The sequence below is a fragment of the Coregonus clupeaformis genome, chromosome 34, assembly GCF_020615455.1.
Source record: "Coregonus clupeaformis isolate EN_2021a chromosome 34, ASM2061545v1, whole genome shotgun sequence".
NCBI classification, from domain to species: domain Eukaryota; kingdom Metazoa; phylum Chordata; class Actinopteri; order Salmoniformes; family Salmonidae; genus Coregonus; species Coregonus clupeaformis.
This window is the reverse complement of record NC_059225.1, coordinates 45,463,876-45,535,545: the sequence shown is the minus strand read 5'-3', so window position 1 is coordinate 45,535,545 and position 71,670 is coordinate 45,463,876. Positions and strand designations below refer to the sequence as shown.

The window sequence follows — 71,670 nt, the reverse complement described above, 5'->3', positions numbered from 1 at the left end:
TTTAAAACATGCATCCTGTTTGCAATAAAGCACTAAAGTAAAACTGCACAAAATGTGGCAAAGAATTTTACTTTATGTCCTGAATACAAAGCGTTATGTTTGGGGCAAATCCAACACAACACATCACTGATTACCACTCTGGAGTTGCATACCAAGACGACATTGGATGTACAATCCAGGTGTGCAAAGCTCTTAGAGACTTACCCAGAAAGACTCACAGCTGTAATCGCTGCCAAAGGTGATTCTAACATCAGTGGCGGTCGGTGCCATTTAAGGTAAGGGAGGACGATTCATTTTTAATGAGCATGACCTTATTTCTATTACAGCATATTGGATGACTATCATTCATATTCCATTCACCCAGCTCAATGTAACATCGATAAGTTTAGGCTACTACATGATACAAAAATGTTCCATATACATATCATGAGGTTGCTACAACCTAGCCTACGAATGAAAGTTTACAACATAAGTGCACAGGTCGAGAGAAAAATTGGAGTAATCAAGGTGGCAGATAGTGACACATTTAATACCGCTTTGCACACTCTTGCCTGCATCTAGCTGATCTAAAGTGTCATCATTAGTCCAACATTTGCAAATGAGAGCTTCTATTGGACAAATAAACGGATGTTTATCCCCATTTCGTTCCGTTTGCTTCCGTGTAAGAAATGTTTTTCAACAGAATCGGCAGAATGAATACACCCTTGATCACCCGCAAACAAAGTTCACTTTCATAGCAGCCACATACAAACAGCATGATCACTTTGCTCGTTGTATAATTCCTTCTCGCATCCACGCACTCTCCTTCTCTCACCTTTTCCCTTTTTGTGGACTTCAGTGCACAACACAACAGCTGTCTGTGACCAGGCGAAAAAACCTTTCCAAACCAAACCTTTATACCATAGCTAACCGCTACACATAGCCTAACGGTAGCTAACTCCGTTCCGTACATATGTGGGCAACCGCAGCATTCAAACGAGGCTGCAATGAAAACTAATGGGACTGTAGCGACTGTGTTGGCATCAAAATCAAGGGTGTGAACTAAGTTTCAATTCAGCGTTGATTGACATGGTAATGGACCAATAGTATACAGCACGCATTATTCAATTAATTCTGGGCCGTACAGCCTCTTTCCACCAGGTGTAGCGCTTCTCTCGCAGATTAACCTCTTAAGGATCGGACCCTTTTTTTTCAATTTTCGCCTAAAATGACATACCCAAATCTAACTGCCTTTAGCTCAGGACCTGAAGCAAGGATATGCATATTCTTGATTGAAAGTAAACCGGAACACCTACAGTTTAATTGTGAAGATACATTTGGTACCGCCCTAAAAACCCTATTCAAATTCGACTCAAACCTTCAAATAGGTATGTAATGAGACATAATATAAACTCTTTAAGTGTTTTATTTACATTTTAGAGGTGATAAGTTGGACAAATCGGGTGAAAAAAGCCGGTTCCCTACACGACATATCTCCCCCTTTCACTATGATGCAGTAGCTTTCGCTTCCTCATCCGCCATTTTAAAAAAAGACCCGGCGGAGCTCCATTGCTTTCTTCAATCATGCAGAGATGGGCAGTATGATGGTCTCGTCATTTATTTTGCTGGAAAGGGGAGAAAATGTGCTTTACGATGGTATTCATATTACAGTTGACCTGGAAGTATTACATTTTGGGGGCGCTAAAATAAGGTCAAATGTACGGAACAGCGTGATGTACCAAAGTGCGTTAGCTATCGTGACGTCATCGTCACCATATTAGCTAATGTCATAGTCAACATAGCTACTAGAACTAACATGTTAGTAAACTCGCTACAATCATGCAGTACAGTGTAGTCAAGCAGTTTAGCAGTTACACTGGCGAGCCCCAGTGGCAATAAATTAATAAAACCAAAAGCTTACCTTGACTTGGAAGAATTCCAGTGCTGGATAGCCATAGCCAGCTAGCTAACATAGCATTCCTCTCTGTTTGAGCCGTGTGTTTGAGTAGGCTAAATTAGCTAGCTGCATTCGCTAGACACGGACATGTATGATCTGCTTGGCGTGTTAACACACTGGTGGTTTGTTGTGGCCGAGTATTGGTGCTAAACCGTGTTGTTGGAGGCTGGCATGTGTGGTGTCCAAGTCAACGTTGCTAATTATGCTGTGATGATAAGAAGTCCGCTTACACTGTTCTTTGATTATAAAGATTTATTGTATCAAAGTTCACGTATTAATTTACAGATACAGTGGGGGAAAAAAAGTATTTAGTCAGCCACCAATTGTGCAAGTTCTCCCACTTAAAAAGATGAGAGAGGCCTGTAATTTTCATCATATGTACACGTCAACTATGACAGACAAAATGAGAAAAAAAAATCCAGAAACTCACATTGTAGGATTTTTAATAAATTTATTTGCAAATTATGGTGGAAAATAAGTATTTGGTCACCTACAAACAAGCAAGATTTCTGGCTCTCACAGACCTGTAACTTCTTCTTTAAGAGGCTCCTCTGTCCTCCACTCGTTACCTGTATTAATGGCACCTGTTTGAACTTGTTATCAGTATAAAAGACACCTGTCCACAACCTCAAACAGTCACACTCCAAACTCCACTATGGCCAAGACCAAAGAGCTGTCAAAGGACACCAGAAACAAAATTGTAGACCTGCACCAGGCTGGGAAGACTGAATCTGCAATAGGTAAGCAGCTTGGTTTGAAAAAATCTACTGTGGGAGCAATTATTAAGAAATGGAAGACATACAAGACCACTGATAATCTCCCTCGATCTGGGGCTCCACGCAAGATCTCACCCAGTGGGGTCAAAATGATCACAAGAACGGTGAGCAAAAATCCCAGAACCACAGGGGGACCTAGTGAATGACCTGCAGAGAGCTGGGACCAAAGTAACAAGCCTACCATCAGTAACACACTGCGCCGCCAGGGACTCAAATCCTGCAGTGTCAGACGTGTCCCCCTGCTTAAGCCAGTACATGTCCAGGCCCGTCTGAAGTTTGCTAGAGTGCATTTGGATGATCCAGAAGAGGATTGGGAGAATGTCATATGGTCAGATGAAACCAAAATATAACTTTTTGGTAAAAACTCAACTCGTTGTGTTTGGAGGACAAAGAATGCTGAGTTGCATCCAAAGAACACCATACCTACTGTGAAGCATGGGGGTGGAAACATCATGCTTTGGGGCTGTTTTTCTGCAAAGGGACCAGGACGACTGATCCGTGTAAAGGAAAGAATGAATGGGGCCATGTATCGTGAGATTTTGAGTGAAAACCTCCTTCCATCAGCAAGGGCATTGAAGATGACACGTGGCTGGGTCTTTCAGCATGACAATGATCCCAAACACACCGCCCGGGCAACGAAGGGAGTGGCTTCGTAAGAAGCATTTCAAGGTCCTGAGTGGCCTAGCCAGTCTCCAGATCTCAATCCCATAGAAAATCTTTGGAGGAGTTGAAGTCTGTGTTGCCCAGTGACAGCCCCAAAACATCACTGCTCTAGAGGAGATCTGCATGGAGGAATGGGCCAAAATACCAGCAACAGTGTGTGAAAAACCTTGTGAAGACTTACAGAAAACGTTTGACCTGTGTCATTGCCAACAAAGGGTATATAACAAAGTATTGAGAAACTTTTGTTATTGACCAAATACTTATTTTCCACCATCATTTGCAAATAAATTCATTAAAAATCCTACAATTTGATTTTCTGGATTTTTTTTTCTCATTTGTCTGTCATAGTTGACGTGTACCTATGATGAAAATTACAGGCCTCTCTCATCTTTTTTAAGTGGGAGAACTTGCACAATTGGCGGCTGACTAAATACTTTTTTTCCCCACTGTATCTGCAGTTATATCTGGAGAGAAACGGTCAATCTGTTGATCCAATATGTTGTCTCTCCCTTCTTTGATTAAGACATGGTATTTATATCCTATGTGATTTTAATAAACCAATCCCCGGCTTTCACATATCTCCAAATGTCCTCTATTCCAAGAAACCTATGTAGCAATGCTTTTCCAAATGCTTCAGCAAAGCAGAGTAAAGTTCATCTATTACACCATTTGCAAACATCAGCAAAATCAATAGACCTTCAGACACTACACATGCTAGTTGGCTGTGGCGTCATAGGACTAGGTGCCCTGGACGGTTTTTCACGGAAGAATACTGTACCAAGTTAGCTAGCTGAATAAACTAAGTTAGTCTATTCCTAGAAAACATTGAACCGCTGTTATTTACAACAATTATAGTTTCTGAGGGTGGAAGTTGGGAGAGTTATATTTGGGTGTTTCAGTGAAACGTAAGTGAGGGAGGCCCCGCTCTCTCGCTTTCCCATATGTTTAGGTCATTTAATTCCGATCTCCTTTGCATTATTGTAGCCATTTTCTGTAGCCTGTCAACTATGCCTCTGTCTATCCCTGTTCTCTCCTCTCCCACTAGGCTATACAAACGCCTCACACCGCGTGGCTGCTGCCTCTCTAACCTGGTGGTCCCTGCACGCACGACCCACGTGGAGTTCCAGGTCTCCGGCAGCCTCTGGAACTGCCGTTCTGTGGCCAACAAGGCAGAGTTCATCTCAGCCTATGCTACCCTCCAGTCCCTCGACTTCTTGGCGCTGACGGAAACATGGATTACCACTGAAAACACTGCTACTCCTACTGCTCTCTCCTCGTCTGACCATGTGTTCTCGCATACCCCGTGATCATCTGGTCAGCGGGGTGGTGGCACAGGAATCCTCATCTCTCCCAAGTGGACATTCTTTCTTTTCCCCCTGACCCATCTGTCTATCTCCACATGTGAATTCCATGCTGTCACAGTCACTAGCCCATTCAAGCTTAACATCCTTGTCATTTATCGCCCTCCAGTTTCCCTTGGAGAGTTCATCAGTGAGCTTGACGCCTTGATAAGTTCCTTTCCTGAGGATGGATCACCCCTCACAGTTCTGGGGTTCTTTAACCTCCCTACGTCTACCTTTGACTCATTTCTCTCTGCCTCCTTCTTTCCACTCCTCTCCTCTTTTGACCTCACCCTCTCACTGTCCCCCCTAGTCACAAGGCAGGCAATACGCTTGACCTCATCTTTACTAGATGCTGTTCTTCTACTAATCTCACTGCAACTCCCCTCCATGTCTCCGACCACTACTTTGTATCCTTTTCTCTCTCGCTCTCCTCCAACACTACTCACTCTGCCCCTACTCAGATGGTAATGCGCCGTCGCAACCTTCGCTCTCTCTCTCCCGCTACTCTCTCCTCTTCCATCCTATCATCCCTTCCCTCTGCTAAATCCTTCTCCCTCTGGTCTCCTGATTCTGCCTCAACCCTCCTCTCCTCCCTTTCTGCATCCTTTGACTCTCTATGTCCCCTATCCTCCCGGCCGGCTCGGTCCTCCCCTCGTGCTCTGTGGCTTGACGACTCATTGCGAGCTCACAGAACAGGGCTCCGGGCAGCCGAGCGGAAATGGAGGAAAACTAGACTCCCTGCGGACCTGGCATCTTTTCACTCCCTCCTCTCTACATTTTCTTCCTCTGTTTCTGCTGCTAAAGCCACTTTCTACCACTCTAAATTCCAAGCATCTGCCTCTAACCCTAGGAAGCTCTTTTTCACCTTCTCCTCCCTGCTGAATCCTCCTCCCCACCCTATTTTTTTCCTATTTTGTTGCATTACAACCTGTAATTTAAATGGATTTTTATTTGGATTTCATGTAATGGACATACACAAAATAGTCCAAATTGGTGAAGTGAAATGAAAAAAATAATTTGTTTCAAAAAACTCTAAAAAATAAATAACGGAAAAGTGGTGTGTGCATATGTATTCACCCCCTTTGCTATGAAGCCCCTAAATAAGATCTGGTGCAACCAATTACCTTCAGAAGTCACATAATTAGTTAAATTAAGTCCACCTGTGTGCAATCTAAGTGTCACATGATCTGTCACATGATCTCAGTATATATATATACACCTGTTCTGAAAGGCCCCAGAGTCTGCAACACCACTAAGCAAGGGGCACCACCAAGCAAGCGGCACCAGGAAGACCAATGAGCTCTCCAAACAGGTCAGGGACAAAGTTGTGGAGAAGTACAGATCAGGGTTGGGTTATAGAAAAATATCCAAAACTTTGAACATCCCACGGAGCACCATTAAATCCATTATTAAAAAATTGAAAGAATATGGCACCACAACAAACCTGCCAAGTGAGGGCCGACCACCAAAACTCATGGACCAGGCAAGGAGGGAATTAATCAGAGAGGCAACAAAGAGACCAAAGATAATCCTGAAGGAGTTGCAAAGCTCCACAGCGGAGATTGGAGAATATGGACCACTTTAAGCCGTACACTCCACAGAGCTGGGGTTTACGGAAGATTGTCCAGAAAAAATCCAATGCTTAAAGAAAAAAATAAGCAAACACGTTTGGTGTTCGCCAAAAGGCATGTGGGAGACTCCCCAAACATATGGAAGAAGGTACTCTGGTCAGATGAGACTAATATTGAGCTTTTTGGCCATCAAGGAAAATGTCTGGCGCAAACCCAACACCTCTCATCACCCCGAGAACACCATCCCCACAGTGAAGTATGGTGGTGGTAGCATCATCCTGTGGGGATGTTTTTCATCGGCAGGGACTGGGAAACTGGTCAGAATTGAAGGAATGATGGATGGCGCTAAATACAGGGAAATTCTTGAGGAAAACCTGTTTCAGTCTTCCAGAGATTTGAGACTGGGATGAAGGTTCACCTTCCAGCAGGACAATGACCCTAAGCATACTGCTAAAGCAACACTTGAGTGGTTTAAGGGGAAACATTTAAATGTATTGGAATGGCCTAGTCAAAGCCCAGACATCAATCCAATTGAGAATCTGTGGTATGACTTAAAGATTGCTGTACACCAGCGGAACCCATCCAACTTGAAGGAGCTGGAGCAGATTTGCCTTGAAGAATGGCCAAATATCCCAGTGGCTAGATGTTCCAAGCTTATAGAGACATACCCCAAGACACTTGCAGCTGTAATTGCTGCAAAAGGTGGCTCTACAAAGTATTGACTTTGGGGGGGTGAATAGTTATGCACGCTCAAGTTTTCTTTTTTTTTCTCTTATTTCTTGTTTGTTTCACAATAAAAAATATTTTTCATCTTCAAAGTGGTAGGCATGTTGTGTAAATAAAATTATACAAACCCCCCAAAAAATCAATTTTAATTCCAGGACATAAGGCAACAAAATAGAAAAATGCCAAGGGGGGTGAATATTTTCGCAAGCCACTGTGGCTGTAGCTTATGCTTTCAGTACTAGATTCATTCTCTTATCCTTTGATTGGGTGGACAACATGTCAGTTCATGCTTCAAGAGCTCTGATAGGTTGGAGGACTTCCTCCGGAAGTTGTCAATTTCTGTGTAAGTCTATGGAAGTGGGTGAGAACCATGAGCCTTCTAGGTTTTGTTTTGAAGGCAATGTACCCAGCGGAGGATGGAAACTAGCTGTCCTCCATCTACACCATGGTGCTACCCCAGAGAGGGCTGTTGAGGCTACTTTAGACCTGAATTGCAAAACAATGTGTTTTAATCAATTATTTGGTGATGTGAACATATTTAGTATCTGTTTCACTTTGTTTTTTAAAATGAAATTCACTGAGGAGGATGGTCCTCCCCTTCCTCCTTTGAGGAGCCTCCACCGTAACATGTTTTGACTCAGGGGTGTGAATACTTGTGTAAATTAGTTATTTCTGTATTTTATTTTCAATAAATTTGGAAACATTTCTAAAAACATGTTTTCACTTTGTCATTTTGGGGTATTGTGTGTAGATGGGTGAGAAAAAAAAATATTTGATCCATTTTGAATTCAGGCTGTAACACAACCAAATGTGGAATAAGTCAAGGGGTATGAATACTTTCTGAAGGCACTGTATGTGAAACATGGAATAATCAACACTAATACTTTTCTAAGACTCCTCACCATACAAAAAGGAACATCTTGAACTCTTCACCATTTCATTTAGTTTGGTCATTTTTCCTGGAATTGTAATTCATATTTAGGGAGGTGTATGGTACTCCGTAGGTGGCTACCGGTAGAGGCTGCTGAGGGGAGAACGGCTCATAATAATGTGAGGAAAGGAGCAAATGGAATGTCATCAAACACCTGGAAACCATGTTGGATGTATTTGATACCATTCTAACTATTCCGCACCAGTCATTACCATGAGCTTGTTCTCCCCAGTTAAGGTGCCACCAACCTCCTGTGGTTCTTGACCAAGTCAAATCTATACATCAAACTGGAATTTCATATTTACAGTGGTTTTGAAACCCGCAGAATACTGTTGGGATTGCTCAGTCTAGGGCTATGTCTTCATCTTAATTCTGTCTGGGAAATTTTTGTTTTGATTCTAACAGGTTCAAACTTCGCCTCGTTGGTCTCCTAGTCCCAATTAAATCAAGCACACTCATCTTGTTACTACTGATGTACTGTTCTGTAACAGGATATGGTTTGCGTGACAATGCATTGCATCAAATACACAATCCACTAAAATAATAACTACGCCATCCAATCATTATGGTGTCCTAAAGTAAACAGTATTGTATACTTCCACAGAAGACCTGAAGGCTCTAGATAAATACTGCAACACAAACACGGTAGAAAAACAGGATGCATCTCTGTTAATACCCTGCCCACCCTACAGGGTCATCAGCACTGAAGACATCCCAAAATACAATTAGGAAATGTAGGATTTCCTTGGACCCCAAAGAAAAACATGGGATGTGCGGGTCGGATTTAAAGACCAAACAAATCTAGCAGAGGGAAAACCCTCTAGCTGTGTCACAAAATGAAAGTGATATTTATGGAGAGAGAGCGAGAGAGAGAAAGAGAGAGAGAAAGAGAGAGAGAGAGGTCCATCTTCCCTCTAGTGTTGTTTTCATCCATTCTGAATGCAAAGGTCCCTATAAGCCTGCTTAGTCCTTGATATAAATTCAGATTTGGATCAAGAATGGTTTAAAGTTGAGGGTGCAGAAGACAAGAGCAACAATTGTTTTGGCAGCTACCAGGGAAGGTCATAACCACCTTGTTAGGATGGGACATTCCCAGGGTATAAGGAAAGCAAAATATAGTTGAGTAAATTGCTAATGAGAATGTTGAAATCAGCAAACAAGTTACTCATGGAAGGAGACTAAGCCAAACTCAACAACTACTTGGTGATTTGACATATGTACTCATTTCAAGGCATGCTAAAGTTCTCCAGAAAGTAGTGAAATGGCGTAAAGTGAGTTTATTAGGTACACCCATCTAGTACCGGGTCGGACCACCCTTTGCATCCAGAACAGCCTGAATTCTTTGGGGCATGGAAACGTTACTCAATTAGTATCAAGGGACCTAACGTGTTCCAAGAAAACATTCCCCACACCATTACACTGCCACCAGCCTGTACCATTGACACCAGGAAAGATGGGGCCATGGACTCATGCTGCTTACGCCAAATCCTGACTGCCATCAGCATGACGCAACAGGAGCTGGGAATTGTCAGACTAGGGGATGTTTTTCCACTCGTCAATTGTCCAGTGTTGGTGATCGTGTGCCCACTGGAGCCACTTCTTCTTGTTTTTAGCTGATAGGAGTGGAACCTGGTGTGGTCGTCTGCTGCAATAGCCCATCCGTAACAAGGACCGACTAGTTGTGCGTTCCGAGATGCCGTTCTGCACACCTCTGTTGTACTGCTCCGTTATTCGCCTGTTAGTTTTTTGCCCGCCTGTTAACTTGCAAGATTCTTGCCATTCTCCTTCAACCTCTCATCAACAAGCTGTTTTCACCCACAGGACTGCCTCTGACTGGATGTTTTTTGTTTGTTGCACCATTCTCGGTAAACCCTAGACACTTTCTTGCCTGAAAAGCCCAGGAGGCCTTCCATTTCTGAGATACTAGAACCGGCGCGCCTGGCACTGATGATCATACCACACTCAAAGTCGCTTAGGTCACTCGTTTTGCCCATTGTAACGTTCAATCGAACAGTAACTGAATACCTCAATGCCTGTCTGCCTGCTATAGCAAGCCATGGCCACATGACTCACTGTCGTAGGAGCTAATCATTTTCGTGAACGGGGTGGTGTACTTATTGAAAGTGTAAGTGTTACTGAGAAGAATTACACTAGAAAAGAGAACATTCCAGTAAAAACACATCATGGAACTTCAACTTGAACTGAATCTCTTTTTTCACTTTTCAATTTATCATCCCTTATCATCCCTACAATATTTTACTAAGGTTCAATGAATGGAATTCCAGCAACATCTGGCAATACGTTTTCTCTTCATGTGGCTCACAACTTTTCTCTGAACATATGTCACAAACGTGACATTTAGAAAATGACTCTCAGCCATCACCATGGCAAGAACAGTAGCTTGTACTGAAACACATAATTAAGTTGTTCCATTTCTCTATATGGCAGCGATTCTCCTTTGAAGATTAATCAGTCAACTAAACCTCTAAGCCTGCAAGTCGTTCATCACATTTACTGACTCACTCCCAATCCCCCATATGTTTTCCCTCCAACTTGGAATCAAACGCACAAGGATGTAAATAAATTAATACAATCAAGCTGAATATCATTTTGGGATAGCCGACTGTTCTAAATGTGGACGATGTCTCTCCACTTACTCATCAGTAGCTACCTCATTGAGCTGACTGAGTCTAGTTCATGCTACTCATTCTATGAGTGGACTATTGGCAAACTGTGAGAGGGGAAGATCATGAAAGTAAGTCATTTCATAGAAACAAGCCATGCTCTCAGTCAGACTTTCAGTATGATTTCCCAGTGGATGTGACTGGTAAAGTAATTAAGGTAGAACAGTAGCAGTAAGTGATGTCCTGCTCTGTCCACAGCTTGGGAAAGCCACCACAGAGGCACACACACACACACACACATGACCACATTCTATATTTACACACTAGAGCTCAGAGAAGGCCTATGATGTCATTTCCACTTGCATTCTTCAGCCTAATTGTCCATAAAGGAAAACAGTAGATCAGCGTCCAGCAGTAACGTATTATGAATGACTAAGTTTACTGTGCTGGCTGGTGTCTGAAGTGGGACCTGTCCTTTATAATGCAAATAATGAATGCAGCACTGTTAGTCTTAGATTTGGCAGTTTGAGTGATGTTAGTTATTCAATGACTTATAACCACATGAATGAACATGGGAATATGTATGTATTTGTTGAGTGAATCACACAGCATAAATGTGGAATCAGCTGTTTTTAGTGATGGCTTTGTAAATGATCGTTTACTCAAAATTATTTTTTTACTCAAAAATGCTTTTAATTCCCTGAGGCTTTGTAGGGTTGGCCTGGGAATAAGAGGTAGGGTTTTATAACTGTATTAGTTCAGACATTTTTCTAAAAGAAAATATAACTTAATATTCCCAGAGAATGTGGGTGCTTTTCATTCCAACCTGTCCTCTCTGTCAATCAACAACTCCTTCTAACTGAATTGGATATGGAAACCGTGCGAACACTTTTTCTTTTCTCTCAGTCTTTTATTTCTAAAGGCATTCAGATTTGTATCATTAGTCATAGCTAGACTATAGTCAGTAGTCTAGTAACGGTGGTCACACATAATCTTCTAATGAGCCCGGTCTGCCTGTCCATGGCCTGCGTGCTGTGCCTCGTTCAATGGAAGGCATTTTGCTGCTCCTGTAATAGCATTCAGACTCTCCAGTAAGTGTTTTTGCATTCAAAGCCACAGGCGATTGTGTGAGGCACCATCCAGACCCTGATTAGCATAAGCTTAATGGGGGAAAGCCTCTCCTGGCATCGGTTCTGGAGTGAGTGAGTGCCACTGCCAGTGAGCCAACCACATTGGTATTCTCTGGTAGCTAAGAACTAAGGAAGACGGGAGTCATTCTTTCTCTAGTCGGCCTTCTAAAGATGACCACACCATTAGTAAAATGTATACAACCAACGTTGTTGTCATGGCAATCCATAAAAACTCAGACATGTTATACACAACATGTGCCTATGTGAGGAAAGTTTGTATGACATTTAATTTCTCTTTTGTTGTGGATCATATTTTCATGCCTACCAAGAAATAAACCTGTATTTTCAATACTTGACATGTACTCTAAAAGTACTCTGAAAGTACTTATTAGTGTAAAAATGAATTTCTTCATCTCATTGCTACTATTGAGAGATCTGCAATGTTGAGTCATATGAGGTTTGGCCTTGATATGTGAAAGAAAGCAACCCTGCTCTACATGTTTCCTGGTCTGTGACACACCGCCCCCCGTTTGGAGGGGAATAAGACAGCCCAAGAGTTAACACACTTTAATTCAGCATGACATCATGCTGTGGTAAAAATGTTCCTGGCTGAGAGTGAGTTGTACATACCACCACAGGGACAAAATCACTAATTTTAGTCCCTCAGACGACAGTTTTATGTATTTTCTAAGCTGCACAGCCGATATATCCTCTTGAATGGGCAGCTTCGGGAAAACGGTAAGCCTAGGTTCTTTTTTAAGACTAGACACTTTACCCTAATGGACAATAAAGCTTTTGAACTTGACATTTAATTTGACATGAAGCCATTGAATGTATGACTGACTACATTCAAGAACAACTCATGGAAATGCAAAATAAGTTGCCTGTCTGAACACTCAATGAGGTGACTCATACGGCATTGTCATGGCTTTGTCTTAGTATGCAGATGCCCCCTTCAATATATTTTACTAATAAAATTGCTCAATTTGTTTTTATGACAACACCCTTTAGATGTCCTCTTGTTGAATACCTGTGGTGGGCATCATGCCATGCAGTTTGTAGGATACCCCTGGCTTCCCCCCTTACCCCATGGCCTCACCTTGACTCTGCTTCCACCAACAGGTAAATTAATCTCTCTGGAACAAGTGCGCTCAGGCCCGGTCCTGGCTGTTCTGCTGCCCTAGGCGAGACAACAACAAAAAATCTGCCCTCCTACCCAGCAAAACCAGTTACCCCAGTACTTGGGAAAAATGTCCCTTTTCTAAAAACATCATTTTATTAAATAACTACAAAAGTGTAAACTGTAGCCACTTATTTCCCTTCATTGCCTAAGCATGACCATCATCCACATACCACATTTTTATCAAACTTTGCTTTTTTGTGTCAGCAATTGGCCATTGTTCTTAGGGGTGTCTAGTTACCCGATGTTACCCTACAAACCTGAAATCACTGATTATCATTACAATTTAGCCCACGGGGTGAAACTCCTGGACAGCAGTTGTGAGTAGACATATTTTCCATTCCAGAAAAAAGCATGATGTAAAATGTGTCTGTTTCATGACATTGTCATAAATGGGATCTCCACAGTTTCTGCCATAGGCTATTATTATATTACACTGAACAAAAATATAAACGCAACATATAAAGTGTTTGGTCCCACGTTTCGTGAGCTGAAATAAAAGATCCCAGAAATGGTCCATATGCACAAAAAGCTTATTTCTCAAAAATGTTGCCCACAAATTTGTTTACATCCCTGTTAGTGAGCATTTCTCCAAGATAATACATCCACCTAACAGGTGTGGCATAGCAATAAGCTGATTAAACAGCATGATCATTACAGAGGTGCACCTTGTGCTGGGGACAATAAAATACCACTTTAAATGTGAAGTTTAGTTACACAACACAATCCCAAAGATGTCTCATTGAAGAGGAGTGGGACAATATTCAACAGCCTGTTCAACTCTATGGTAAGGAGATGTGTCCTTCTGCATGAGGCAAATGGTGGTCGCACCAGATACTGACTGGTTTTCTGATCCATGCCCCCACCTTTATTTTAAGGTATATGTGACCAACAGATGCATATCAGTGTTCCCAGTCATGTGAAATCCATAGATTAGGGCCTAATGAATTTATTTCAATTGACAGATTTCCTTATATGAACTGTAACACAGTAAAATCTTTGAATTTGTTATATGTTGCGTTTGTATTTTTATTCAGTGTAGATACTTTTTCGACGAAACATTGGTGGAGCGACACAGCGGCTGCTGTTCGAAATACACGCTACGATAGTTTTCTCATCACATAAAGTTTAGCAAGTTGCATGACACTAAACTCTCATAAGCCCATCCCACCAGGCAACAAACCACAATCCGGACCATCCTTATTTGGTCGACACGCGTCTTTATATTGCTAGACAGTAAATTTGATAGATATAGTTGGCTGAAACAAGGTGACTGAAATACATTATCAGAGGTGGATCGCTGCCGACCACATCAATCTAATCAGCATTTTTTTTTCTGCGGAGCTCTGAGACTCGCGCCTGTTCAGTCAAAGGGATTGTTCTAAGCAAAGAGAGAGTTCTATAACTTTTGAGATCACCGCTTCTGTGTGCATCTAAATTCCGCATTCACCTAACTCTACCTCGACTGGATTACTGTTTTTACACTGACCTGTTGGAATATAAAATGTTGAAAATGGAAAGGTTAATTTCTACGACATTGTGTACTGCATTCTTTTTTACAAACTGTGTTTCAGGTGAGTCAGAAACATCATAGACGATTAAAATATAGCCTACAATCCTAAACGCTGTACACTATAAAGATACTATATGGATTAATCAAATGATATACATACTGCATTTAAAACCATTATGTCCTAATTATTTGTTGGCAACTTCTTGGGACCATCCTGGTTTACAGTACAGGCAATGCAACCTGTGAACCTTTCATGAAAAGGGACACTGTCCCTAATTATTTAAATTTCACTCATTCTCAATGTCTAACATTACATGTAGTTAACTGATCTTGCTCTTCTTGTAGAGGACTATCCCAAGGCACAGAATGTTTCCTGGTTGTCGATCAACTTCAAAACACTGCTTATGTGGGATCCTAAACCTTCCAACTATTCATACACTGTTGAATATTCTGTGTAAGTAAAGCATTTACATACTGATATGACTGGTTTTTGCATTTAAAGGAAGACGGAACAACACACACACACACACACACACACACACACACACACACACACACACACACACACACACACACACACACACACACACACACACACACACACACACAGAGAGACACACACACACACTAGCCTACATGTCACCATTAAATATAAAAAGACAGTGCCTATATAACATTATCATGGTAAGTCTGCACTAACCTATTCCCAGACTCAGTATCTGACCTTGAAGAGTCAGGGTAATGTGTTGGAGGGCAGTAGGAGGGCAGGAAAGATTTAGGAGGTCAGGGAATATGTGAGGAAAGATGTGAGGACTGATGTGATCAGACTACACTTTTGATCCGCTGAAAGGTCTTTCAGGAATTGAAGCATCTTAACCTGGTGAATAGTTCAAGAGGGTTTGGAGCTGAAAATACAAATCATTGTTTTATTTATGTACAATTTGTGTGATATGTGGTGCAATGAGCTAAATATTATAATGCAAGTCAAAGATTAAAATAAAATGTGGTACTTCTCTTATTTTTTAACTAAGATATCAACCCAGACCCAATGAAAGACCTAAATGGAACAAAAAAATTATGTTTGAAGATAATGATAAGCCTTCGACTGAAACCTACCATTATGTCTATTTCAGTATTGGTCAGAGCAGAGAGAGGAACCAACACTGTATCAGGACAATGGCGACAGAGTGTGACCTGTCCAACTCTCTGGTGGACCTGAAGGCCAAATACTCCGCTGATGTCCTCTCAGAACCCCTACGTGGTGTGAACTCTGACCTCATAGAGTTCCCCCACACCCGCTCGGAGAGGTTCGTCCCCTATGAAGACAGTAAGTATTGCACCGCAGCCACCTACACTACATGTCATACCATTTATACTATTTTGTCCCTACGAAGACACTAAGTACCCCAACTACCACCTGTCTACAGTCATATCAATGTCACATTTTCCACACTTACCAGACAAGCACCCCATTCTTATAGAAACCTATGGTTGCGCTGCCATACCAGTGCATACTACATTTTCCACATGCGAAGTGGCTCCTAATGTGACAAGCAAGCATGTCAACCTCTCGTGTCATTTCCCTTCCAGCGCTTATAGGCAGACCTGAGTTCAAGATTGAGGTGAGCAAAGACAAGAAGAAGATCACCCTGTATGTAGAAGACCCTCCCACAGCCCTGTTCAATGAGCAGAACCAACAGAGAACCATCCGGGATGTCTTCGCTGATGAGCTGCAGTACAAAGTCACCTTCGGGAAAGCAACAAGCACGGGCAAGGTAAGCTCAAAGGGGAGGGTAATACAAATGTCAGCCCTACATTAGATATTTACAGTTCCTCAAAGCACTCTAGGGCCTGGGGTCGAACCAAGTGAGAAAGAGGACATTCGTCAATGGTGTAGGCTCCTTAAAGGAGCAAGTCAAGGAATATAATTAAATGAAATGCAGTGGATGATATGAGTTTTGCAAAGCTCACTTCTGATTATATTGCATGGGAAATCTCTCCCTCTCACTGGGCACAAACGGGTTAAATCAATGTTGTTTCAATGTAATTTGTCAACGTATTGTGACATGGAATCTAGGTGGATTTGGATTTGAAAAAAGTAATTGTTGTTTTGAGGGTGAAATTTCAACCACAGGATTATGTCATCATGGTAACCAAATTTCAACATAGACAAACCTGGTTTAAAATATGTTGAATTTGTACCTTTTAAACAATGCTAGATCTTCAACGTAATATCCACTATCAGAAAAAAATACTATGACCTGGGCAGCACCTCCTACTGGAGAATTGATCTATCTGGGTGGGCAATGCAAATAGTCCGGGTAGCCATGATTAGCAGTGAGCAAGGAAACGGAACATATAGAACGAACTGAGTCGCGTCCATAAATATCGAACTAATAGAACAACCGACTGTCTCTAGCAACCAAAAGATGAGAAAGTATCTCTTAGAAAAATGAAAATGTTAACATTTTTATTTTATTTCTACCGGTAAATGTTTGCTTTAGTATTGTTTTCTTTAGCAACTGTGGTATAAGCAGGATAAATACCTCCATTCTGTACATTACCTTGGAAAAATGAACTCTGCTGAGTCGTCCATTATTTCCAAGGTAATGTACAGAACGTTGGCGTTTATCCCTTACATATTGAATTGTGTTTGGTTGTCAATGCAACCAAATATCAACATTTGAAGGAGAGTTCCATCTGTGCCACCGACTTAGTCTGGCTTTAATTTCGGTTTGTATACAAATTAATAATTGATATGTTGGATTCACATCCCCATCTCAACCAAACATTTAAGTTAAAGAATAGGACTAAATAAAATCAAACTTTATTTAAAGTGCATTTAAAGTTTGATTTGATTTAGTCCATTTTTTAAAACTTAGATTTTTGTTTAAGATGACAACCAAACACAATTCAATATTACTTTTGAAATACAATAACTAGCTCATTAACTTGTCGACAAGTTAACAAATTATATGTTGGATTCACATCTCCAACTCGACCAAAAATTAAAGTTTAAGAATGGGATTTAGCCAGTGGCTCAGATGGAAATATCCAAGCAGTAGATACTTTAAATGTTGATATTTGGTTGCGTTGTCAACCAAACGCAATTCACTATTACTTTTGTAATACAGTAAATAGCCCGAAGTTAAGGGTTCTCTTACAAACTAATGTAACATTCAACCTTAAAATGAGTAACACATCCATGGCCACATTTTGAGGCTACCGTAACTATACAGTTGAAGTCGGAAGTTTACATACACTTAGGTTGGAATCATTAAAACTCGTTTTTCAACCACTCCACACATTTTTTGTTAACAAACTATAGTTTTGGCAAGTCGGTTAGGACATCTACTTTGTGCATGACACAAGTAATTTTTCCAACAATTGCTTACAGACAGATTATTTCACTTATAATTCACTGTATCACAATTCCAGTGGGTCAGAAGTTTACATACACTAAGTTGACTGTACCTTTAAACAGCTTGGAAAATTCCAGAAAATGATGTCATGGCTTTAGAAGCTTCTGATAGGCTAACTGACATCATTTGAGTCAATATGAGGTGTACCTGTGGATGTACAGTGGGGAAAAAAAGTATTTAGTCAGCCACCAATTGTGCAAGTTCTCCCACTTAAAAAGATGAGAGAGGCCTGTAATTTTCATCATAGGTACACGTCAACTATGACAGACAAAATGAGGAAAAAAAATCCAGAAAATCACATTGTAGGATTTTTAATGAATTTATTTGCAAATTATGGTGGAAAATAAGTATTTGGTCAATAACAAAAGTTTCTCAATACTTTGTTATATACCCTTTGTTGGCAATGACACAGGTCAAACATTTTCTGTAAGTCTTCACAAGGTTTTCACACACTGTTGCTGGTATTTTGGCCCATTCCTCCATGCAGATCTCCTCTAGAGCAGTGATGTTTTGGGGCTGTCGCTGGGCAACACAGACTTTCAACTCCCCTCCAAAGATTTTCTATGGGGTTGAGATCTGGAGACTGGCTAGGCCACTCCAGGACCTTGAAATGCTTCTTACGAAGCCACTCCTTCGTTGCCCGGGCGGTGTGTTTGGGATCATTGTCATGCTGAAAGACCCAGCCACGTTTCATCTTCAATGCCCTTGCTGATGGAAGGAGGTTTTCACTCAAAATCTCACGTTACATGGCCCCATTCATTCTTTCCTTTACACGGATCAGTCGTCCTGGTCCCTTTGCAGAAAAACAGCCCTGAAGCATGATGTTTTCACCCCCATGCTTCACAGTAGGTATGGTGTTCTTTGGATGCAACTCAGCATTCTTTGTCCTCCAAACACGACGAGTTGAGTTTTTACCAAAAAGTTCTATTTTGGTTTCATCTGACCATATGACATTTTCCCAATCCTCTTCTGGATGCACTCTAGCAAACTTCAGACGGGCCTGGACATGTACTGGCTTAAGCAGGGGGACACGTCTGGCACTGCAGGATTTGAGTCCCTGGCGGCGTAGTGTGTTACTGATGGTAGGCTTTGTTACTTTGGTCCCAGCTCTCTGCAGGTCATTCACTAGGTCCCCCCGTGTGGTTCTGGGATTTTTGCTCACCGTTCTTGTGATCATTTTGACCCCACGGGGTGAGATCTTGCGTGGAGCCCCAGATCGAGGGAGATTATCAGTGGTCTTGTATGTCTTCCATTTCCTAATAATTGCTCCCACAGTTGATTTCTTCAAACCAAGCTGCTTACCTATTGCAGATTCAGTCTTCCCAGCCTGGTGCAGGTCTACAATTTTGTTTCTGGTGTCCTTTGACAGCTCTTTGGTCTTGGCCATAGTGGAGTTTGGAGTGTGACTGTTTGAGGTTGTGGACAGGTCTCTTTTATACTGATAACAAGTTCAAACAGGTGCCATTAATACAGGTAACGAGTGGAGGACAGAGGAGCCTCTTAAAGAAGAAGTTACAGGTCTGTGAGAGCCAGAAATCTTGCTTCTTTGTAGGTGACCAAATACTTATTTTCCACCATAATTAGCAAATAAATTCACTTAAAAATCCTACAATGTGATTTTCTGTAAAAAAAAATCTCAATTTGTCTGTCATAGTTGACGTGTACCTATGATGAAAATGACAGGCCTCTCTCATCTTTTTAAGTGGGAGAACTTGCACAATTGGTGGCTGACTAAATACTTTTTTCCCCACTGTATTTCAAGGCCTACCTTCAAACTCAGTGCCTCTTTGCTTAACATCATGGGAAAATCAAAAGAAATCAGCCAAGACCTCAGAAAAAAATGGTAGACCTCCACAAGTCTGGTTCATCCTTGGGAGCAATTTCCAAACGCCTGAAGGTACCATGTTCATCTCTACAAGCAATAGTACGCAAGTATAAACACCATGGGACCATGCAGCCGTCATACCGCTTTGGTGCGAAAAGTGCAAATCAATCCCAGAACAACAGCAAAGGACCTTGTGAAGATGCTGGAGGAAACAGGTACAAAAGTATCTATATCCACAGTAAAATGAGTCCTATATCGACATAACCTGAAAGGCTACTCAGCAAGGAAGAAACCACTGCTCCAAAACCGCCATAAAAAAGCCAGACTACAGTTTGCAACTGCACATGGGGACAAAGATCGTACTTTTTGGAGAAATGTCCTCTGGTCTGATGAAACAAAAATAGAACTGTTTGGCCATAATGACCATCGTTATGTTTGGAAGAAAAAGGGGGGTCTTGCAAGCCGAAGAACACCATCCCAACCATGAAGCACGGGGGTGGCAGCATCATGCTGTGGGGGTGCTTTGCTGCAGGAGGGACTATTGCACTTCACAAAATAGATAGCATCATAAGGAAGGAAAATTGTGTGGATATATTGAAGCAACATCTCAAGACATCAGTCAGGAACTTAAAGCTTGGTCGCAAATGGGTCTTCTAAATGGACATTGACCCCAAGCATACTTCCAAAGTTGTGGCAAAATGGCTTAAGGACAACAAAGTCAAGGTATTGGAGTGGCCATCACAAAGCCCTGACCTCAATCCTATAGAACATATGTGGGCAGAACTGAAAAAGCGTGTGCGAGCAAGGAGGCCTACAAACCTGACTCAGTTACACCAGTTCTGTCAGGAGGAATGGGCCAAAATTCACCCAATTTATTGTGGGAAGCTTGTGGAAGGCTACCCGAAACATTTGACCCAAGTTAAATAATTGAAAGGCAATGCTACCAAATACTAATTGAGTGTATGTAAACTTCTGACCCACTGGGAATGTGATGAAATAATTAAAAGCTGAAATAAATCATTATCTCTACTATTATTCTGACATTTCACATTCTTAAAATAAAGTGGTGATCCTAACTGACCTAAGACAGGGAATTTGTACTAGGATTAAATGTCAAGAATTGTGAAAAACTGAGTTTAAATGTATTTGGCTAAGGTGTATGTAAACTTCTGACTTCAACTGTACATGTCTTCTTATGTAATCATATAACACTTGCATGTTCAAGATGGCATGCAGAGGTCATCGCAGGTCTGTGGAGATCTTCACAATTGCTGTAATAATCTGCGCAGAATCAAACGGCATTGATCAATTTCACCATGTACTTTTAATGTAATCTCAACTGCAATCCAGGTCATCTGGTTCTGACCAAGCACAGTGATAACACATTAATCTGTTGTATAAATAAACAAAATATTTGATATTTTATTCCCATTTCAACTTTGCTGTGCTTTTAAATGGTTGAAAGCGTTGTGATAGACGTTAGGGTGACAACTAAACCAAAAATCAGACATTGTTTTTCTATTGGAATTTGGTGATAACACATTAGAAATAGTGATAAGCATAGTGATAACACATTAGAAATTCAAGTAACTTTTGGCTGTCTTTTTGAGTGGGTGAATATAGGTTGGAATATCATTGATCAATGTCTCAACCAAATATTATTATGAATGTGTTATGAATGTATGATAGTTTTATGATAGTAAAACAGTAATGAACAAGTTATAGAACATTGAATATATAAGAAGACATAATATAACCCCTTCTTTATGTAATTCTCCCTCTAGAAAACAAAGATCTCTGCAAGCAGTGAGATAGAGCTAGACAGGAGGGATGTAGATCCTGGGGTGAGTTACTGCTTCAACGTGCAGGCCTACATCCCCTCCCGCAGCACAGACAAACAGCTTGGAGAGCTCAGTCAAAGACAGTGCTCACCGGGCGACAAAAAGGATTTATTTGAAGGTAAGGATACTAGCAATGCCAAGGTCATGGGTTCAAGTCCCGCAGGGATCACATACACATACTAAAAATGTATGCACTCACTGTCACTGTACTGCAAGTGGCTTTGGATTAAAGCATCTGCTAAATGGTATACTTATATATTATCGTGATAAATAGTACTACTACTGAGGTAGCAGTCTTGGTGTCTTTTATTCTCTAGTATACATTTCTTGCTCATGGGTCAGCCTTGATCTTTTTGACAAGTTGTGTTCATTAAGGAAATTTGGCCCTGTTTTAATATATTCTGTAACTCGATAATTCATGTTGGCCATTATATTTAAGGGAGTTCAGATATGCATCTGTGGTACTGAGGATTTCGAATCCTTGCCAATTAGCTAATACCATGCCCTAGTATTACAAATATAGAATTAGCCATGTGCGTCTTACTCACTGTGAGGAATGATAAGAAGAGGGTTTTAGGTACTGATCATTCTCCTAGTGGGTCAATCGGGATGGGAATGTAATTATTTATTTTGATTTAACCTTCATTTAACTAGGCAAGTCAGTTAGGGACAAATTCTTATTTACAATGATGGCCTACCCCAGCCAAACCCTCCCCTAACCCGGACGACGCTGGGCCAATTGTGCGCCGCCCTATGAGGCTCCCGATCACGTCCGTTTGTGATACAGCCCGGGATCGAACCTGGGTCTGTAGTGAAGCCTCTAGCACTGTGATACAGTGCCTTAGACCTTAGGAATGCAAAGGATGAAAGTCAAATTAATGACTCATGTTTTGACTCAATGTGAAATCCAACACTGGAAAAGTCCCTATGTGTGTGTGTGTGTGAGTGTGTGAGTGAGAGAGAGAATCACCGTCCAGCCCAATAACGGTCCTCAACCCTGTTTCCTCTCCAGAGTATGGGATCGGTGTGATCGCTGGGTTCATCCTCCTTATCATTCTGATCATAGTAGTGGCTATCATAGTCACAGTGGTGTGCTGCAAACGCAGAAGGAAAGCCAACACAAGTGGAAAAGAGGGAGTGCCATTAAGAAGTGTGTAAAAAGGGAGTGAATCATTGACACACACTTGGGAATGCAAGGTACAGCTAAACTGGATTTACCCTTTGAAAGGGAGTCTGCAGGGGCAGCCCCAGTTCAACATTCCACTGTCAAACACTGGAGTTCACCATTTTGTTTCTGTGAAACTGCACAGTGAATATGGTAAACATACTGTAGTGTATATTTTCTTTCCATACAATGCTGCAAATATCCTCTTTTTTGATTTGGTGACTGGTACTTCTACTGCTGTGAATATTAGCTTTTATAAACACTACCAACTGTTCTTTTTTTTATTGTGTTTTATATAGTTTTTAACTTGATATGATCTTTGGTAAAATATAACTTGATTTTGGGAGACTGCTGAATACTAAATCATATGGGAAATTAAGATTAGTAGGATTATATATACAGTATATATATAATTTTTTATTCAGATGCTTAATTTATTATGTGTAGCCATTCTGAAAGCACTATTTGTATATGAGGTTATTTTAAATGTTTAGGGGATCAGTAGATACAGTAGTTTATATGTTGATACTAAATTATTTTGCGTAAGTATTACCTGTAGATATTTAATATATATTTACACTGAGTGTACAAAACATGACATAGACTACCTAGGTGAATTCAGGTGAAAGCTATGATCCCTTATTCATGTCACCCGTTAAATCCACTACAATCAGTGTAGATGAAGGGAAGGAGAAAGGTTAAATAATTATTTGTAAGCCTTGAGACAATTGAGACATGGATTGTGTATGTGTGCTATTCAGAGGGTGAATGGGCAAGACAAAATATTTATTGTAAGTGCCTTTGAATGGGGTATGTTAGTAGGTGCCAGGCGCACCGGTTTGAGTGCGTCAAGAACTGCAACGCTGCTGGGTTTCTCACACTCAACAGTTTCCCGTTTGTATCAAGAATGGTCCACCACTCAAAGGACATCCAACCAACTTCAAACAACTGTGGGAAGTATTGGACTCAACATGGGCTGGCATCCCTGTGGAATGCTTTCGACACCTTGTAGAGTCCATACCCCGAAGAATTGAAGCTGTTCTGAGGGCAAAAGGGGGGGTGCAACTCAATATTAGGAAGGTGTTCTTTATGTTTTGTACACTCAGTGTATACCAAACAGTTAGATGACAAAACATGATGGAAAATAATCAAAGAAAAATTAAACACTTTTATAACTGTGGAGTCTGGTAGTAATATGGTACTGTTTGATTTTAATGGCATTTTCATAATAAAGTCTTATCATTAATTTGTGGTAATGTGTTTATCTTTTAAATGAGACATTGTTGAGTAGTGGGGGAATGTTATGTTAATGTCACTATGTCTGGTGAGAAAGATTACGCAACTTGAGCGTTATCACAGCAGACATCAGTCTTGTGTAGTTCCTGCAAAAAGCGTCTAACCAGCACCATCTGCAGGTCATTCAACTGACTATTAGTTTCACAATTTGTTTTGTTTTTTGATTTCAAGAAAAATATAACACATTCAAAACATTAAAATTACATTAGAATTACAATTCTGTGAAAATCATCTGAAATTTTTTTTCTACAGTCCAAGAAAACGTAAAGTGTTAAACAATTTCTTTTTTTGGTAATTTTTTTGAAAAACTTACATTACAATTACAATTCTGTGGAATTCTTATGCACACATTTTTTTTTACATTCCAAAGCAAAAAAAAAAAAAATTAATTGATTAAAAGATTAATTGAAATGGAATGAGGAGATGTTTTCAGTTTTGTAAATGGCTTAAAGATACAGTATACTCTTAGTTACAGTCAGCATATTAGGCCTATTGTAGTTCATTGTTGACTATTTCACGATGCCTCTGTCTGTGTCAGACTTTGCGTTTTGCCAGTCCTGTTTGGTAAACACATTTCCCATCAGTCTGGATGTAGCTGACAGTCATATTGTTCTCTGTGACTTCAAAGTAAGCGAACCCCCCGGATGTATGGTTGACAGCGTTGGAGAACCGTTGCCATGAAGACGGGAATCTGTTGATGTTATTAGTGGAAATTTCTGTAAAGGCCCCACTCCCGCTGACCACATAGGAACTCCCATCATCCTCTCTGATAAACTGGTAGGAGTATGGAGAGTCAGGTCAACATCAGTTGTTCAATAAGTGACTGTGAAATGATAACATTTGTCTATTCAAACTGTAACATTGAACCCATGTTATTGTCTGTACATGTATGGTCATAACATGCATGATAACCCACCTGTATACTGTGGTCATGACCACTCAGGTAGACTGTGACATCATACTTCTTTAGCAGTGGCCGTAGTCTATCCACAAGACACTTAGTGGGGCCGTGATCACCAATGGACCACACAGGATAGTGACCAGCCACCACAATGAACTCTGACCTGGGAGAAAAAGATAGACACAAGACTGTGTTAGCCAGCTGAGCTAAAGCCTAGGCATTCGCTTCCAGGAGCTAAAACAAGTCTTTGTCTCAGGCAAGGTTACTCATAATGTAAGTCTGGCTTACTGAACCTTTTCTGTTACAGGAGTATCTAGTCCTCATACAGTAACAGTTGAGGAATGTATGTGTAGCGGTGTGAAGTGAAGGTCTCTTGATTAAAAGAGTGATGAGAGTGGAGGAGTGGAGTCAGTCAGGGATCTCTACAAACATGCTCTGAAATCTTCACATTCTTTTCCTGAGACTCGAACAACAAATTGTCAGATCCAAGACTTTTCTTTCTTGTGAAAAACATTGAATCCATTCAAGTGTTATTTAAGTGTTAAATTGTCTGCTGTTCCACCACAATGGTTTCACAGATGTAATTGAACTGTGTGTACTTAAGAGGCGGTGTTTGACCTGTTGTGTTTTAGGGCCAGTTTCTCCAATCTAGATTAAGCCTAGTCTCCATTGGGCTTTTCAGTCCAGGACTATGCTTAATCTAGGTCCAGGAAACTGCACCATGTGGACTTACTTGCTGTTTGCCAGTCTGGAGTTGATCCAGTCTAACTGCTTGGCAGCAGCCTCCGGGTCCTCCTCTCCTTTGGGCTGGGTGCCCTCATAGGTGTTCCCACATAGCACCACGGTGTCAACCATCAGGACGGTCACCGACACGTTACTCTGGGGAACCTTGAACTGGAGCTCATAGTACAACTCAGGGAACCTCCTGAGGTAAGAAGAGGAGAGAAGAAGACAGCCGTTATGATCCTGTGTGGCTCAGTTGGTAAGAGCGTGGTAATAGCAACAAAAAGGTTGTGGGTTCAATTCCCACAGGGATCACATACTTAAAGTTAATTCACAATTTGGATAAAAGCATCTGGTAAGTGGAATTTGAATATTGGGTCCCACTTTAAACGAATTACAACGTATAAAGGCTATATACACTGAGTATACAAAACATTAAGAACACATAGCCTTTATACGTTGTAATTCGTTTAAAGTGGGACCCAATATTCAAATTCCACTTACCAGATGCTTTTATCCAAAACACCTGCTCTTTCAACGACAGACTGACCAGGTGAAAGCTATGATCACTTATTGATGTCACTTGTTAAATCCACTTCAATCAGTGTAGATGAAGGGGAGGAGACAGGTTAAATAATGATTTTAAAGACTTGCGACAATTGAGACATGGCTTGTGTATGTGTGTCATTCAGAGGGTGAATGGGCAAGACAAAATATTTCAACCCCCTAGAGTCGATTAATGCAACAGTGCATAATACAAAAATCCCCATCAAAATCCGTCCATTTAAACTAGAGATATCTGTTTTTTTGCATTGGATGCGTCTCAATCGCACTTCCGCATATGAGGTGAAAGGTGGCAGAGCTAGAGAGGTGTTTGTCTTAGAGACATCCCAAAAATCGGTCTTCTCACGAAACTGTCTGTAGCGTTCGAACAGCCTACAAACTATTATGACCACTCTATGGAAAGGGGAGACTCTTACTCATGAACACGATGGTGTTCTCCGTTTTGCTCCCCCACAAGTGTCACGGGAATCGTCTTAAGTCGGTACCGTCGATGTGCCAACTTCTGTTTGTAGCGTCTGAAACGTTTGGGCTACAAACTAAGATTCTCACAAAAATGATGGTCTTCTCTGTTTTGCTCTACGACCCCCACAAGTGTCATGGGACTCATCTGAAGGTAACCGGTAAAAAAAAAACTTGAAGTATGGAGGTAATTTTGTGCTTACCCCCCAAAAAAGGGTTAAATATGTGTAAAAAAATATATTAAAAAAAACTGTAGTAAAGGCCAAATTCAATATTTCATCAAATACTTTTATATACAGCGCATTCAGAAAGTATTCAGACCCCTTGACCTTTTCCACATTTTGTTATGTTACAGCCTTATTCTAAAATTAATTAAATTGTTTTTTCCCCTCATCAATCTACAAACAATACCCTATAATGACAAAGCAAAAACTGGTTTTTAGACATTTTTGCAAATGTATAAAAAGAAAAAACCTGATATCACATTTATATAAGTATTCAGACCCTTTACTCAGTACTTTGTTGAAGCACCTTACTGCCTTGAGTCTTCTTGGGTATAACGCTACAAGCTTGGCACACCTGTATTTGGGGAGTTTCTCCCATTCTTCTCTGCAGATCCTCTCAAGCTCTGTCAGGTAGGATGGGGAGCGTCGCTGCACAGCTATTTTCAGGCTCCTTTGGCAAACTCCAAGTGGGCTGTCATGTGCCTTTTACTTAGGAGTGGCTTTTATCTGGCCACTCTACCATAAAGGCCTGATTGGTGGAGTGCTGCAGAGATGGTTGTCCTTCTAGAAGGTTCTCCCATCTCCACAGAGGAACTCTGGAGCTCTGTCAGAGTAACCGTCGGGTTCTTGGTCACCTCCCTGACCAAGGCCCTTCTCCCCCGATTGCTCAGTTTGGCTGGGAAGCCAGCTCTAGGAAGTGTCTTGGAGGTTCCAAACTTCTTCCATTTAAGAATGATGGAGGCCACTATATTCTTGGGGACCTTCAATGCTGCAGACATGTTTTGGTACCCTTCCCCAGATCTGTGCCTAGACAGAATCCTGTCTCGGAGCTCTACGGACAATTCCTTCAACCTTCATGGCTTGGATTTTTGCTCTGACATGCACTGTCAACTGTGGGACCTTATATAGACAGGTGTGTGCCTTTCCAAATCATGTCCAATCAAATGAATTTACCACAGGTGGACTCCAATCAAGATGTAGAAACATCTCAAGGATGATCAATGGAAACAGGATGCACCAAAGCTAAATTTTGAGTCTCATAGCAAAGGGTCTGAATACTTATGTAAAAAAGGTATTTCTGTTTTTATTTTTTATAAATGAGCAACAATGTCTAAAAACCAGTTTCGCTTTGTCATTATGGGGTATTGTGTGTAGATTGATTAGGAAAAATAGAATTTAATCAATTTTAGAATAAGGCTGTAACGTAACAAAATGTGGAAAAGGTCAAGGGGTCTGAATACTTTCCGAATGCACTATATATTTTTTTATACCTAAAGGGGTCGTAAAATTTAAAATCAAGTAGCTAAATGATCCATAGTATGACAATCTTAAAACGATTCCATATGTCAGCTTAGATTGTTTATGTCACCCTTTATACACCATGAAATATGCTTCTAGAGGATTTGTGAATCCTTTTTGTATGCTATATAAAGCCTTTATAACTTGTACTTATTCAGCATGTATGGTGAAAACAATCAAAACACAGTTTATCTAGTGCACTGTTAAAGATGCTCACCATCTCTCCGATCTGTTGGAGTAAGCAATCTGAGCAGATACATTTTTTAGATGGTCGTGGTTTCCCGCCACCAGGTACCATGGGATGTCAACCAGTGATGGTTGAGAAAAGACACGCTCAAAGGTGTGCTGCAGGAGGAAAAATGTAATTATTACACCCAGGAAAATGACTGACAGATGCAAACTCACAAACAAGTCAATTCAAAAGGTAAAGAAAAAATTATGGGGGAAATGCTCAGTTTCTATTTTCTATTATCCATATTTACGTATTTATGTTACATATCATTCTGTGTCCTGCAAAACTACTAAGATCCCAATGCTCTGTAGAACTAGTTCATCTACAATATGCTACCACAAGATGGCAGGCATCTGCTTCACTTAATTTTTTTTCACAAGAAAATCACATCCATCTGGGCACATACTGGTTGAATCAACGTTGTTTCCACGTCATTTCAATGAAATGACGTTGAGCCAATGTGGAATAGACGTTGAATTGGCGCCTGTGCCCAGTGGGATGGCTCTAGAAGAGTTTGTTGAGCGAAAGTGCCCTCTCCACTATCACCTTAATACAGCTCCATCTGTTAATCTGTGTTACGTCACTCTGTGTACTCAACAAACTACATTTCCTCTGTCACAAAGCTGGGTGGCTAGAAACACGGAACCACTGTGAATAGCTCATCCTAGTATACCTAGTACTGTACATACCATTTTATTTTCCAAATGATATTGTCTGTACACACCACATATTTATATTGTCATCCTAATATATCTACTTGGATCGTTATTTCTTTATTTCTTGTTTAGATGTTTTTATTATTGTGTATTTGTATTATATTTGCGAGACATTCTACTGCACTGATGGAACACATTAATTTCCCTGCACCTGACATAACACTTGCAAATCTGTGTTCGAGACCAATAAACGTTGATTTGATACTGTACACAACACCAATCTCAACACAGAATGGATCATAATATATATTTAGCCTGCCCTTTGTAGTTAACAAAGTGTTGTGTGGTACAATAACAAAAAATAACACAATCCGGACTAGATGTTGAGATGTTGAGTTTTACAATATGATATTACTACTGTGTATTGAGTGTATTGCAGTGTGAACTATGAACTGTGTTTTCGTGTGAACTGACCTTGAAGCGTGGGTCATCCACGTCCTTCACTCCACTGTTGTAGAAGTGGTCTCCCAGACTGAGGACAAAGTCCAGTCCCAGAGTCTGGGCCGCCCAGGACATCTCCTCAGCGATGGCCTGCTCATGAGGGGTGTAGTAGGGGAAGAGTGGGAGGCCTCCCCAGTCCCCCAGCCCAACAAACCGCAGCGATGCTAAAGGACCGGTATAACAAACACAGCAGACCAATCACACATTATTCTTCAGCTACTTTCTATTTCATACGATCTCATGTGCTTGGTACAATTACATTACAGTCTGAATTCAAATTGATATTAGAAAACAGCCACACTCACAGATAACAGTGATAGATAGAAAACTGTACCTTGATCCAGTGGTTGGCAGTGAGGCCAGACTGAATGTAAGCACACCAGTAGCAGCAGATGCAACCGATCCATTATGCCAGGGTGGAGAGGAATAGATTACTAACAATGAAAACGAACAGTTGAGCAGTCAGTCAGTGTGTCACACGCTGTAACAGAAATAAGTTATCTATTTGTTCTCTTTAGAACTGTTCATATAGAGGAAGCAGTATTGTGGTTTCAAAATAACTTCCTGTATTGAGCCATGTCAGAAAAAAAGACACAGAACAATGGAAAGGCTAGACAATCAATTGAAGTGATCAAATTAGCATATCATAGTATATATGGAATGTAAATAAATTAGCTACATATATGAATACCACAATTAGATGAAAACAGGACATTTAGTAAAAATATATAAAATTTCACCTAGACATATTTACAGTCCAACTATAAAACTTCCCTTAGTATGTCTCTTGATTTAATGATTAACATGGAAAGAATGGTCAGGTCAAGTCACGTGTGTACTTGAGTTCTATGCCCCAAAAGTCTGTACTCTGTACCAGTGGATGTCAATGACCTTTCACCTATTAAGACAGAGGTGTGCAAAGGCGTGTTCAATGTAACGCTCAGGTACCTTTTTTTTACGACTCTGCTGTCTATGCCAAGGTTCAAATGGGAAAGTCATTACATTATGTGCCTGTATGAAACACATATGAGCAACTCTAGTATCCTTATAAAACAAAGATATACTGTAAAATCACAGCTCTTATCAAACTTAACTCTATGAAATTTAATGTACAAAATATTATGTATGGAGTTAATTCAGAGGACGACAGAACACACATATTTTCTGAAGATATGTTTGAACTCTGACCTAGGTAACCTTTTACCCACATTCTCCAGAGGTATCATCCTCTGTGTTGACACGTTTCTGTCTCCTCCCATCAGGTGACCCCAGCTCAGGCTTCAATCATACTTAACCTACCTACCCAAGAGAATGCATTAAGGTTGAAAAACTCTGTCTACCTGCATTTCACATTTCTCCTATTTACGGTCTAAATCCTCTATGGGCTTTGTAGGACATAAACCATAAGCCCACTAAACACCTGTTCCCCCATGTAACCCTGTGATAATGACAGTCCAGTCAGTCTCTTTTTAATGAAAATGTATTGTTCATACAGTTATTGCAGGTCCATACACTTTATAGTGTGAAGTCACAATATAGTCTCTCTCCCATATAAAACCATGCCTTCTACAGAGGCTGTTTCTTTACAGTTCAGTTTTTAAAAAATGGACTAAGAACATTGTTACAGTATTTTACACTGAAAAACAGAGGCAAGTGTTGGGTAGTAGTTACTGCAGCGGCAAGGGGCAAGGCTTCAGGGGGTCTGCTGATCAAGTGCACCATCCTGATCCAAGGAAGGGCAACACCTTGCGCACCTGTCACATTTCATACAATTCCTCATAAATCAATCATCACATACTAAGCCTACACTGCTACATCCAGCCTGATAATTATTCTAGTTATGGAAGTATTGCCTCAGAGACAGACGTCACGTTCGAGGGGATCGCCGGAACGCCTGCAAAGATATCGACCACATAATGAGTACTTATTTGGGATGAAAGATTCGTAATTCTGTCCAGAGCCTTGCTCAGGCTGCTCCTCTGGAACACTTTGGCTGCATCCCAAACGGCACGGGAGTCACTAGATGGCACTGGACAAAAGTAGTGCACTATATATGGAATAGAGTGCCATTTGGGACAAACCCACTGAGAGGAAGGGAGTCTAGAGCTTCACTTCCTCTACAGTAGATCAGGGTCTCTCCTCACCCAAGGCCCATAAGGAATAGCCTAGTCCTTGACAGTACCAACAGATCAGGAACCAGGCTAGGAAACCACATGGAAGGATTTCACCCCCATAGAGGCAACCAGCAGCTTCCTCTGTATGTTATAAAAATACCTTGGTAGTTATTGCTCTTAGAAAAATACAAGATCTTGATTATACTGCTGCCTTCCCTCAGTGACGTGTCAGGATCACTGAACCCATCCCAGTTATCTGTATGAGCTAACACAATTATTATGAAACAGGATTCAGTTTGCAGGCGAATAATGCAAACATAATTAGTCTAGGCCAACTTGAACAATAAATTACAAGTCATATACAATCACCGTTGACAAATGCTTACTTAACCAGACTAACATATCTGATATTTTAAATACAGCTTGTCAAAAGAAAACTACAATTGATTAAAAAGTCAAGGTTTGTTTTAAGTGCAGAATTAGTGGGTGCCTTTCTCCAGGCCGGAGGATGGTGCGTTGTTGACGCTCCTCTAGGAGCCGAACTCTATAGTCTCATCGGTGATAGGTTTGAAGTCGTAGTTCCCTCTTCCGTCCATGTGAAGGTAGTACTGGAAGAAGTTACAAAACAAGATTAGTCACATTTCAGCTGTCCAAAAATTCAAGGGGTATTTCTGTCAGCAAAATGTTTTCAAAGTGTGGTTCCATTACCAGGCAGCCACACCAGGGGAACTTTACCAAAACTTTTTGACTGACATGACACAAATTAAACAAAAGCTACATCTTAGAAAACTGCCTGAAGGAGTGTCCCACTAAAAACTCCCAGAAGATGTATCACAGCAAAACATACTGTACACTGACGCATCAGAAGCCACAAAGACCCATGTAACGGTGTTTCCAAAAAGGTTGTCATCTTACCTCATGGTGTTTCCACAAAGACTTTCTGTGAGAGACAGTGAACAGACTGATGCCAACCTGTGGATGAAGTAACAAACCAGTCATAAGATAAGAAAAGCAGCTACACAAACACTAGTGAGACCAAATAATTACATGAGGAACTATGCTGCAGACATAACTTGTATGTAACGTGTATTGTTATTTATTAAACTGAAGTTGCATAAAGATGGAAGTAAGCACTCAGGCATATAGCAGCAGTACATGCTAAGAGTCAAGGTTAAAGGCTGGAGTGGGTTGGGGATATCCGTACCGTTCTGCAGTGACTGTAGATGAAGTCTTCAACATCTACACTCACAGCACTGGTGCACTCATCCAAAATGGCAAACTGAGGCTTGTGGTAGAACAACCTGGCCATCTACAGACAGACATCACACATACAAAACAAAGTCAATCACCTTATGATACCCAACTGTAATAAACTGAATTTGAATGTGATGATGTAAGCTTGAGAAACCCTCTGGATTAGAAACTGAAGAAAGCGATCATTTTCAGGTAGAACTCTGCGCCTTCGTCTTACCGCCATCCTCTGCTTCTCTCCTCCACTGAGGACATCCATCCAGTCCTGCACGGTGTCCCAGGTCCCCTCTCTGTCCAGGATGTGACCTAACTGGACATTGCCCAGGTACTCCTTCAGCACCTGGTCAGAGATGCCTTTCCTCTTTTGCTCCTCATAGGTGTCAGGGTAGATCACCTGATCCCTCAGCGTGCCAAGGGTCATGTAGGGTCTCTACAATAAAATGGAAGAGGTCAGGGGTCATGTAGGGTCTTTACAATAAGATGGAACAGCCTTCCAGTAGAGCCAATATGGCTGGCAATTTACCAAAACATGGAATAGAATATAACATGGGTAATATGAAAGACTCAAGGTGTCCATTTAGTTACCTGAGGAACATAGAAGAGCTTCCCTCTCTCAGGCTTGGTCAGCTGTCCTCCGAACAGAGGCCAGAGCTATAGACAACACACCTAATGTTACCTCCAGGGCCTACTGTACTCTGTTAAGTCACTTGAACCAAAATGTTTGACTTTGTTGCAGTACTTCCATTATTACCAGATCTTCCATTGCCACATCTTATCTTACACAGGCACAGTCATGTCAATATGAATAAATAACAAGATCATAAAAACAGACTATTCTTCACCTCTCCCAGTACTCTGAAGAGTGAGCTCTTGCCACAGCCATTGGGCCCACACACTAACACATTGGTGCCAGACCTCACCTGGAGAAAGAGAGAGGGAGTGTCAGGGAGAGAAAATAACCTCATTGTAACATCCAGCGTGGCCCTCCGAACTTTGAATGTCAACAATACTAAGTTGTTTGAGTGTACTTTAGGTCCAACTAAATAACTAGACGAGTGGCACACATTCATTGGCGAGGGACTCCAAAGTCATGGTAGCTTTACCATTTCATAACATCTATTTTGCAAGAGACCTGTAAGTTCTCAGTGAGACTAACCATGCCAAAATAAAAAGGTTAAATAAAAGATATAAAGGAAAGAAAGATGCCCACTTCAAAGGTCAGGTCCTTGATCAGGACATCTCCATTGGGTGTTGCTAGTGGTGTGTGTTCAAACCTGCAACACCAACACAGACACTGTTCTTAGTGACGAATCATGCACAGACCTCAGAAAACACCTTGGCCAACTTCAGTGAGGTAAAATTAAAATATCAAAGCAATTTTATGCAGCCAATATTATGGACAGAAATTCACTAAGGATTGTCACACATACTTGATGATGTGGTCTACGTTGATGATCTGTCCACTGCCCGGGACCAGTGCAACTCTTTCTACCACTTCTGATTCTTTGTCCTGATGGGAGACCATGGTGCGCTCGTATTTCCCAGAGTTCAGTTCTTTCAGGACCTTCATGAGCTCAGTGATACGCATGGTGAACCTGTAGGGAAGGAGAGGCAGGCCTATATCAGAAGACCTCCTCCCCAGCACTTGGGAGTGAAAGCATGAAGAGCAGTGATGGAAGAGCAGGCATGGAAAGATAGGAGTGATGTCCATTATGTGGTCTCTGGCTAGAGAAGCCTTCCAATTTAATTTAATCAATTCAATGGAATAGGTGATGGGATCACAGTGTTTTGAGAAGAGTGAAGTCTCACCCGGAAAGCCTGGTCATCTCTCTGCCAGCCAGTACAATCCTTCCCAGAGCCTGGGACAGACTCAGCAGCATCCTGCCACTCTGGTAATAGTCTTCCATCAGCTCAGCTTGGGTGCTGTTCAAATGGCGGGGGTGGGACAGGTTGAGGAAGGGCCGACTCACCACCAGGTAGCCCACCACAGTGGCCATGTCTGCAGGGAGGAAGAGACCCCAAGAAGAGACTCATAGCTCTGGTGCCAAACCGATTCTGCATTGAGCAAGTTGGCAAGAACAGAAACAGACTGGCAGTCATGTATCTCTGGCTATGTAACGGAGGACATCATAAGCTGTAGGGTTAAAAAAATCTGATCTTACACTTGGCGATCAGGCTGTCTACAAAGCCCATAGAGAAGCGGAAGAAGATGAACTTGTGCAAATGGTCGACCTGAGAAAATAGAAGAAAAAGGTATCACAACATTATTAAGACACTAAAGACAGTTCCAATCACAATCAGCTGTTTGCCCGTTGAGATGGAAGTGAACGAAGATATCTTTAATATACCTCTTACTGACAAAGGACTAATGGTACTTACCAGTTTCTTAAATGTTGAGTGAATCGTCTGTTTCTCTCTCATGTTGCCATTGTAGAAGGCGATCTCCTCACTGTGTCAAAACAGTTCATGTTTAACATAACTTAGTTATCTTTTTTTAAATAACTCACTCCATGACTGAGGATTGATTTAACAGGTTTTACTTTAAAATCAGAAAACACTGTATTGCCAACCCATGATAAAGTCAGTGTAGATCCTTTACCTGTTGGTGATGAGTCGTGAGTTGACGTATCGGTACTCTCCCTCGTAGCGCTGCTCAGTGACAGTCATCTTACCGATGGGCTTCCGCAGTCTAGTCAGTAACAGGCCTGAGATCAGCAGGTAGGCCATCATACTCGATGGGCCCTGAGGGAAATGGTGACATCACATCCTGTTAAAACCTGAATGGAATCTATTGGATGCGTCTGGAATCTGAGTAATATATATATATATATATATTTTCACCTGGGCGCCGATGGAAGACGTCAGCTTGAAGATGTACAGTCCAATGTCCAAGAGAGGCTAAAGGAGAGATGCAGTACTTTAGTTACATTTTACACTATGTAGCTTTCTTGATGGCTTGTTTTCAGCAATATTATGATTTACACAAGAAGTTAATAATTGACTAAGATGTACTACAAATACTATACAAATTCGCACCAGACACCACACACATATAGCCAAGGTGGTATACTTCAGTTTAAAACAAACAGTAGTAAAAATGATGGTTTAGGTCTACTCTACTGTACCTTGCTGAGATTGGAATAGAGGTCAACCACACTGTTACAAAACTTCTCTACGTCTTGAGTCAGCAGCTGGTCAGGGTTGGCGATGCGGTTATCCAGGTTGCCCATTTTGTAGTATGTGTATCCTCTGGGGATGGCACATGTTGAGTGAGTTCATTTGCAGACAGTAGATTGGCTGTAATTTTTGTATTTGTTACGGACCATGTTCAACATGCCATTGCGACAGATTTAGTTAGTTAGCACATTTTTATCTGTAGTCCCTAGTGGAATGTACACAAAAAAGCCAGACATCAAGGTTCTGAGATGAGGCAGTAAACAGTGCTTACTTGAGGTACTCATCGTAGAGGTGTTTGGTCAGCCTCACTCTGAATTTCAGCTTCAGCTCATTCAGACCCAGCTTTAGAAGGTTATTCACCAAGGCAAACTAGAAACGGACAGTCACAAAACATACATTTTATTACAATCAGCTCTTAATCAAAACACAACCTATTGCAGCGTCTGTTCTCCAAAGACAGTATGCATGTGATGAAATCTAGATCTGTTCATTCCATGGGCAGAGGGACCGTTTAATGCAGAGCAAATTAAATACCAAGTGTCTAGAGGATAAGATACACAAGCTTGACACTCTGTTAAAATGTACATCCACATACAAAATATTATCCAGTTTTCCAGCCAATGTATGAGTTAAATATATGGTTATTGATACATTAGTATTGGTAAGTGATGAATTACAGTAGAGAGGTTAATAATGATATTCAGGGTATATTATCATGTTCTCTGTAGCTCAGCTGATAGAACACACAAGTTTAGACAATATTGTAGAACAAGTATGAAAATGTATGCACGCATGACTGTAAGTCGCATTGGATAAAAGCGTCTGCTAAATGGCATATTATTATTAATATCAGACCTCCTCTGAGAATTTACACCAAAATAACAATTATAACCCTAAGGAAGTACTGTAGGGCTACTGTAGCACATTAAGAAGTCTGGTATTTGTAAACTATTCGTTATACAACTAACTTACTACTGCAATATGAGATTTAAATTAGACTCAAGTATATCAATTGACATCAAGACTTAAGTTAATTTTGGATGCGATGAAATACCAAAAACACACTTACAATTGGCATGGCTTTGCAACACTTGAACAAGTAGTTCTTGAAATCTGCATTGTTGCGAACGATAATTGCACTGCAAACCACAACATGCACAAAATGAGCAAACATTGGACAGATAGATATTAACAGATTAATTCATTTCAACATTAGTAGCAGTAACTAGCCTCTGGCCTCCGTCAGATCTGCCAACTCCTCTGCCATGATGGTCATAGTAATTGGCAAGGAAAAGTGGCATTAGCTCAAGCACATACAGTGAGGGAAAAAAGTATTTGATCCCCTGCTGATTTTGTACGTTTGCCCACTGTCAAAGAAATTAGTCTATAATTTTAATGGTAGGTTTATTTGAACAGTGAGAGACAGAATAACAAAAAAATCCAGGTCAAAAATGTTACATTTATTTGCATTTTAATGAGGGAAATAAGTATTTGACCCCCTCTCAATCAGAAAGATTTCTGGCTCCCAGGTGTCTTTTATACAGGTAACGAGCTGAGATTAGGAGCACACTCTTAACGGGAGTGCTCCTAATCTCAGCTTGTTACCTGTATAAAAGACACCTGTCCACAGAAGCAATCAATCAGATTCCAAACTCTCCACCATGGCCAAGACCAAGGAGCTCTCCAAGGATGTCAGGGACAAGATTGTAGACCTACACAAGGCTGGAATGGGCTACAAAACCGTCGCCAAGCAGCTTGGTGAGAAGGTGACAACAGTTGGTGCGATTATTCGCAAATGGAAGAAACACAAAACAACTGTCAATCTCCCTCGGCCTGGGGCTCCATGCAAGATCTCACCTCGTGGAGTTGCAATGATCATGAGAACGGTGAGGAATCAGCCCAGAACTACACGGGAGGATCTTGTCAATGATCTCAAGGCAGCTGGGACCATAGTCACCAAGAAAACAATTGGTAACACACTACGCCGTGAAGGACTGAAATCCTGCAGCGCCCGCAAGGTCCCCCTGCTCAAGAAAGCACTTATACATGCCAGTCTGAAGTGTGCCAATGAACATCTGAATGATTCAGAGGAGAACTGGGTGAAAGTGTTGTGGTCAGATGAGACCAAAATGGAGCTCTTTGGCCTCAATTCGCCGTGTTTGGAGGAGGAGGAATGCTGCCTATGACCCCAAGAACACCATCCCCACCGTCAAACATGGAGGTGGAAACATTATGCTTTGGGGGTGTTTTTCTGCTAAGGGGATAGGACAACTTCACCGCATCAAAGGGACGATGGACAGGGCCATGTACCGTCAAATCTTGGGTGAGAACCTCCTTCCCTCAGCCAGGGCATTGAAAATGGGTCGTGGATGGGTATTCCAGCATGACAATGACCCAAAACACACGGCCAAGGCAACAAAGGAGTGGCTCAAGAAGAAGCACATTAAGGTCCTGGAGTGGCCTAGCCAGTGTCCAGACCTTAATCCCATAGAAAATCTGTGGAGGGAGCTGAAGGTTCGAGTTGCCAAATGACTTGGAGAAGATCTGCAAAGAGGAGTGGGACAAAATCCCTCCTGAGATGTGTGCAAACCTGGTGGCCAACTACAAGAAACCTCTGACCTCTGTGATTGCCAACAAGGGTTTTGCCACCAAGTACTAAGTCATGTTTTGCAGAGGGGTCAAATACTTATTTCTCTCACTGTACATATCTGGTGACTGAGCTAGCAGTCATGGAGAGCGGGGAAAAAGTAACAACCAAAAAAGTAGACACCTATAAGGCCTAGCTAGTGTTTTGCTATATTGGCCATGAGATGTATGGAAGCAGAGGAGCTCTGACATGAGGGATTATTTGTCATACAAATAGATGCATTGGAATAGCCAATGGCAATTAGTCATATTGAGTTTACAAATGTTTTGTCCTGAAGAGCCTAGTACATGTACTTAACTGTGTCCCGTGTAGCTCAGTTGGTAGAGCATGGCGCTTGCAACGCCAGGGTTGTGGGTTTGATTCCCACGGGGGGCCAGTATGAAAAAATTTATGCACTCACTATCTGTAAGTCGCTCTGGATAAGAGCGTCTGCTAAATGACTAAAAATGTAAAATGTAAAAATGTACTAGGCAATAAAAAAAATGAAAAAGTTATTGGTTTTATAGGTTTGGGTTCTATGAAAACCACCACGTGGAGGAGAGTTACCCATGGTATGACAGCAAAGTAGGAATAAAAGTGCTTCTTGAACAGATTGCTATCTCTGCTAATGATACCACTGCGGGAGATTGAAAGACAGCAATCAATTCCTGAGCAGGAAAATAAATACTGTATGATATGGGGCTGGGTTCCCAGACCCAGATTAAGCCTAGTCATGGAGTAAAGAGCACTACAATTATTATCTCCATTGAACATGCGTCTTAGTCCAGTACTAGGCTGAATCTGTGTATGGGGAACCGGACCATAATATTTTAACCCCTTCAACACTTCCACCACCAAACTCATTGGCCATCATGATCTAGTTAACAGCCATAGTGAAGCATCATAACAAGTCACAAGGAAAGTCAGTGTTCTACCCGTGGAACTAGCATTAGAACACTATTATAGCTCTGTGGTTCTAACCTTTCAATCATGGTTCCGTTCTGGATCATCCATACGTCACAGTATGTCCGGGCCACCAGCATAGCAGCGATGAAGATAAGGTATCCAGTCTGGCGTGTTAACAATGGAGGGAATAGAGAAGTGGTGCAGGACAGGTAGGGAACAGACAACACCAGATGAGCAAATCCCTCAGATTAAACAATACAATGGATAGCTCTTAAACAAATCAAGGTCATGTTGTATTGTAAATAATGTGTGTAAACTAATAAAAAAGATGAATGAGTAAAACATGGCAGTTGAAATGTAGAATAGGTCTGTCCTTAACTAACAGCATGACCAGTATTTTCATCATATTAGAGTTCATTCAGTTCAATAGAGGATAAACTCTGATACACCCAACAGATTTCATGTCATCGCGACCTTGGCTTATCAAACAAACTGATCAGTATACAAAGTCAATATCTAGGCTCCATGGGTTTGTAGAACACACAAGTTTAGACAATATTGTAGAACAAGTATGAAAATGTATGCACTCACTAACTGTAAGTCGCTCTGGATAAGAGCGTCTGCTAAATGACTAAAATGTCAATGTAAATGTTGAGACGCATGCATAGAGGAAGAGATAAATTGTGGCGTGAAAGTGATGCAATGAAGGAACACAGATCCATCTGTACAAGACAAGGATATCGCCTGTTCCCTCAGAGATTAATTACTTCAAGGTTCAACGCTTATCATGATATGACACAACAGAACATAACTTATGGACCTAGACATTGACATCCACTTAATATTATTATTCAGATGACATAATAACGGACTTATAATATGCCATTGGGAACTACTAAGATCTTGTTTTTGCTCAATATGTGCAATTGTTGACCATATTTTCTGTAACACAATAACAACCCAACCACAAGGCTCACCTCTTTGCAGAACCATCGAGGCACCATGATACGGATGATCTTGCTGATTCTGAGGAAGAAGACATAGTCCACTGCCGCCCGATCTTTCTTAGCTGCTTTGTCCTGCACAAATAATAGAGGCAAAGCAGTTAAGGGACAAATGTGACAATGACATGTAGTTTGACACATTATACATTTGTTGATGCGCTTACATACTTACTTCATTGCTCAACACCAGTTCTGAGCCCCCTTTTTTACTGTAAAGGACATAGAGTCAGATACAATGTTTCAACAGACACATGTTGAACATCAGGATAGCAACACCGTACCAAGGTAACATTAGTTTCATCATGATCATCATAAACCAAGTGTATGGCGTGTAGGCTAAACTAAGGTCACATGGAGTCTTGACACAGCATTTAACCTGAACTTAATTAGCAATTTGTAACTGTCCAATTAACTTCAATTATACCAACAGGCAGCAAGATGCTAATAAGCAACATTGTATTGTGCGTGAAAACTGACAGTGGTGTCTTTGTTACTTTGTTGCCAAATATAGCAACATTTGCCCCAATTATCCTGCTGACCCGGGTTATAAAGACTTCTATTGTTTGCAAATGAGAATGGAGACTTACATCAGAGATATAATAACACATAATTACTGCTACGACATGCATCAACCCCTGTCTCTTATGGATAACTGCAATATATCACACTGACCTTCAGATTTAAGACTTTACACCTGTCAAATTGGACATTCTAGACATCTGTCTAACTTCAATTGCTGGCCACAAGTACTGTGATACAAGAACCCACCAAGGTAAAATTAGTTTTATATTAGATATTCTGACTTCAATCTTCAATTGCTCTTACACAAAGCATGCCATTACTATGAAAATGATATATTCTGAACAGGGGAGGATGGAGAACAATCCACATAATTTCTGTTTGAAATTTTTTCTAAAAATAACTAACTGCTTTTGGGATTGTCTCTTTCTGTTAAAGAGCAGGTTGTTGGGGTGGGATGAGGAGAGTGATTAATGGACAGACCCATTCATGGCTGCAACACCACATGCAGTGATTAGGTCCACCTGCAAATCAACATTTAGAACCAGAGAGCTATTGAAGATTGAAAGCCACCCCAAAAAATATATAAATAATCCCAAAAAAATTTAAAATCTCATCCAATTTCTTTTTACATTTCAACTACAAAAAAAAACAGTGGATAATCCGGAATCGTATTATAAAAATAAAAAAAATTCAACAAAATAAGTAAAAAAGACTGGAATGTTCTCCATCCACCCCTGATTCAGAATATAACATTTTCATAGTCATGGCATACTTGGTTCAATAGCTATTGACAAGATAAATATCCAATAACTACTTTTACCTCGGTCAAGAACCGATGGCATGTGCGCTCTAGCTACGAACAATTAAAGTACAACAGAGATTCGATTATATAATTTCTTCAGCAACATACCCGCTTGATTTGCCACCTCTTCTTCTTCTTTGCTTCAGGATGCATAAAACGAGTAGGACTCCCCCAGCTATCGAGGAGTTTTTAGCTGTCAGGTATTTACTGACGGCCGCCATGTTTCCTAAAGTACCAGGTGAGCCGCAGTGTTGCCAACTATATTTCAAGAAAAGTACCTGTTGGTTGCTCCATTTGTAGCCTCTCTGCCGAGTCCCCAACAACCGGATGTTCCGGTTTTCAGGGGAAATGGAAAGAGAGCCTGTGACGCACTTCCACTTTTGGATATTAACAAGGTGACACCAAAAGACAGCACAGTATTACATTTACGTCATTTAGCAGATGCTCTTATCCAGAGCAACTTACAAATTGTATGAAGATAGGCTAAAACTGCTTCTCTAATAGAAATCCCAGATCACACTTATAGGCGATGTCATGGTGACATTGGCTAGCTAAGGTGAAGTAGAAACACATAATGGGGTCTAACAGTCATCTCGCTCTGGGGCCAAACTGTGCATGTCCAGGACGTCAAATCAAAGGCACTCGTTCGATATAAAGCAGTTTTTGACTAAAATAAAAACGTGTCAGTTTGTCACTTTCACTAGGTTATAGTAATAACATGTTCAACTACTTAGAGATACACTAAGCAGAAATCTCTCCGCCATTTCCTGGTTGCTAAAATTCAAATAGTTAGCCTAATTTCAGTTTATGTGACAAAACAAACAAGTATAGTGTAAAGAATCATTGTACCATCTAAACCGCTGTGAAATATCGTTTCCATAACCCAAAATATTGTATTTTCAGCTGTTTGAAGCAGGTGTATAAAACTGAAAGCAAAAGCAAAAGACCCAAAAACAAAACTTAAAAACGGGAAGCATAGAAATAGCACACATAGAACAGATCTACCACTTCTTAGACTTGCTTTCAATGAGAATAACAGATCTATAACTCACATTCTATGTGAACTTTGTCAGTTCACCCAAATAATTACATATTGCAGCTTAAAGACATTGGCTCAACTCTAGGTTATGCCTTTAGATTTCAAGAAAATTAACAACTAAGGAAGAATTTTTCACTTCTCTCATTCTTCTCAAACCCCAAACCCCCGGCCTAGTCTGTTTGGTCTGTTTCACAAGCATTGACAGAAGTCTCAAGATGTTGCGCCTCTGGGTTTACAAACTCTGTGGTAACACTCCATCTTAACTCCTCCTCCACATTTACTGGATTGGTTGAACAGTGCAGAAGAGAACCTCCCCTGACTGTTTTTTTTCTTCTTCTTGTCAAGACCAGTATGTAGGGCAGTGGTCACCAACCTTTTCTGAGTCAAAATGCAAGCCAAGATTTTTTTCTAACATGACTTAAAAAGGTAAGCCTATGCAACATTAACCACTTAAAACAGTTCTGCAGCAATTAGGTTTGTGCAGTAGGCTATAGGCCCAATACATTATCACTGCATTTTGGCTATGCTTGAATTGCCCTGCCAATGTTGTTCTTCTCAGACCATTTCAAAATTATATTTAAAAAATGTAGGTATATGATCACACTGGTATTAGATCATTTGTTGTATTACTTGTGAGGAACAGCTGAGTGAGCGGGATATTTTTTATTAAATTTTTTACTGGACTGATGGCCTTCATCTTATTTTATTTTTTTATTTTTTTTATTTCACCTTTATTTAACCAGGTAAGCCAGTTGAGAACAAGTCACTTATGATCAGTCTGAGGGGAGGGAGGGAGCACCGGGCCTCACCTGAATCACCGTCCCTCCACTCTCCCTCCCTCCGCTGAGAAAAGGGGACACAGTCACAGTTTCTAAACCCAGAAGCGCAACATCGCAAGACTTCCAGGAAGGTCGGAAGCAGACCAGGCCGGGGTTTGTGTAACGATCCCGGCAGTCTGAGTCGGGTCCTGTCTGTGGACTAGTTTTTCTGCTCGGGATCTCCAGTTTCCCGAGGGTTCTGGAACGCTCCGGGGAGCTCTCTTGATTTCCGCACCTGCATCCCATCAGCAATCTGCACACCTGGTCCTGATCATCACCCTTCTTAGGCTCTGGCCTAACATCCATTCCCTGCCGGATCGTTAGCCATGAACAGTAGGTTTACCAGAGTATCAGTCTTAGAGCTTCTAGCGTTAGTTTTTGTTGTTTTGCACCTTGTTGGTTTGTTGTTTACTTACCTCCGTTTTGTTCCATCTGCAGTCACTCGTCCGGAACCTTCATCCAACCTCTGCCTGGTGGTCGGCGGCTGCCGAGCCATGATTGGATCAACCACTGCACCCCCCAACAACTAATCAACGCCGCCCGCTCTGTTCCCTGGATTATTCAGCATCACTCTTGAATTTGTAAATAAACACTCACCTTCGTTTCAACTTACCTTGTCCTGGTCTGCTTCTGGGTTCTGGCTTTGTAACTCGTGACAGAACGATCCGGCCAGTAATGAACCCAGCGGACCTGGACTCTGTTCGCCATGCCATTACCCATCAGGAGAAGATGTTGGGCCATCATAGCACGGAGCTACAGGAGATCGCGTTGGCAGTTCGGAACCTTTCTACCGGTCTGACGGAGGTCCAGAACCAGCGCAAGTTTCCGGTGGAGGATCCACTACCGGTTTCACCCATCTCGCCTGCCGCGTCTGGAGCGGTGTCCTTCCGTGAGCCCAAGGTTCCGACGCCGGATAAATATGAGGGGGAGCTGGGAGGATGCCGTTCTTTCCTTATGCAGTGTGGGTTAGTGTTCGATCTACAGCCCTACTCTTATGCCACAGACAAGGCTAGGATAGCCTTTGTGATTGAGTTGCTGCGTGGTCGAGCGCTAGAGTGGGCTTCAGCCGTTTGGGAACGACAAGACCCCTGCATGGCTTCATACCAGGGGTTCACGGCCGAGATGAGGAAGCTTTTCGACCATTCCGTCCGAGGGAGGGACGCAGCTAGGCGCCTGTTTTCGCTTCACCAAGGAACTCGCAGCGTGGCCGACTTCGTGATCGAGTTCAAGACGTTGGCTGTGGAGAGTGGGTGGAATGAGGAGTCTCTGCAAGCGGCCTTTTACCAGGGTCTGTCGGAGCAGCTCAAGGATGAGTTGATCTCCTATCCGGAGCCTAGTGACCTGGACAGCTTGGTAGCCTTGTCTATTCGGGTGGATAATCGAGTCCGAGAGCGAAGGAGGAGAAGCAATGGGGTCCGTCCAATCGATCAGCTTCTCAGTTCCCAGTCGGGTCGGGTGGTGGACCAGAACACGTCGATCATTCTCCACCACAAAGGATTAGTGGAGAGGTCCTCTCTCCCGATTCTGAACCCATGCAAGTGGGGCGGCACGGGTTAACCAAGGAGGAGCGTCAACATAGACGTAAGACCAACTGCTGCCTCTACTGTGGTAGCTCGGGACATTACATCTCCACTTGTTCCCGGCGGTCGTCAAACTGCCCGGCTCGCTAAAGTTGGGAGGACTTTTAGCGAGCCAGTTTCAACCTCTCAGTACCTCTGTCAGACCCCGTTTCCCGGCTACCCTTGTGAACAGGAATCAGAGCTTAGCGATTAACGCTTTTATCGATTCAGGTGCCGATGGAAGCTTTCTTGATGCCGAGTTGGTGGAACAGCTGGGGCTTTCCAAGGAGCAATTGCCGGAAGCCATTGAAGCGACCACTCTGAATGGCAGTAGTCTGGCACGTATCACGATGAGGACTGAACCGGTTAAGATGCTGTTGTCGGGGAATCATTCGGAGATGATTTCATTCTTCATTCTGCCGTCTTCCCATGTTCCTCTGGTCCTTGGATACCCCTGGCTGAAGGAACACAATCCCACGTTCGATTGGGTGACGGGCAAGGTAACGAGTTGGAGCCTTGATTGTCATGCTAACTGTCTCAAGACTGCCTGTCCCCATTCGGTTCCCAGTCAGGTGATTGAGGCTAAACCCCCAGATTTGTCCCTGGTTCCCGAGACATATCACAATTTGGGGGAAGTGTTCAGTAAGCAGAAGGCTCTGTCACTCCCTCCCCACCGACCATATGATTGTGCCATCAACCTGTTCCCTGGAGCTGTCTACCCCAAGGGAAGGTTATACAGTATCTCCCGCCCTGAACGTGAGGCTTTGGAGACCTACATCAAGGAGTCCCTAGCTGCTGGTCTCGTTCGTCCCTCGTCATCACCCCTGGGGGCAGGATTCTTCTTTGTGGGTAAGAAGGATGGCTCTCTTCGACCGTGTATTGATTATCGGGGGTTGAATGACATCACGGTCAAGAACAAGTATCCCCTGCCCTTGATGAGTTCTGCCTTCGACTCCTTACAGGGTGCTACGGTGTTCACCAAGCTAGACCTACGCAATGCGTATCACATGGTCCGGATCAGAGAGGGAGACGAGTGGTTGACGGGTTTCAATACACCGATGGGTCACTTCGAGTATCAGGTGATGCCGTTTGGACTGACCAATGCTCCAGCGGTATTCCAGAGTATGGTGAACGACGTCCTGAGAGATATGATCGGTCTCTTTGTGTTTGTTTACCTGGATGACATTCTGATCTTCTCGAAGGAACCTTCCGACCACGTCCAGCATGTCCGGCAGGTTCTGCAGCGATTGTTGGAGAATCGCCTGTTCGTGAAGGCCGAGAAGTGCGAGTTTCACGCCCACACGACATCCTTTCTCGGGTACATCATCTCCAGGGGAGAGATTAGGATGGACCAGGAGAAGGTTAGAGCGGTTCTGGAATGGGCCCAGCCCGGTACGAGATTGCAGCTCCAGAGATTTTTGGGGTTTGCGAATTTCTACCGCAGATTCATCCGGGATTACAGCCGTGTGGCCGCTCCGTTAACTGCCTTGACTTCCAGTATCAGGAGCTTCAAGTGGAATCCGGAGGCGGATCGAGCGTTTCTGGATTTGAAGAGGCGATTCACCAACGCACCGATTCTCTCTCAACCGGACACGGCCCGTCAGTTCGCCGTTGAAGTGGACGCGTCTGATGTGGGAGTTGGCGCCATCCTGTCGCAGCGATGCTCCACGGACAGTAAACTCCATCCCTGCGCCTACTACTCTCGTCGCCTTTCGCCTGCGGAGAGGAATTACGATGTGGGTAACCGGGAGCTTCTCGCGGTGAAACTTGCCTTGGAGGAGTGGCGCCACTGGTTGGAGGGGGCGGAGCAACCGTTTATTGTCTGGACTGACCACAAGAATCTTGCTTACGTGCAATCGGCTAGACGTCTCAACTCCCGTCCAGGCCAGGTGGTCGTTGTTTTTCGGACGATTCAATTTTTCCCTGACGTTCCGACCTGGATCTAAGAACGGCAAGGCGGACGCCTTGTCTCGGATGTTCTCCAAGACGGAGGAGAGTGGGTCCAAGACCGAGACAATTCTCCCCGGAACTGCGTCGTGGGAGCTGTTAGGTGGAAGATTGAGGAGGAGGTGATGGCGGCTCTTCGGACGCAGCCCGGTCCCGGTAACGGTCCACCCGGTCGGTTGTTTGTGCCTGAGTCGGTTCGTCCTGCGGTCCTCAAATGGTCCCACGCCAGCAAGATGGCTTGTCACCCTGGCGTGGCTCGGACGATGGCGTTTCTTCGCAGACGTTTTTGGTGGCCTGCCATGGCCGAGGATACTCGGGGTTATGTTGCTGCCTGTCCAGTGTGTGCGCAGAATAAGGGTACCAATCGGCCCAGCTCTGGACTACTTCACCCCCCTTCCTATTCCCCGCGACCATGGTCGCATCTGGCCCTGGACTTTGTCACTGGGTTGCCCGCTTCTGAGGGGAACACGGTCGTTCTGACTATCGTGGACAGATTCAGCAAGTTCGCCCACTTTGTGCCAATTGCCAAGCTTCCCTCTGCCTCGGAGACGTCCGAGATCCTGGTTAGGGAGGTTTTCAGGGTCCACGGGTTGCCCAGTGATATCGTTTCCGACCGTGGCCCTCAGTTTACCTCTGCTGTCTGGAAGTCCTTCTGTTTGGCCATTGGAGCTACAGTCAGTCTCACATCTGGTTTTCACCCCCAATCTAATGGTCAGGCGGAGAGAGCCAACCAGAAGATGGAATCCACGCTACGCTGCCTGGCCTCTGCCAACCCCACCTCCTGGGTCTCTCAGTTGCCTTGGGTTGAGTATGCCCACAATACTCTCCCTACATCTGCCACTGGGATGTCTCCCTTCCAGTGCCTGTATGGCTACCAACCTCCCTTGTTCCCTTCTCAGGAGAAGGAGCTCTCAGTGCCTTCTGTTCAGGCCCATATTCGTCGTTGCCACCGGACCTGGCATCGGGCCAGAAAGGCACTCCTTAGAGTTTCGGACCGGTATCAGCTCCAGGCGAATCGTCGCCGGATCCCCGCTCCCACCTACACCATCGGAGATAGGGTCTGGTTGGCCACACGGGATCTTCCTTTACGGACTGAGTCTAGGAAGTTGTTACCGAAGTTCATTGGTCCGTTTGTGGTGGAGAAGGTGATCAATCCGGTGGCAGTTCGACTCAAACTCCCGAGGACGCTCAGAGTCCATCCCACCTTTCATGTCTCCTGCCTCAAGCCTGTTTTCCTCAGTCCTCTGTTGCCTCCTCCGCCTCCTCCTCCTCCTCCTCGGATGATCGGAGGTGGTCCTGCCTACACGGTGCGACGCATCATGGATTCCAGACGGCGGGGCCGGGGTTTCCAGTATCTCGTGGACTGGGAGGGGTATGGTCCTGAAGAGAGGAGTTGGATTCCGCGGCGACAGATCCTAGATGCTGACCTCATCCGTGACTTCTACCGCCTCCATCCTGGCGCTCCGGGGAGTCCGCCCGGTGGCGTTCGTCGGAGGGGGGGTACTGTAACGATCCCGGCAGTCTGAGTCGGGTCCTGTCTGTGGACTAGTTTTTCTGCTCGGGATCTCCAGTTTCCCGAGGGTTCTGGAACGCTCCGGGGAGCTCTCTTGATTTCCGCACCTGCATCCCATCAGCAATCTGCACACCTGGTCCTGATCATCACCCTTCTTAGGCTCTGGCCTAACATCCATTCCCTGCCGGATCGTTAGCCATGAACAGTAGGTTTACCAGAGTATCAGTCTTAGAGCTTCTAGCGTTAGTTTTTGTTGTTTTGCACCTTGTTGGTTTGTTGTTTACTTACCTCCGTTTTGTTCCATCTGCAGTCACTCGTCCGGAACCTTCATCCAACCTCTGCCTGGTGGTCGGCGGCTGCCGAGCCATGATTGGATCAACCACTGCACCCCCAACAACTAATCAACGCCGCCCGCTCTGTTCCCTGGATTATTCAGCATCACTCTTGAATTTGTAAATAAACACTCACCTTCGTTTCAACTTACCTTGTCCTGGTCTGCTTCTGGGTTCTGGCTTTGTAACTCGTGACAGTTTGGGGTTAGAGAAGCACTCCATTCTGCCACCTCAGGTCTCTTGGCCCTCCCACCCCTACGGGAGGGCAGCTTCCACTCAGCCCAGTCGAAGCTTTTCTCTGTCCTGGCACCCCAATGGTGGAACCAGCTTCCCCCTGAAGCTAGGACAGCAGAGTCCCTGCCCATGTTCCGAAAACATCTGAAACCCTACCTCTTCAAACAGTCTCTTAAATAATCCTCTTCCTTACCTCAACCCCCCCCCCCCAATTAAATAAATAAATTACACTTAACCAGCTCTTGCACTTGACCACCCCACCCCACTTCTAGCTCTGACTACTGATAGCTACGTTGTTGAGGAAAAATGTACTTTCTATGCCTGTGATATGCGGTTGTCCCACCTAGCTATCTTAAGATGAATGCACTAACTGTAAATCGCTCTGCATAAGAGCGTCTGCTAAATGACTAAAATGTCAAATGAGAAGTTAATGAGTGAAGTGAAACATTCTTAGTTGTTAATTTTCTCGAAATCTAAAGGCACATCTTTCCCTGACTAGTCTCCCAGTCCCTGCCGCTGAAAAACATCCCAACAGCATGATGCTGCCACCACCATGCTTCACCGTAGGCATGGTGCCAGGTTTCCTCCAGATGTGACGCTTGGATAGAGGTGGGGGAGAGAGCGGAGAGAGGAGAGAGGTGGGGGAGAGAGCGGAGAGAGGAGAGAGGCGAGGGAGAGAGCGGAGAGAGGTGGGGGAGAGAGCGGAGAGAGGAGAGAGGTGGGGGAGAGAGCGGAGAGAGGAGAGAGGAGAGAGGTGGGGGAGAGAGCAGAGAGAGGAGAGAGGTGGGGGAGAGAGCAGAGAGAGGAGAGAGGCGAGGGAGAGAGAGGAGAGAGGTGGGGGAGAGAGCGGAGAGAGGAGAGAGGTGGGGGAGAGAGCGGAGAGAGGAGAGAGGTGGGGGAGAGAGCGGAGAGAGGAGAGAGGCGGGGGAGAGAGCGGAGAGAGGAGAGAGGTGGGGGAAGGGTCGAAAGTGACATGTGCACACACAAGCAGCAGCAGGCGGAGGCGGAGCCACTGAGTAGACCAGCAGAGCTCAGCCAAGCGGGCACACACACACAAACAGAGAAGTTGCTAAATCAACCCAAAGTCGCTATGGCAGCCTTATAAAGTAGCTACACTGTATGCTCTTTTACCAATAAAAGTTGCTGGAGGGCTCTGAAAACTTGACAAATCTTGAAAACTTGATAAATCTAGCGACAAAGTCGCTAAATTGGCAAAACTGGTTTTAGGGCGGACTACACCAGAAACGGTGCATTGCTGCCCACTATTGGATGTGGGAAATAAAAAAGAGGGGCAATAAACTAAAACTTTAAATCCACTCAAACATCCGAAAACAAAATACAAAACAAAAACAAAAAACCCTCAGTCCTTCAAAATACACTCAGAGCCCTACTAAGTTCCAGTGACCTGAGAGGATGGAACTGCTGCTGCAGTCAATACACAATGCAGCTCCTCACCCATTAGGTCCTTCATTCACAAGAAGCGTTCAGCTGCAGATACGATGATATTGATCTTTCTTGAGTTCTTATCCACTCCTGCACTGTGGTTTCTCACCATAGCAATAATTTCCCCAAAATGTACTTTCTTCAAGACAAGAGTATCTGGGTCCTGCACCTTGCGAACGGCACCCACAGCACTGGACTGCGGTGTCTCCACGGCAACAGAACTACTAGAATATTCTTTAACTTTTCTAGTTGGCTCGGCATAGGAGACACGCTGAACAGCTCTTATGCTAGCTATCTCTGCATCTTTCACCCTTATAGGACATTCAGGGAACTCATGTGCATGCTTCCCACCACAATTGCAACATTCAATGTCATCATCTTCCGCAGCAAAATAATCACTCAAGTAACACTCTTTGCAAACACTTGACATATGCCCAAATGCATTGCAGTTGGAACACTGCAGTCAGCTGGGGACAAATGCCCTCACAGGGTAACTCATATATCCCATCTTGACACATGTAGGGAGAGACTCTTCATCAAAAAACAGTAACACGTTCTCGCTATCTTCTTTCCATTGAACATACGCGTCAATCGTCAAGCCTCAACTACTCCAGGAATTTTCATCTTCTCAACCCCAACTTCCACAGAGACTCCAGAAATCACGCCATTGATTGGTGCCCTGCTCCGAAAATCGAAGGCAGTCACCTCTTTCTCCTTGATTCTGGTGAGGTACAACGTGTGCTCCTTTTGTTCTGCCGATACACAAAAAAACAGATTCACCCTCACAGATTCCACAGTACCCAACACTTTCTTCACCATCTTGGCAACATCAAACTGATCTCCCAGGTACATCTTCTTATCCTCAAACCACACTCCTACTACTTTAACTGTGAAGTAGGCCTAGTTGCGCCATGAGCAGTATGCTTACTAGACCAAGATTTAACTGTGATTTTAGCTCCCTTTATCTGTCCTTTAGCTCCCGTAGTCTATCTAGTATTCTCATCACCTTCATTCTCACGCTCATCTTTGCTAGCGCCATCAGATTCAAACTCAGTATCTGCTTCCACCATTCTCCCTCGTGAGCATCGACTAACATGCTAGGTAGTGGCTATACTGTCTATCCCAGAGGAGGTGAAGCGAGAGGGTTTACTCCGTCCAAAATGTGTCCACGGAAATAAGGAATTTTTGTATGGAGGTCAATGAGAGAGTGTCAAATTTGGTTAACGAAAATTGTAATAGCTAATTTGCTACGTGAAGCTTATTTGATCTAATAGTTTTATAATGGTTAGGTTGGCACGAATGCGCTGATATAAGTGGATACGTGGCATTTCGGCAACTTTGAAAACTACTTTATATCGGAGTTGTGCATGTTGTTCACAGTGGTGTAAAGTACTTAAGTAAAAATACTTAAAATTACTACTTAAGTAGTTTTTTGCGGTATCTGTACATTACGTTACTATTTATATTTTGGACTACTTTTACTTTTACTTCACTACATTCCTAAAGAAAATAATGTACTTTTTACTCCATACATTTTCCCTGACACCCAAAAGTACTCGTTACATTTTGAATGCTTAGCAGGACAGGAAAATGGTCCAATTCACACACTTATCAAAAGAACATCCTGGTCATCCCTACTGCCTCTTATCTGGGGGACTTACTAAACACACATGCTTATTTTGTAAATTATGTCTGAGTGTTGGAGTGTGCCACTAGCTATCTGTAAATTAAAAAAACAAGAAAATGGTGCCATCTGGTTTGCTTAATATAAGGAATTAGAAATTATTTATACTTTTACTTTTGATACTTAAGTATATTTTAGCAATTACATTTACTTTTGGTACTTAAGTATATTTAAAACCAAATATTTTTAGACTTTTACTCAAGTTGTATTTTACTGGGTGACTTTCACTTGTACCCGAGTCATTTTCTATTAAGGTATCTTTACTTTTACTCAAGCATGAGAATTGGGTACTTTTTCCACCACTGGTTGTTCACTCGCGTATCTGCCATCTTGTTCGCTAAAATGGTCCAACCTGGTGTCTGGGAGAGGGGGGAGTAAAGTGGCATAAGGATTTTAAAGGTAGACTCAGCGATATAACATAGATACGGAAAGTAAACAGCATAGTGGGTCAATTTCCGCAACAATTAAGAGCGTTGAAACGTGAGGCTCAACTTCTCCGTTGTGAACAGTGTGAAGCGAACCCGTGCACATGCGCAGATAGTGGGTGACTGTTCTAGATCAAAGTCTTGCATCTTCGCTGTAGCACAGTATCTGCGGTGCTACTTGTGGTAACGTCATTTCGCTGAGTCTACCTTTAATGTATACAGTCTTGTCAGGCAGGGTTCAGGTGCTGATGGTGGTAGGTCCTGCCTCTCGCTAAATAGTAGAAAGCAAATTATTCAGTTGAGGTTCCTATCGGTCCTAGACTATGACGTCATCATTTATATGAACACAGCTGCCACTTCATTAAAGCCGTTAGATGCAGTTTATCATAGCGCACTGCGCTTTATTACGGGAGACAATTTAGTACTCATCACTGCATTCTCTACCAGAAAGTTGGTTGGCCCTCTTTGATGTCATGTAGGTTGATACATTGCTATGTTTTCATTTAAAAAGCCCTTTTACAAAAAGTCCCACTGTACCTAACATCATTACTAAACTTTAGACATACCACACCCGGTGTCAGGGATGGCTAACTCTGGAAATTCCTTTTGTCTCTACTGAGTTAGGTAAATCAGCTTTTAGTTTTCTTGCACCTTATTTGTGGAACAATCTTCAAAATGTTCTTAAATCTGATGTTCTGGTGCTTGTGGGGCAATTCAGAAAACTAATTGAGGACCTTATTACTGATGAATGTGTTTATTTTATGACCATGTCTTTCTTTCTGTTTGCATTTTGTATTTATATTTTGATTTGTGTATTTTCTGTAATTTATGTAATTCAGGGCTCATCTGTAAAAGAGACCTTGGTCGCAGTATGACTCCCGGATAAAATAACGGTAAAATATCCAGCCAGCGATATGTAGACTAACTTTAAACTGTAATAAACAGTATTAACATTTTACCAATGTGTGTGATCTTTTATATACCTATAAATGTGGAAGATGTCTAATAGTAGGAATATCATGTTTCAAAACGCTAACAACATAAACAAACAGCAAACATTTACAGTCTGAGTTTGGCACCAACATGAGGGGATAAGAATGGAGTGGATCCAAATTTCAGTGCGCATGTCACGTATTTAAAAGTAAACAATTATTTTCTCAATTAGTGAAATTATTATCATACTATCAATAGGTTGTTATTCCGACTATATGAATGCAGTGCGTTAGCACACTTCTCCCACTGGGTGGATTAAAGGGCTATGGAATTTATTGGGTCAGAAAAAACTCATCCAATATTTTAACTGTTCTGCTCACAAGGTGGCAGCCACTGAGTATGTAGAAATACTGACAAGACCAAGCCCATACTCTTATACATACTGTAGCCTAGTCTTCTTCAATTCTTATTTTAGCTGGTCGGGATGGACATTAAATGTAGCCAACTCATACAACCATTTTATTGTAGCCCTAAAGCGTTTAACTGAATAATGCAAATCACCATATAGGCCTATTGCAGTATATATATATATATATATATATATATATATATATATATATATATATATATATATATATATATATATAGGCTACACATGTTTGTTTTTATTGGGGGAAATTCAACAACGCATCTATCTCCCTCCAAGCCTATCGTTCAGTTTGAGTCAGACGATACCAATTGACATAAACCCGCAAGATTACAGGTTGAGTACAGGACACATCAAAACATAGGACACCTGTTGTTAGGGGCAGGGGACCCAAACCTCTTCTTGACGAGACGCCTAGAACAACCAATCACAAGTTAGCCTACCTACTGTATCACGTGAGGAGAGGAGGAGGAAATTCGTGCCTGAGCTTGAGCTGAGCTGCGGCGGTCCCAAAATTCCAATTTCGGAGACTATAGTAGAGGGTCATTCACAGATGTTTAGGAAAGAAAGACATAACCTACAACTGGATACTGTCATCTACGATAACGGGGATTTTTGAAGGTGCAATGTTTCAGGACTGTACAGCAGGTGAGTGAGTTGCTGCATTTGATGAAAGACTGTTCTATGTGGCAGCTAGAATTTTTAGATTGAGTGAACCATTGCATCCATATAGGCACCTAGAGATGTGAAGAAGTTATTACTTCTATAGGGAGAAAACTATGTTATTTTGGTTAGATATTGTACAAAATACAAAGAACAAAACATAATAAAATGCGTGTAATCTCAGCAATGGAATAACTTTTGGCCAGTGCTGGAGAGTAGTGAACTACAGTTCAACTAGTAATTTAACTACATTTTGCAGTAGCTTTTTGGTAGTTTAACTAAATTCAAATCTTGGTAGTGTTTTCAGTAGTTAATTATTTGTTGTGCCATAATTTGTAACAGTGTATCTAACTATAAAATATAAAACAAATAAAATAAAATAAACAGTGTAGCTAACTACTGGAACTACATAGTACTTTTTTTTGCAAAAAGAAGAGAAAATATGGGTTAAGTAGGCAATAATGTCCTTTCTTTTCGGCATAAGACCTGTCCAATTCTCACTTGAAACAACGTTGTTTGTGTTTAATAGGCCAAGTTACACATGATCTGTTCTTGCAATTTGTAGTCTATGACATTTCAGATTTAGTTTGGATGTAGGCCTATGAACTACTTTTTCTAAGTAACTTTCGTTAAGTAAACTATATTTTTTCTTAAGGGCAGCTTTAGTGTAGCTTAACGTCTTCCAGTGTGAAGTAATTGGTAGCTTGGTCAACTATATTTTCAGAGTAGCTTCCACAACACTGCTTTTGGCTACAAGGTGCAGAAACTTCTGAACTTTTTAGCTGGTCAGATAATTTGGATGAAAAGATCCAGGGGTATGAGAAAGTGTGTAAAATGTTGTCCACTTATAACTATGAGAAAACGGTTTATAATACATACAAACTTGTTCATAATACTGCAATAACACATGCAAATTCAATACAATGCTCCCTTAACTATAATGTATCAATTTAATTAAGTATTATTCAATATTTAAGCCGTTATTTATTTAGAAACAAACTGTAAAATCCTAATGTTGTCATTTGCATATAACTTAGTTATATGATCATCTATATGATGTTTTTTTTTCTTGATAAATAACATCCTGATTTGGGATTTGTAAAGTCTAATAATAATGGTTCCCAATGTTTAGGCTAAACTAAATCAAAACTAAATCCAGGTCGGTTTAGGTTAATCCAGTAGCGTAAGCACCGGGGTCTTTCTATCCAACATGTGGTGGTCACAGTTGGATATGGAGATGACCAGTAAACGGTCCCTAATGGGATTCCTACTACAAGCTGTGCCCCCATACCTCCCGGTTAGTTTAGTCTTTAACTCCAGAGAGTGATTCAGTAATTTGCAGATTCTTTAGAAATGACTTATACTGTAGGCTAATCATGCACTACATGACTGAGGGATACTACAGATTCCCACGGGGGGCCAGTATAAAAAAATATGTATTCACTAACTGTAAGTCGCTCTGGATAAGAGCGTCTGCTAAATGACTAAAATGTAAATGTAAATGTAGTATAGTATAGTATTCTATACTATACTATACTACACAATTGAGGGGGATACATGTCTGGTGGTTATGTGCATGTTTGTGTGTGTGTTCTCTCTGGTCTCCTGTAAAATTAATGTTTGGCAAAGAAGAGTGTGAGGAGCCCCAATAAGCCACCACCACAATAGTGAGATGTGATGTTGAGATGGTGATAGGGAGTGCTGCTAGCTAGGTCTGCATTCATTTGTCTTCCCTTTTTTCTCCACCCAAATATAAGAGGGCCACTCTAGCACTCATTATGCCTCGGACCCCAGTCAGACTCAGTCAGACAGGGCCTCTGAAAGAGCCTGGTTGCCTTGTTACCGAGCACATTTACATTGACATTTTAGTCATTTAGCAGACGCTCTTATCCAGAGCGACTTACAGTTAGTGAGTGCATAAATTTTTTCACACTGGCCCCCCGTGGGAATCGAACCCACAACCCTTGCGTTGCAAGCGCCATGCTCTACCAATTGAGCTAGAGGAGGCCACATTCAATCAAATTATACTGAATACAAAGATAAACTCATCATGCAACAATTTCAAAGATTTTGCTGAGGTACAGTTTATATAAGGAAATCAGTCAGTTGAAATAAATAAATTAGGACCTGATCTATGGATTTCACATGACTGCGAATATAGATAAGCATCTGTTGGTCACAGATACCTTAAAAAAAAAAAAGTAGGGGCATGGATCAGAAAACCAGTCAGTATCTGGTTGACCACCATTTGCCTCATGCAGCGTGACACATCTCCTTCGCATAGAGTTGATCAGGCTGTTGATTGTGGCCTGTGGAATGTTGTCATACTACTCTTCAATGGCTGTGCAAAGTTGCTGGATATTGGCGGAAACTGGAACACGCTGTGGTACACTTCGATCCAGAGCATCCCAAACATGCTCAATGGGTGACATGTCTGGTGAGTATGCAGGCCATGGAAGAACTGGGACATTTTCCTTGCGACATGGGGCTGTGCATTATCATGCTGAAACATGAGGTGACGGTGGTGGATTAATGGCACGACAATGTGCCTCAGGATCTCGTCACGGTATCTCTGTGCTTTCAAATTGCCATCGATAAAATGCAATTGTGTTTGTTGTCCGTAGCTAATGGCTGCCCATACCATAACCCCACCACCACCATGGGGCACTCTGTTCCCAACGTTGACATCAGCAAACCGCTCGCCCACACAACGCCATACACGTACGTGGTCTGCGGTTGTGAAACTGGTTGGACGTACTGCGTTGGAGGCTGCTTATGGTAGAAAAATGAGCATACAATTATCTGGAAACAGCTTTGGTGTACATTCCTGCAGTCAGCATGACAATTGCGCGCTCCCTCAAAACTTGAGACATCTGTGGCATTGTGTTGTGTGACAAAACTACACATTTTAGAGTGACCTTTTATTGTCCCCAGCCAAGGTGCACCTGTGTAATGATCATGCTATTTAATCAGCTTCTTGATATACCACACCTGTCAGGTGAATGGATTAGCTTGGCAAAGGAGAAATGCTCACTAACAGGGATGTAAACAAACATCATTTTAGAGAAATAAGCTTTTTGTGCGTATGGAACATTTCTGGGATCTTTCATTTCAGCTCATGAAACATGGGACCAACACTTTACATGTTGCGTTTATATTTTTGTTCAGTGTAGATCCAGTCCTATTGCCCCTTTTTGTGTTACATCAGTGGACTTCAGTTTTACAAATGCAACATTGACAAATCTCTGAAAGGCATGTTCCTATTTCTTTTATAAGGTTTGGTTTATCTGTTTTGAGAGTCAAGTATTTTACTCAGACAGTGGCTGTTGATTAGTGGTTAGTTGTTAGAAAATTCATCACATGATGTTTAGCTGCAGTATGAAAGTCTATTCATGGTGCCTACACTCTTAGAAAAAAGGGTTCCAAAAGGGTTCTTCGGCTGTCCCCCATAGGAGAAACCTTTTTGGTTAAAGGTAAAACCCTTTTTGGTTCCAGGTAGAACCCTTTTGGGTTCCACATAGAACCCTCTGTGGAAAGGGTTCTACATGGAACCAAAAAGTGTTCTTTAAAGTGTTCTCGTATGGGGACAGCTGAATAACATTTTTAGGTTCTAGATAGCACCTTTTTTTCTAAGAGTGTAGATATTGGATGTTATTTATGAATCATGAACCTTCTTCTTTCTAAACACATATCACTCTCTCTCTGCACAGGATCATCCATCCGTGCTCTGGAACAGTGTGGGATCTGAACAATACAGAGCAGAGAGCCAGGCAGGACTACAGGTACAAGGCCAGGGGGCTACCGGGGCTACCAGGCCTGGACAGGAGGGCATGCTGGCTGCGGTTGGGATGTTGAGGCAGAGCAGTGGTGGAGGCAGCAGTGGCAGTGGTAGTGGTGGTGGAGGTGGGACCAGCGGAGGGAACAAACGATTGCTGGGCATCTCACGCACCGCCAACTCCCACTTCTTCCCCTTGTCCGCTGGCACGGGCATGGGCACTAGTACGGGCACCACGGCGAGTACCGGATCAGGGATCTGGGGGACGGGGGGCAGAGGAGCCAAGAGCAGCTCCCTGAACTCCATCAGCTCTGGATTGGACAGTGTGGATGCTCCTGCCTCTGCCGGCACCACCGACCCAGACTACATCATGCAGCTGGTCAACGACGTGCGCAAGTTTGCCGACGTCCTACTTCACCTCAAGGAAGCTTTTCACTCCAAAGGTGAGTTCAGAGTTTGGAGTTTGGACTGGAGAAGCAGAAGGGTCATTGGGATGATAGTGAATGGTTACAATGCTTGCCTGGATGTGGATGTATCCCTTGGTGTATCGTGGGAAACATAGTGTAATGGAACTCCATGTTTAGCTTAGATGTCAGTCAAAGGCAGTGTACACCATTTGCCCCAGTCCACCTGTTTCTGTTCTGTCCTGGCCTGTCCTTGGCTGTGCGGTCACTCACCCTTTTTATCTCTCTCACTCTCTCTCTCTCTCTCTCTCTCTCTCTCTCTCTCTCTCTCTCTCTCTCTCTCTCTCTCTCTGGAGGTTTGGTAACTTAAAGGCCACATTGTAGTCTTTCACCCATGTATTAGAGGTGAATGTTTGCAATGAACTTAACCCTTACCCTAATCTTAACCCTTATCCTAACTCTTATTCTAAACCTAACCGTAACCTTAGCAAGCAGTTGCTTATCAACAGATAGTTACTTGATATTATGACCATCTGTAGAGCATCTACAGATGGACTATCCGGACTATCCAAATAAAGTGTGACCAAAACTTTTAAAGCTGTTGCTTTTGTCACTCACTAACATGATTTAATGTGACATTTACATAGAAAAATGTGATCCATTTCCTTAGAAACCCTGTAAAACAACACATTTCACTGCACCTATCTGGTGTATGTGATAATAAAACATCTTAGATTTATTTTATATACAGTGCCCTCCGTAATTATTGGGATACTCCAAAAGTTTGGATTTGAGATCAAACAATGACTATGATGTTAAAGTGCAGACTGTCACCTTTAATTTGAGGGTGTTTTCATCCATATCGAGTGAACCGTTTAGAAAGTACAGCACTTATTGTACATCGTCCCCCCATTTTAGGGAGCAAGTTTGGGACAAATTCTCTTATGTGTATTAAGGTAGTAAAAAGTTAAGTATTTGGTCCTATATTTATACAGTGCCTTGCAAAAGTATTCATCCCCCTTAGCATTTTCCTATTTTGTTGCATTACAACCTGTAATTTAAATTTATTTTTATTTGGATTTCATGTAATGGACATACACAAAATAGTCCAAATTGGTGAAGTGAAATGAAAAAAAACCCTTGTTTAAAAAAATTCAAAAAAATGTATAACGGAAAAGTGGTGCGTGCATATGTATTCACCCCCTTTGCTATGAAGTCCCTAAATAAGATCTGGTGCAACCAGTTACCTTCAGAAGTCACATAATTTGTTAAATAAAGTCCATCTGTGTGCAATCTAAGTGTCACATGATCTGTCACATGATCTCAGTATATATACACCTGTTCTGAAAGGCCCCAGAGTCTGCAACACCACTAAGCAAGGGGCACCACCAAGCAAGCGGCGCCATGAAGACCAAGGAGCTCTCCAAACAGGTCAGGGACAAAGTTGTGGAGAAGTACAGATCAGGGTTGGGTTATAAAACAATATCCAAAACTTTGAACATCCCACGGAGCACCATTAAATCCATTATAAAAAAATTGAAAGAATATGGCACCACAACATACCTGCCAAGAGAAGGCCGCCCACCAAACCTCACGGCCCAGGCAAGGAGGGCATTCATCAGAGAGGCAACAAAGATACCAAAGATAACCCTGAAGGAGCTGCAAAGCTCCACAGCGGAGATTGGAGTATCTGTCCATAGTACCACTTTAAGCCGTACACTCCACAGAGCTGGGCTTTACGGAAGAGTGGCCAGAAAAAAGCCATTGCTTAAAGAAAAAAATAAGCAAACACGTTTGGTGTTCGCCAAAAGTCATGTGGGAGACTCCCCAAACATATGGAAGAAGGTACTCTGGTCAGATGAGCCTAAAATTGAGCTTTTTGGCCATCAAGGAAAACGCTATGTCTGGCGCAAACCCAACACCTCTCATCACCCCGAGAACACCATCCCCACAGTGAAGCATGGTGGTGGCAGCATCATGCTGTGGGGATGTTTTTCATCGGCAGGGACTGGGAAACTGGTCAGAATTGAAGGAATGATGGATGGCGCTAAATACAGGGAAATTCTTGAGGGAAACCTGTTTCAGTCTTCCAGAGATTTGAGACTGGGACGGAGGTTCACCTTCCAGCAGGTCAATGACCCTAAGTATACTGCTAAAGCAACACTTGAGTGGTTTAAGGGGAAACATTTAAATGTCTTGGAATGGCCTAGTCAAAGCCCAGACCTCAATCCAATTGAGAATCTGTGGTATGACTTAAAGTTTGCTGTACACCAGCGGAACCCATCCAACTTGACGGAGCTGGAGCAGTTTTGCCTTGAAGAATGGGCAAAAATCTCAGTGGCTAGATGTGCCAAGCTTATAGAGACACCCCAAGAGACTTGCAGCTGTAATTGCTGCAAAAGGTGGCTCTACAAAGTATTGACTTTGGGGGGGTGAATAGTTATGCACGCTCAAGTTTAGTGTTTTTTTGTCATATTTCTTGTTTGTTTCACAAGAAAAAATATTTTGCATCTTCAAAGTGGTAGGCATGTTGTGTAAATCAAATGATTCAAACCCCCAAAAAATCTATTTTAATTCCAGGTTGTAAGGCAACAAAATAGGAAAAATGCCAAGGGGGGTGAATACTTTCGCAAGCCACTGTGGCACTCAATGACTGCATCAAGCTTTTGACTCTACACATTTGTTGGATGCATTTGCTCTTTGTTTTGGTTGTGTTTCAGATTATTTTGTGTCCGATAGAAATGAATGGTAAATAATGCATTGTTTCATTTTTGAGTTATATTTTATTGTAAATAAGAATAGAATATGTTTCTAAACATTCCTACATTTTTGTGGATGCTACCATGATTACAGATTATCTTGAATGAATCGTGAATAATGATGAGTGAGAAAGTTACAGACGCACAAATATCATACCCCCAAGACATGCTAACCTCTCACAATAACAGGGGAGGTTAACATTTTCAACTCAAATCATATTTTATTTGTCACATTAATTAATACAGCATTATCTGTAATCATGGTAGCATCCACATTCATGTAGAAGTGTTTGGAAATATATTATATTCTTATTTACAATAAAAGTGACTCCAAAATGGCACAACACATTATTTACCATTAATTTCTATTGGGCACAATATAATCTGAAACACAACCAAAAATAAAGAGCAAATGCACCCAACAAATTTGTAGAGTCACAAGCTTGATGTAGTCATGGCATGCTGTGAATATGGGACCAAATACTTAACTTTTTACTACCTTAATACACATAAGTGATTTTGTCCCAGTACTTTTGCTCCCCTAAAATGTGGGGACTATGTACAGAAAGTGCTGTAATTTCTAAACGGTTCATTCGATATGGAAGAAAATACCCTCAGATTAAAGCTGACAGTCTGCACTTTAACCTCATAGACATTGTTTGATTTCTATACTTTTGAAGTATAGAGCCACAAGAAGAAAACATGCTTCACTGTCCCAATGATAACGGAGGGCACTGTATATCTTGTAATTCTAGATGTTGTTTGCATTGCTAAAATTGTTGAAGCTAGTAACATAGGCGAAAAAAATATATATATTTTATATATATATATATATATATATATATATATATATATATATATATATATATATATATATATATATAGTATATTGCAAAAGGTAGTCATTCAAAACAGTCATCTGCAGAACCTCCCAGATGAGGAATTCCTTATGTGGTCGGCTCAGTGGGAGAGAGACAGAGAGATAGAGGGGATTATTTTAGCTTTTCAACTCTACATATTTTAGTAGGGGGAAGGTGGGGTAGGACAGACATGAAGGTGGTTGAGATCTGGAGCACTCTGGAATGAAGAAAAAACTGTTTCCCCACCGAGCCTGTCTTATATTTATCCTATATACTCTATACAGTCTTCCTTGTATGTCCTTTAAATACAATTACTTCCAGTTTAAATTAAAAACCTGAAGTATGTGATAATGAAAATTAGCATCAGGGTTTCAGAGGGCCCATTTTCACACAAGCTTCCATCCAGAGTGTAATATACTCCAGTAATTAATGGTCTTTCCTCCTCCTCAACCCATCAGTAATCTGAAGTGGTGCATTTCTAATCCATCGGGAAAACGCTTTTAAAATGGAAGAGTAAATGCAGATTAAAAAGGGGTTGATTGCTCTTGCCTGTGTGATTATTGCATTCCTGTGCTGCCGGTGCTGTTGGGTCGGGCCCTTGGCTTGGACCCAGGTTCGCTAATCCCTCTCCTGGGTAATGATTGTCTGAGAGGGGGGTTGGCTGGATGTGGTGGTACCCCTCTCCTCCCTCCCAGTAGAGCAGTGCCATGTCGTCCAGGCCTCTGAGGAATCTCACCCTTTGTCTGGAGAGGAGAGGGAGGTCAGGCAGGGTGCTTGACCTGGCTGGACCAGACAGGGTTTTGGAGAGTCAGGACTTGTGACTGGTGTTTTTCAGCTTGAGGGACTTCTGAGTGGGTCGGTCACCGGTTCACTGATCAAAGTAATAAATCAACATGGGGAAGAGGATACATTCTGCTCAGGGTTGTGCTGGTTCATTTAAGCCTAAGGCTACTACCAACATATTTCACAAACACTGATTACCACTGATTACCAGTTTTGACTTCACAAATTACCTATTGAAAATGTATTTTGGTTTTCATCATAGGTAAATCACTAATAACTTAATAATAATAAAACATCTAATCAATTGTGTTTGTCACATGCTTCGTAAACAACAGGTGTAGACTAACAGTGAAATGCTTACTTACCGGTCCTTCCCAACAATGCAGAGAGAAAGAAACAAGAAATAATAAAACAATAAAAAAATTATAACATGACGAATACATAGAAAAATTATAACACAAGGAATAAATACACAATGAATAATGATAACTTGGCTATATATACAGGGTACCAGTACCAAGTCGATGTGCAGGGGTACAAGGTAATTGAGGTAGATAGTTAACAATTTAACTAACTATTTAGCAGTCTTATGGCATGGAGGTACAGTGCCTTGCAAAAGTATTCATCCCCCTTGGCGTTTTTCCTATTTTGTTGCATTACAACCTGTAATTTAAATGGCTTTTATTTGGATTTTATGTAATGGTGTCACGCTCTGGCTCCGGGACTGTGTATTTTGAGCCAGGGTGTGTTCATTTGGTTGTGTTGTATTTGGTTGTGTTTCATTGTTTGGTCGTGTGACTCCCAATCAGTGGTAACGAGTGTCAGCTGTCGGCTCGTTATCTCTGATTGGGAGCCATATTTAAACTGTCAGTGTTCACCTTAGTGTTGTGGGTTTTTGTTCCTTGTCAGTCATTGTAACGGAGGACTTCACGTTTCGTCATTGTTTGTTGTTTTCGTGTTTAGGCTTTAATTTAATAAAGTCATGTTCACCTTCAACGCTGCGCATTGGTCCTCCTCATTAGACGATCGTGACAGAAAAACCCACCAAGATGGGACCAAGCAGCGTGTCCAGGAGCCGTCGCCAGGGAGATCCCTCACAGATCTCCTTCGCCTCCTGGACTGGGTCAAGCCGAGTGAGGAGGAGAAGGGCTTGACACTATGGCAGAAGGGCGAGAGGCTGGCGGGGGATATGGAGACCTGGTCCACGGGTAGGAGAGACGCCCCGAAAATTTTTAGGGGGGGGCTCACGACGTCGGACCAGCAGGAGGCCGCGATAGAGCGGTCCAGTGGGTTGCCGGAGAAAGCCGCCGGGTTACGGGGGCCACTGGTCGAAGAGGGGATGGAGGAAGTAGAGGCACGGCGAGAGGTACTGGCGTGTGTTGCCAGTCCGGTCCGGCCCGTTCCAGATCCCGGTGTAGGACCAGTGGTGTGTGTCCCCAGTACAGTCCGGCCCATCCAAGCTTCCCGCACCAAGCCAGTGGTGTGCGTCGTCAGCCCGGCTCTGCCCGTGCCTGCTCTCCGCATCAAGCCTGTGGTGCGTCTCGTCAGCCCGGCTCTGCCCGTTCCTGCTCTCCGCACCAGGTCTGTGGTGCACGTCGCCAGCCCAGTCCGGCCCATTCCTGCTACTCGCAACAAGCCAAGGGTGCGAGTCGTCAGCCGGATTCAGCCCATTCCTGCTACTCGCACCAAGCCAAGGGTGCGAGTCGTCAGCCGGATTCAGCCCATTCCTGCTACTCGCACCAAGCCAGGGATGCGAGTCTTCAGCCTGGTGAGGCCTGTTCCGGCTCCACGCACCATGCAAAGGGTGCGTATCGTCTGCCAGGTCCGGTCCATTCCTGCCTCACGCGCCAAGCCAGGGGTGCACGTCGGCAGTCCTGATCCAGCTAACTGGGTCAGATCGGACTGGGGACACTGCGGGGGGATTGTAGTAGGGTGGTGGTCAAGCCCGGAGCCGGAGCCGCCTCCGAGGAGCAATACCCACCCAGCCCTTCCCTATTTGGGGTGTAGGCGCGGTCGGAGTCCGCGCCTTTAGGGGGGGGTACTGTCACGCTCTGGCTCCGGGACTGTGTATTTTGAGCCAGGGTGTGTTCATTTGGTTGTGTTGCAATTTGTTGTGTTTCATTGTTTGGTCGTGTGACTCCCAATCAGTGGTAACGAGTGTCAGCTGTCGGCTCGTTATCTCTGATTGGGAGCCATATTTAAACTGTCAGTGTTCACCTTAGTGTTGTGGGTTTTTGTTCCTTGTCAGTCATTGTAACGGAGGACTTCACGTTTCGTCATTGTTTGTTGTTTTCGTGTTTAGGCTTTAATTTAATAAAGTCATGTTCACCTTCAACGCTGCGCATTGGTCCTCCTCATTAGACGATCGTAACAAATGGACATACACAAAATAGTCGAAATTGGTGAAGTGAAATGAAAAAAATTACTTGTTTCAAGAAATTCAAAAAAATTAATAACGGAAAAGTGGTGCATGCATATGTATTCACCCCCTTTGCTATGAAGCGCCAAAATAAGATCTGGTGCAACCAATTACCTTCAGAAGTCACATAATTTGTTAAATAAAGTCCACCTGTGTGCAATCTAAGTGTCACATGATCTGTCACATGATCTCAGTATATATACACCTGTTCTGAAAGGCCCCAGAGTCTGCAACACCACTAAGCAAGGGGCACCACCAACCAAGCGGCACCATGAAGACCAAGGAGCTCTCCAAACAGGTCAGGGACAAAGTTGTGGAGAAGTACAGATCAGGGTTGGGTTATAAAAAAATATCCAAAACTTTGAACATCCCACGGAGCACCATTAAATCCATTATTAAAAAATGGAAAGAATATGGCACCACAACAAACCTGCCAAGAGAGGGCCGCCCACCAAAACTCACAGACCAGACAAGGAGGGCATTAATCAGAGAGGCAACAAAGAGACCAAAGATAACCCTGAAGGAGCTGCAAAGCTCCACAGCGGAGATTGGAGTATCTGTCCATAGGACCACTTTAAGCCGTACACTCCACAGAGCTGGCTTTACGGAAGAGTGGGCAGAAAAAAGCCATTGCTTAAAGAAAAAAATTAGCAAACACGTTTCGTGTTCGCCAAAAGGCATGTGGGAGACTCCCCAAACATATGGAAGAAGGTACTCTGCAATTGAGCTTTTTGGCCATCAAGGAAAATGGTGGTGGCAGCATCATCCTGTGGGGATGTTTTTAATTGGCAGGGACTGGGAAACTGGTCAGAATTGAAGGAATGATGGATGGCGCTAAATACAGGGAAATTCTTGAGGGAAACCTGTTTCAGTCTTCCAGAGATTTGAGACTGGGACGGAGGTTCACCTTCCAGCAGGACAATGACCCTAAGCATACTGCTAAAGCAACACTCGAGTGGTTTAAGGGGAAACATTTCAATGTCTTGGAATGGCCTATTCAAAGCCCAGACTTCAATCCAATTGAGAATCTGTGGTATGACTTAAAGATTGCTGTACACCAGCGGAACCCATCCAACTTGAAGGAGCTGGAGCAGTTTTGCCTTGAAGAATGTGCAAAAATCCCAGTGGCTAGATGTGCCAAGCTTATAGAGACATACCCCAAGAGACTTGCAGCTGTAATTGCTGCAAAAGGTGGCTCTACAAAGTATTGACTTTGGGGGGGGGTGAATAGTAATGCACGCTCAAGTTTAGTGTTTTATGGTCATATTTCTTGTTTTTTTCACAATAAAAAATATTTTGCATCTTCAAAGTGGTAGGCGTGTTGTGTAAATCAAAGGATTCAAACCCCCAAAAAACCTATTTTAAGGTTGTATGGCAACAAAATAGGAAAAATGCCAAGGGGGTGAATACATTCGCAAGCCACTGTAGAAGCTGTTCGGGGTCCTGTTGGTTCCATACTTGGTGCATCGGTACCGCTTGCCGTGCGGTAGCAGAGAGAACAGTCAATGACTTGGGTGGCTAGAGTCTTTGACAATTTTTAGGGCCTTCCTCTGACACCGCCTGGTATAATTAGGTGTCCTCTACAAATGGAACTTGTTTTGTCTGTCTGCGGTGAACTTCCTGTTAATGCCACTCATACAAATTAGTCTTAACAACAAATGCTCAGGCAGGCACTCAAGTATGTGACACGTTTGCATTGCTGTCATAGTACAAATTTGTTCATGCAGCTTGCGTCATAGATTTATTTAATCAAGTGTGTGAGTTCATGGAACCAGTTCAGATTGCCTGTCTGTGCTGCAAAGCCAAATCTAAAACCTACCTAGCACACCAGCTATTAGAAACGTTTAAGTCCTATATCTTCTATGCCTTTAAATATCTGTCAGTGAGTTAGCAAACCTTATTTACACTGCAGTGTTGAATTGAAACCACCTGAGGCAATGTTCATGACCTTGCTCTACTGCTAATTAACTACGTTGCTTGGTGCTTGAAGCCCAATATACACACCATTATGTAAATGTGGTTACTGAAACCATAACATGTGACTCTAATGAAGCATTCCAGTAACTGACCACAGTTAGGCTAAATACAGGAAAGGGCAGATTTGCGAAAGGAGAAAAAGTGCCCTGAAGGAAATTGAATACAGAGCAGTAGAGAGAGAAGGAAGGGCCTGAGACCCATGTTACCACAAACAAATATTAACTCTGAGTGAAGAGGATTGAGAAACTACAAGGAATGTATGACAGGAGAACAGGTGAAGTTATTTCTGCGAAGTGACGATGAGGATGCACTCCACAACATGCTAAATTAGGCAAATCGTTTGGTAAATGTTTTGTGTAGAATCTAAGGCTTTCAAATTATGTAAAAAATTTAATCGAGTTAATCACAGAATTTGTTGTGATTAATCGAATTTGCTAAAATGAAGCTGTAATTTAACATTTTTTTATACTAAAAACATTAAAAGAAAATTGACGTCTTGATTTTGTCCAAGTTAACGGTAAGCAAAATCTGGTAAATTGGTAAAGTACACTTTCTTTAACCTCAATGTCAACTTGTTTTGACATTGTATTGTTGTTTTTAGCTGTATAGATTATGTAATTTAGATGTTTCCAGTGTATTTTAAATGCTTTCAGACAATGCGATTAATTGGGATAAAAAATATATATTGTTCACAAAAATTACACAAATTTAACTCAATTTAACTGATGAAACTCTGACAGCCCTAATAAAATCATGTAATTGTTGAATTACAAAGTTATGTCTTAGGGTCCAAATCTAGCTCTTGTTCGCTTTGTGCAAAGTAGGCTATAAAGTCAGATCAGTCATTGTTTAATGGCACTTAAACATGTTAATGACTACATTCTCATCTTCACGCTCACAAACCAACACTTGAGTCACTCTACTCTCTACAAATAGAATTGAGGAAATGAACTTGCACGACATTGATCATATCAAAATGATTTGTGTTTCGGGTCACTGACCATCTTCAAAGTGTGATTGTTAGCGTTTGGGAGGGCAGGGTAGGGCTTTAGCAAAGTGTAATAACACACTGCTGTTGTGAATCACTGGCTTATGGTGTGATTGGAAGTGATTTAAATCCCCTATCAATTTATGACTGTATTGTCTATGCTGTTCTTCACAAAAGCTAGTGATTCTCATTACCCTAACCATTAATGGAGAGAGAGGGAATCCTCCTCTCCCTTTTTCCCTTTCCAGCTCCTTGCCACGCAAAGCATAGTAATGTAATGTTCAGGTCTGGACTCTTGGACCTTGACAACAGAGCTCTGTATTCACGGTCAGTGATGTGAGTCTGACACCCATTGTCTCAAGCAGTAGCTTCTCCAGACTAGCATACTTGTAGCTAACTGGCAGTTTTGGCTGGATATATACTTTCCCATGTAAGAATAGCAATGGCCCTGGGACCGATCCCTGGGGAACCCCACAGCCAGCTCCAGTAAGATTTTTTTAAATGCCGTTTTTACGTTTTTTTGGAAAATGTATGTCACCTTAAATGGTGATTATCAGTTGGTTGCAGTCATTTCTGAGCTTTTTTTGCAGTTTGTTTTAACATGTTTTGGTTGTCCAGGCTTTGAGATGACTTTCATAATGATGTCTTAACAATGTGGAGTACTTTTTACATATCCTGGGAGGTCATGACCTTGTCCAATGGCCACTTGTGATGGACATGTCAGTAATCGGTTGGGATTACTTCTGTGGGGTTCGCCCTAGTCGGGGTCACAACTGCCGTTTGGTGCTCTGACCAGTCTTGGAGGTCAGTGAGTGCAATATATTGTGTAATCATTGGTAAGAATGGAGCTTTATTGCATGTTATCTTCATTAGGATATTTTGCATGGTTAAGGAGGATGTCTCTATGGTTAAAGATATAATCTCCCTGCTAGTGAGCATGATCAAGAAACAGCTATTTTGTTTATATATGTAAAATGATGCTGTGATTCCTATCAATTCAGGTGTTAGTCAAACTGTGTGATTCTACATTATGTTTATTCCTCAAACTTGATATCTGATCATTCTTCTTGTTCTTCATGTTAGTAATGGACTAACTGTTTTTCCCAGTTAGATAGAGGCTCATGCCGTTCAAGGTATCTTTTGTGGATGCAGCCTGATATTTCTTGATCTTTTTAAAGACTGTTGTGTGTGTACTGTAATGTAATGCACTGTATTTGTGCTCTGATGGGCTGGACAGGACAGGTGTGTGCTGTTTATCTCGTTCTCTGCTGGCTCACTGAGGCAGAATGATGGTTGTTTTGTGTGTCAGCCATTTAAGAATGAAAAACAACACCAACAGAAAATGACTTGATCATGCTGAAGAGAACAGGGTGCTACGGGAAATGTATTCCCCCTTATGAAAAAGGTGCATTAGATGTGCCTTATCATGTATGAACATACAGTAAATCTGTTCTGTATGTTGATGAATATCCTCTGTCAGTTTGAGGTTAGCTTGTTCAGTATGTTTTGTAACTAATGTCACGTACATATGCCGTATCTTAATTTGAGTTAGTGTCACACAGCAGGAAAATAATTATGCAGCAACAGGAAATGTGAATGGTTATGTGGATTGTAAATAATGGGCATTTTTTGTAGGAGTTGATACATTTTTCATTAGGGCAAATCTGACATTATTAAGTTGAAATTGCAAACATTAGAAGCCTTTTTAAACCTTGTATACACTACAAGTTAGCATTTTCTGCTATGCAGGACAATTCCTGCAACAACAGGATGATCAAATTAAGATACGGCAGGGATCATTAACTAGATTCAGCCGCGGGCCGATTTCTTTCTTGAGCAGATGGTCGGGGGGCCGGAACATAATTACAAATAATTTGTAGACTGCAAATTGACCGCAAGAAGCCCAAACAGATATAATGTTTGACTAAAACATAATAATTTCTAACCTTGCTTAGATTTGTCTACAATCACGTCTCTCTGTTATGCGTAGGAATACTTGGGAACACATTTCTTAAATTAAAATCACTTGGAGCTGATTTCCTGGTGTTTCTACATCCAACAATGAAAATAATGTTTTTGCTCTGAAAACTTGGGGGGCCAAATTCGGCCCACGGGCCACCAGTTGGGGAACCCTGAGATATGGCATCTGTATAGATGTGCAGTGTTGAGGCTAACAGACCACTATGTCAGTGTGGAGGCTTGGTCCAAGACGTGACCCTCCTGGCTGTACTGTGGCAGTGTATGTGTATGTCTGTATGGGTAGGGCCAGGAGTTTTGTCTGACCACCGGGAGAAACTCCAGGCTCTATGTAAAGCCTCTCCTGTCAGTGGTGTGACCCAGGCCTTCAGCAACACTCTGAGAGAGCAGACAGAACAGTCTGTTAGTCTGGGGTTGGGCTGCTTTCAAATGCCCTGACCACGAGTGTCTGTTTTTCTGAGTTTAAACGCTGACCAACTGGCTCTTCAATCAGATACATGTAAGCTACAGGCAAGCTCTGGTTTGCACACAGTGGTAGTTGTGGTGGTGTCTTAGAATGTAAAGGGAATTTTAGTCTACCTGGTATTATCTTAAGATTCACTCACACTTAGATACAGGTAGGTCTTTTGATCAGAAAACATTCTTAATGCTCTTTTGAATGGCAATATTTTGTATACTGTATTTAGCATCTGCCTTATTATACTCTAACGTGCATGGTGTTTTGAGCAAAACACATGTACGTTTTATCTCTCTCTCTTCTCATGAGACATACAGTATCTTTCCTATCATTTATTTGATGTTCACTGTT

General features: G+C 42.3%; 4 protein-coding genes and 1 long non-coding RNA gene across 6 annotated transcripts in view; 2 read left to right on the top strand and 3 right to left on the bottom strand.

Annotated features, from left to right (window-relative positions):
• The window catches only part of LOC121549613, a 4,034-nt gene extending 2,090 nt beyond the window's left edge, over nt 1-1,944 (bottom strand). The window contains exons 1-2 of the long non-coding RNA XR_005996844.2: nt 1,901-1,944; nt 1,413-1,604 (exon numbers count right to left, since the gene is read on the bottom strand). This is a non-coding gene — a long non-coding RNA (uncharacterized LOC121549613). The remainder of the gene's footprint in view (nt 1-1,412; nt 1,605-1,900) is intronic.
• Nucleotides 1,945-14,065: 12,121 nt separating this feature from the next.
• Nucleotides 14,066-23,389, top strand: f3a (coagulation factor IIIa). The gene is made up of 6 exons (XM_041862257.2): nt 14,066-14,454; nt 14,739-14,847; nt 15,527-15,720; nt 15,984-16,168; nt 21,425-21,599; nt 22,494-23,389. Exons 1-6 carry the CDS (start codon nt 14,385-14,387, stop codon nt 22,637-22,639), a joined length of 879 nt encoding a protein of 292 aa, XP_041718191.1. The 5' UTR covers nt 14,066-14,384; the 3' UTR covers nt 22,640-23,389.
• A 327-nt stretch (nt 23,390-23,716) lies between these two features.
• Nucleotides 23,717-30,878, bottom strand: LOC121550103 (tartrate-resistant acid phosphatase type 5). Its single transcript, XM_045210597.1, has 7 exons — nt 30,242-30,878; nt 29,836-29,935; nt 29,475-29,665; nt 28,330-28,457; nt 25,577-25,768; nt 24,859-25,006; nt 23,717-24,716 (listed from the first exon to the last, which is right to left on the bottom strand). The coding sequence occupies exons 2-7, from the start codon at nt 29,906-29,908 to the stop codon at nt 24,477-24,479; spliced, it is 972 nt and encodes a 323-aa protein (XP_045066532.1). The 5' UTR covers nt 29,909-29,935; nt 30,242-30,878; the 3' UTR covers nt 23,717-24,476.
• An 87-nt stretch (nt 30,879-30,965) lies between these two features.
• On the bottom strand, nt 30,966-42,318 carry LOC121550102 (ATP-binding cassette sub-family D member 3). The gene is made up of 20 exons (XM_041862254.2): nt 42,012-42,318; nt 40,752-40,788; nt 40,553-40,654; nt 39,651-39,739; nt 37,113-37,182; nt 36,315-36,412; nt 35,992-36,115; nt 35,708-35,764; nt 35,466-35,608; nt 35,246-35,315; nt 35,029-35,098; nt 34,676-34,865; nt 34,297-34,461; nt 34,077-34,140; nt 33,709-33,786; nt 33,452-33,517; nt 33,087-33,296; nt 32,820-32,924; nt 32,531-32,587; nt 30,966-32,223 (listed from the first exon to the last, which is right to left on the bottom strand). Exons 1-20 carry the CDS (start codon nt 42,122-42,124, stop codon nt 32,146-32,148), a joined length of 1,986 nt encoding a protein of 661 aa, XP_041718188.1. The 5' UTR covers nt 42,125-42,318; the 3' UTR covers nt 30,966-32,145.
• A 12,417-nt stretch (nt 42,319-54,735) lies between these two features.
• Nucleotides 54,736-71,670, top strand: part of arhgap29a (Rho GTPase activating protein 29a) — a 75,036-nt gene continuing 58,101 nt past the window's right edge. The window contains exons 1-2 of one of the 2 annotated variants that reach the window (XM_041862252.2): nt 54,736-54,905; nt 58,631-59,138. In XM_041862252.2, coding sequence (XP_041718186.1) covers nt 58,751-59,138 — 388 coding nt within the window. In that variant the 5' untranslated portion in view covers nt 54,736-54,905; nt 58,631-58,750. The remainder of the gene's footprint in view (nt 54,906-58,630; nt 59,139-71,670) is intronic. The other variant, XM_041862251.1, reaches the window with a different exon arrangement.

Bases quoted from the DNA above. Each gene is read 5' to 3' on its own strand.
- f3a (XM_041862257.2), top strand. From the start codon at position 14,385: ATGTTGAAAATGGAAAGGTTAATTTCTACGACATTGTGTACTGCATTC. The intron at 15,721-15,983 runs GTAAGTATTGCA...TTTCCCTTCCAG, and splicing joins GTTCGTCCCCTATGAAGACA to CGCTTATAGGCAGACCTGAG. The intron at 21,600-22,493 runs GTAAGGATACTA...TTTCCTCTCCAG, and splicing joins CAAAAAGGATTTATTTGAAG to AGTATGGGATCGGTGTGATC.
- LOC121550103 (XM_045210597.1), bottom strand. From the start codon at position 29,908: ATGGATCGGTTGCATCTGCTGCTACTGGTGTGCTTACATTCAGTCTGG. The intron at 25,769-28,329 runs GTGAGCATCTTT...TTCTTACCTCAG, and splicing joins TCCAACAGATCGGAGAGATG to GAGGTTCCCTGAGTTGTACT. The intron at 25,007-25,576 runs GTAAGTCCACAT...TTTTTCTCCCAG, and splicing joins TCCAGACTGGCAAACAGCAA to GTCAGAGTTCATTGTGGTGG.
- LOC121550102 (XM_041862254.2), bottom strand. From the start codon at position 42,124: ATGGCGGCCGTCAGTAAATACCTGACAGCTAAAAACTCCTCGATAGCT. The intron at 35,316-35,465 runs GTAAAGGATCTA...GTTTTGACACAG, and splicing joins TCACGACTCATCACCAACAG to TGAGGAGATCGCCTTCTACA. The intron at 32,925-33,086 runs GTAAGACGAAGG...GTCTGTCTGTAG, and splicing joins GAGAGAAGCAGAGGATGGCG to ATGGCCAGGTTGTTCTACCA.